Raw genomic sequence first — 67,931 nt, 5'->3', positions numbered from 1 at the left:
TTACAAGTCCAATGTTTGCTTCTTCTTTCTATCTTTTTGCAGACAAAACATATGTTTTAATTTTTCGAACTGTGACTTCGAAAAAATTATTTCGTGAGAATTGGCGGTCACGTAAATATTTATTTGGTGAATGTAAAATGTGAAAAGGGAAAACTATTTTTGGCGAAACCAAGGTCACGCCGGATTTTATTCTGACATTACCATTTAAAATTGATGAAAAATGTTTCACTGTCGAAGTAAACTGCCAAAATTAAAGGCAAAGCCACCGATGCGTGAAAGCCATCCGGCATTTATACGTTAAGAAATCTTGGTACAATAAAAGCATCAATGCAAATGGACCTTCTCGATGTGAACAAAGACAATTTTTTTAGAGCAGATATAGTGATTTTGAATAAATCCTCATCATTTAAAAAAGCGTGGTTTGTTTCTGCTCCAGCAGAAATGGAAAAATTCGCGAAGTGAGAAAAGCACCGATTGGCACAGCAAAATTCAAATTCCTCTCTCATCAGTACAGTGTAAGGCTATTCGGCCCACCCCAGAGTAAAAGACAGTTCAGTGGAAGACCATATCTTAAGACATATTGGGCTGGCATAAAAAAAAAAACCAAAAAGGGTCAATGCCAATTAGCACCAAACTAGCAAACTGTGTTTAAAAAAAATTTGATCCAGGAACTTGTGTCAAAAAAACGAATGTAAAGAAGAAAACGAAACCTGCGCCCAAAATTTACAAATAAACGGTAATCAGAAAGAAAAATAAAACGACGGTATAGAAACAAAATCATTCCTATTCTATACTCAAAAGCAGTTCCTTAAATTAAACTCTAATTTAAATTTAAATTAAACTCTAGCTCTGGGATACTACGCTATCCCGTACAATCGGATAAAAACCCAACTACTTACAACAACCTTACAGCTAAAATCGCAAAAAGGCAAATAATTCAAGACGATTTCAATTAAAAAAAACAAAGAGATGAATGAATAAATAAAAAAAGAACAGATCAATTCATCTCCCTAAACCTAAACTTAATACTACTAGCAACCATGGCTTTAACTATTGTTTCAAATTCTTGGCGTGATAGACACCAAAGGATTTTCGTTGTAGATCTTCTATTTCGTAAAGGGAATTACCAATCGGTTTAACGACGCGTCACCGCACAAACTTATTATTCAGCTTAGCATTGTACCCATTTTTAAAATCACTTTGTCTAAAGCTACGCTGGTACACTTCTTGACCTGGAATATAGTTGACCACTCTACACCGTAGATTATACATCTTCTAGCCACGCTGGAACGCCCAAATTCAGTTTCTCTGACTTCGGATCGTTTAGCAGCTCAAGTCTTCTCGCGATCTTATACATGCTCCCGTGGTTCATCATGTTCGTACCAAATAGTGCATAGTACGGGGTTACGCCTATGGACGAGTGCACAGAAAAGTGGAGCGAACACTCCACCACTGATAAGTGTCTGTCCCAGTCCAATTAGTCTTCCTGCATGTAGGAGCGAATGACCGCCAGAATGGACTAATTCACCCTTTCGACCGAATTTGCCTGTGGTGAAAGAGTCACTGTCCTCACGTTGATGTCAAAATTCCTCACAAGCTCCCCAAAATCCTTCCTGACAAACTGCTTGCCGTTATCTCTAACACAATAAAAATTAAAGAATTGACCGATTTTGACCTGGGGTAAGGTCCCAAAAAGTTGACATACATCCGTTGAAAGGGTTTCTCTGTCACACACTTTCCCCATGGGTGGGAGTATTCGATAGGTTCGCCTCCTTCACGTCTGGCACTCCTGGACAATCTGCCTAACCTGAGTATTTAAATTCAGTAGAAATGCCCTTAACTCTTCGCAGCGTCTTGTGGAAACCACCATGGAAATCTTGAGGGGGACAGCGAGCCTTTCGAATGATGTCCTGGGTAAGTTCCATTGGAACCCACAACTTCCAGTCGAAGTCCTCATTTAAGGGAATTCCGTCATAATGCTGAGTCCTCTTATAGACCAACCCCTCCACCACCCTCAGATCGGGCAGCTGAGAGGAAGTCTCCTCCACCTTGGACACAATATCCAGGTAATTCTCGGTCGATAATGCAGGGAATTTCAGATCCACGAAATTGCTAACGTCCATGGTGACTTCTTCCATGCTGTATTGTGACAGCGTATCCGGGCCAATGTTCTGGCTGCCTGGACGAAGGAGAACGACTGCAAGTTCAAACTCCGTGGTCCGTAATGACCGAAAAAGGCAGCAACAAAGCAGTATGGCCGGAATCTCTTAATGGCCATCACCACAGCAAGGCACTCCCTCTCAGTCACCGAGTAGTTTCTCTGAGCGGAGGTTAGTTTGTGGGAGAAATAGGCTACTGGGTGTGTTCCCCCTGAGTCGTCTCTCTGAAATAAAACAGCGCCTATGCCTAAGTCCGAGGCATCGCACTGAACATAGAATCGCCTTGAGAAATCTGGGTTGCGTCAGGACTGGGCTTGTAACCTGTGCCTCCTTCAATTTGTCGAACTTTCATTATGGTCGATATCTTTTCGGGGTCTGGTTTCCACGTTTCTCCACCAACGATATGCCCCGCATTACGTAGCTCTTTGAAGCAGAATTTCGATTTAGGTACGTTAATTGTGAGACCTGTATTTGATAAACAAATGGCCACTCGCTCTAGCAAGCACATGTGCGTGTCGAAGTCAGGAAATACCACCAACAGATCATCCAAGTAAACAAAAACTCTATTATGAAGCGCGACTGGGATCACCTTATCCGTTAGACGGCAAAGCCTTGGAGCTGGATTAGACAGCCCAAAAGGCATTACCTTAAAATGGTAAAGTGGTCTACCAGGCACCGTGAATGCAGTTTCCTCTCTACCTGAGTGATCTAAGGGGATTTGCCAAACGCATCTTCAAGTCGACACTTGAAATAAAATAGGTATCCTCCAACCGACTGAGCAACCCCTCAATATGCGGAAGCGGATAGGCGTCCTTCACGGTAAGACCATTGAGCTTGAGAGCGTCCAGATAAACCTGTTCGTTTCTCGATTTCTTCAATCACTCCCAGGCTTAGCATCCTATCCAATTCCGCTTGCAAGAGTTTTTACACTGCCGGGGAAACGGGATAAAACCTATCATTCACAAGGCAAGTATCGCGAGTGTTAATTGAATGGACCTCAATCGAGGTTTTACCAAGTCCCTTCTTAGTGTAGCAAGGGAATATCTCCATCACCACATTCAAGCGTTTCCGCTGCTGGTCTGTTAAGGAGTGTAGGTTAATTTCATCATCGGTCCTATTATCCGCGTCGCCGCAGAGGCCAATATCGTTGGTTGAAAGACTGTCGACTCCAGAGAAAAGATTAAACGACCTCATGAAGTCCATCCCAAGAAAAAGCTCCCGCCTAAGAGAAGGAACCATATAAGATGTTACTGTACACTCTTTTTTGTTAAAGTCGATAACGGCATTGACTCTGCCTTTAATGCGATGGAGCTTACCATCGGCTGTTTGAATGACGGAGATAAAAGGTGAAAACTCCAATCCCGCTTTGTCCACAAAATCCTCACAACCCCTGCCTAGACACGACACAGTGGCACCACTGTCCAGCAGACCTTCAATTGACTGCCCACTTATCAAAATCTTGGTGTAAAATCTGGTGTCGTCTCCCTCATATAAGGTTGCGGCTTTGTGTTGTCGGAGTCTCTTACGGGCTTTATATCTCTCTCGCCTTTCGTAGTTTATTGGAAACCGTTTCAAAAATCCTTTGGCCTCTTTATATTCCTTAACTCGAACATGTAGTGGTATCAGCTCGCGCTGCGGCTTCGCTACTACCTCGTGCCGATCCGTGTTTTGTAAAATGATGATATTTCTGCATTGGGTATCGACTGAATTGGAGACTGGGTCTAGACCGGTGTGGACCTCACCCCTCCAGTATGAGGTGAGCTCCTCCGTCGGTTTCCCTTGCATTCAGGGCAATTGGCTACTGTAACACCATAGTGTCCTCATCTATAGCAGAAATACTTGCCAATAATCGCCTTCGTCCTCGCAGTTCCAGCACTTCATTTTTGTTTTGTCTTGTTGACCTCTGGTGGCAATTCTTCTTCCCAGACCAATTAATGAACTCTTTGAGGTGGGCCTGTGGCTGAATATTAGGTTTTCCGCCCGCTTCAACTTTCGGTAAAATTCACCCAGATGCGAAATCCGTGTCGAAAATATCATTCGTGCCAATAAAGTCTTCAGATTTACCATCAGATTATGATGGGATCTCGAAGTAGAGCGTCTTCTGCTGAGTCCTTAGCTGCATCACAGCATTATAGAAGTCCTCAAAGGACTCATGAGGCAATTGGCAGCGGTTTAAGATTTGTGTTTGCACTTGAAATTCATTTTCAAAGTGTTGATTTAAAAGTGCAGCTTGGATTTCGCTCCAATCAAGAAACTGTACAAATTTTCGGTGATTCCTCGAAAATGAATTCGTGAACATTCATCGTTTTGTTAGTGTCATCGAATTTGACACCCCATTAACCGATCTACTCAGTATAGATGGTGCCACCTGGCCTTCCAAAATGCAAAGAAGGATCCGAAAAATGAGTCTGTTGTGCCGGCGGGCGGTATGTATCGTGGTGGCTCCCTAGTATTCGGTTGATGTTGCGGCCTTTCAGTAAATGATGTCCAGTAGTCGGGTCGGTCCCCAGGAATTCCTGTAAACCGTTGGCAAACTAAGTCCGCCTAGCAGCGGAACTGGTTGTGTTGGTATTGATGGTGTTGGAACAGCACTTGTGCTTGGCGCTGGAACGAAAGGCGGCGGATGCGAATACAACGCCTCTGCACGGTGATTTGACGCCAATGGTGGTTGTGTCTGGCAAACCCCTAGACGGATGCGCTTGCTCCGGCTCTAAAGACACACATTGTCCGTGGCCTAAAAGTGGCCGTCCAGGCCCGCTACTAGGAACGGAGTTACCCACTCCTAACGACCGTCTGGTAGCTTCGACAACAGTCGGTATAAAGCGATTCATCGTTCTAGCTTTGTCTCTCTCAAATTCGACACGGGCGGGACCAACGGCAGAACTGATGTTTCCTTACAATTTATAAGGACAAAAAGACTCGTTTGCCACAAAAAAGAGTCATTCAAAGCAGGTGAGTCCAAATAAATAACTAAATTGTGCTAAATAAACACAGCCCAAAAATTAAAATTACATTTTTTAAAAACAAAAATATTATAAAGTAAACAAAATTGTACAGATAAAGTAAGAAAAAATAAATCTTAGCAATTGTGCATTATAACATTTATGTTAAAGTGTGAAGAAATGCAATTTCAAAAACATCCCAACTGGTGTGAACGGTTAAAATGTCTTTCAAAATTTAATAAGCAAAACGAGTCGTTGTAGACATAGCATTATACGAATATTTCGATTTTACTCAGCTGTTCGCAGAATGCATTTTTAATAAAACTTAGAATGAACTTTAATCAAATATACTTTTTTTACACTTTTTTTCTAAAGCAAGCTAAAAGTAACAGCTAATAACTGACAGAAGAAAGAATGCAATTACAGAGTCACAAGCTGTGAAAAAATTTTTAAACTCCGACTATATGAAAAATCCGTTATTACTTTTTGGGCTTCCCAATATTTTGTGTTTGTTGTACACATGACACCACCTTTAATTGTTTCGCTATGGTATAATATTCCTCAATCAAATGATGCTAATACCATTGTGTACGATAGCTTTTACTAGCCTCCAGGATGGAAGTTGTTTGCTAAAATCATTGTCAAATTGCTAAAATATAATTTGTTGCCGTCGCCAGCTATGGTTTTTTGATATGAATATGTTTAATACTTTCCGTACTTTTTGATTTTTTTTTCACTTTGTGTCACCCTGTGAAGATAGACATTTTTTACCGAAAGTTAGCGACGTCTGATTTGTCTTATTTACCAATCTAGCGGATTCGCAGAAAGCACTTATAGGATGAGGTCATGCGAACAGCTGAATTCAAAGGATTGATAACATAGCTGTAATTTTTTCTATAATCTTGAGGGGATGTCCTATATGATCCGATATTCCACACATAAGCAACAAAAAAATGTTACAAGGATGAAAACACATATATAAAACACACTTGAAGAAGATAAGTTGTAGAGCAAAGTTTATTTTTTAAAACCACTTTGACATTTCAATTTACGGCATTTGCCACTCAATGTAGTTTAGTTGGGCGTTTATTTTTGTTGTTGTTATGCTAATGACACCGCCTCTTAATTGTACCATGTGGTTTCACTAGCTTAAGCCTAGTACTGACCAAGATATATTCATTTACAGGTAGAGGCAGTTGCCCAACAACAAAATATTGAGTACACTATCTATCAAAATCAGTGATTAGTGCAACTCTGATTTTGTATATGTTACTATTTCGCATGTTTTAATTAACAGCCGGCGATAAGATTAGCCGCTTAGCTAATCGGAGAGAGCATTTTTCTTCATACAATCTGCTTAATGGGTAAATAAAACATCCCTGTCGTTAACTTCAGGCAGGTGACATCTTAATACTTAATAGCTCAGCTGATGAAATTTTCCAATTCCAGAGTTGTATGCAAATGGCGCAATTGCGTAATATACACAACATCAGAGTTGCACTAATCACTGATTTTGACAGATAGTGCTCTCAATATTTTGTTGTTGAGCAACTGCCTCTACCTGTAAATGAATATATCTTGGATACTATTGGATAAATTGTACTCAGCAGTTTACGTAACACTATGTGGAAATTATGTCATGCGTGAGACAACCTTGGTTTTGGCCAGGATGCACTAATAAGATGAGGTCATGTGAACAGCTGAGTACATTTTTTTTATTTGCAATAAATCTAAATGTCAAATGCTTGTTAACACAGATGTGATTTTTTCTAATGTTCGTTTTTCACAGTTGAAAACACATGTTTTTTACAATAACTTTTTGGAAACACTACAAAAAATCTCAATGATAACATAATACTTTTATTAAAATTGTTTCAAAGGTTATGGGGGAGTGTCCTGCTGAATGAAATCAATAACTTTTTTGCTTCAAAGTCTATTATATAAAAGAAATAATCACGAAAAAATGTCGCGAAAAGCGAAAATAAAGGATAATTTTTTAGCTATTATCTTTTCGTCAACACTGGTTTAAACAGCTCACGCGCGTTTCGTGTTTTGTTTCACTGTCAAACATTTTCACTTGAATCGTCTTACAAACGAACAACGCTTGCAAATTGTTGAATTCATCGTGCGCCTCTTCCATATTACGACGGAGCTCATTTTTGACTCAATGGGTACGTAAATAAGCAGAAATGTCGATTATGGATGGGAGATCTGCCATAAGCATTGCAAGAGCTACCAATCGTCCAGAAAAAGTCTCAGTTTGGTATGGTTTATGAGCTGGTGACATCATTGGATTGTACTTCTTCAATGATGATGCGAATCGTAAGGTAACTGTGAATGGTGAGCACTATCGTGAGATGATATCCAACATTTTTGTGCCCAAAGGCCTAAACAGATTGAGCGCGTTGAGGAGCGTAGCGTTGAAAATGCAACTCTGCACTCAAATGTTAAAAAAGCAACTTGCAAAAGTTAAACAATTTTTAACTTTGGCGACCAAAAACACTACTTCACGTGTGGCAACACAGAATTTTCTAAATTTTATGTGTTTCTTTTTTTTAATTCTTTCCTATAGCTCTTAAAAAATCAACCTAGTACCTAGTAATCAACAAAACAGTGTGATAATGTTTAAGATATAACATTAGAACACATATGATAAAAAAAATTGTAAAACAACGTTTATTTCTAAAACCGCTTTGACATTTGGACTTACGGCATTTGCCAATCATGTTAGTTTCGTTGGGTGTAGATTTTTGTTGCTGTGCTTATGACGCCACCTCTTAACTGTACCCTGATCCTATTTTGATTGTACCATGCGATGTACATGTACCTTTACGTTTTATATTGTTCATAAAAGTTCCATCTTCGGTTTGACTTATATGCATTCAGTTAATTAATCAGATGAGGTTGTGCAACAAGTAATATAGCAATTCAAAGTTATGAATACGAGGGGTATCTTAACAAACTTTTTAAAAAAATCACGTAGATGCACTTTTTCTACGGTTTGTGAAAAATATAAAAAAACTTTAGAAATATTTTCAATTTTAGTTATTTTTTAGAAGGCGTGTGTACCGGCAGAGGTACGAATTGTCGAAGTTGGTCCACGGGACGGTTTGCAAAATGAACCAAAGCTTTTGGCGACAGAAGTAAAAATAGAACTCATTAATCAACTGTCTGAAACGGGGCTAAAAACTATCGAAGCCACTAGTTTTGTAAGTCCTAAATGGGTACCTCAAATGGGTGATAATACACAAGTTCTACAGGGCATTCGGAAATTTGATGGTGTTTCATATCCAGTTCTTACACCGAACATTAAGGGATTCGAGAGTGCATTGAAAGCAGGTGCTAAAGAAGTTGCAGTTTTTGGTGCCGCGTCAGATGCGTTTTCACAAAAAAATGTGAATTGTTCTGCAGCAGAAAGTATTGAGCGTTTCAGGCCCGTATTAGATGCTGCCAAAGCTAATAATATTAAAGTCCGTGGTTACGTATCGACTGTTGTTGGTTGCCCCTATCAGGGACCTATTAAACCAATGGAGGTTGTTAAAGTTGTTGAAGCCTTGTACGACATGGGTTGCTATGAAATTTCGTTAGGTGATACAATAGGTGTTGGAACCCCGGGTACCATCGCCAAAATGTTGGAAGAAGTTGTAAGAGTCGTGCCTCCCAAAAAATTGGCTGGTCATTTCCATGACACATATGGTCAAGCTTTAGCAAATATCCTGACGGCCTTAGATTATGACATCTCGGTAATTGATTCTTCTGTTTCTGGGCTTGGGGGATGTCCGTATGCTCGAGGTGCATCAGGAAATGCTGCCACAGAAGATGTTGTTTACATGCTGCATGGAATGGGTATCAAGACAGGTGTTGATATTGAAAAATTGATATCAGTTGGCCGCTACATTTGTCTAAAACTTGGAAGGCCATCCGAATCCAAGGTCAATAGGGCTTGGAAAGGCCAATAACTTCTACTCATCTAAATGACCAGAAAATAATGCATTTATTAACATTAAGAGAAAAGTGTACCAACTCCTTTTTATTTTATTGTAAATTAATTGACGTTTAACATATAATGTGTTAGAACTTTACAAAGCGAATAAAATATTAATAAATTAGCTTCAAATATAAACATTAAAATTTTGGGCATCCATAATGAGGTATACATTGAAACACCGCCAGACATCACGTACAGATCTGCTAAACTTGAAGTATTTCGAGGTTGTGATGTCAAATTTGGCTCTTTAGAAGACGGCACAGCCACTAGGAATTTTAATTTAAGATCCAGGAACTCTTCGACCAATATGGGGTGCGTCCACAGGGATCTGCGTCTGAGTCGAATGGGCCTGGCTGGGTAGTTAAACAGGTGACGTGTATCGTGTGGTCCGTGGTCACAATCGGGACATACATCTTGCACGTTGGCATCAATCCTTACTCTGTAGGAGTTAAGGCGGCTGCATCTGCCGGAACGTAATTGAGCCAAAGCTACTCTGGTTTGCCGGGGTAGCTACTCTGGTTTCCCGTCAACCGGGGTTCGAGAGTGACTTAACAGTAGTCCACAGCTTGCCTAAACCGGTGGCCTAAGTTACATTGCTCCAAGTGTTCCAACCACAAATTCTGCCTATGTTCGTTTACTACCCTGTTTATTTCCAGATTAAACCAATGGAGATTGAAGCCTTGTACGACATGGGTTACTATGAAATCCATCGTCCTTCGCTCGTGGTGCATCAGGAAATGCTGCCACAGAAGAAGTTGTTTACATGCTGCATGGAATGGTGTTGATATTGAAAAATTGATATCAGTTGGCCGCTACATTTGTCTAAAATTTGGAAGGCCATCCGAATTCAAGGTCAATTGGGTTTGGAAAGGCCAATAACTTTTCACCGAAATTACCAGAAAATAATGCATTTGTTAACATTTAAGAGAAAGGTGTACCAACTCCTTTTTATTTCATTGAAAATTAATTAAAGTTTAATATATAATGTGTTAGTACTTTACAAAGCGAATAAAATATTAATAAATTAGCTTCAAATATAAACATTAAAATTTTTGGGCATCCATAATGGTATACATCGAAACATCGCCAGACATCACGGACAGATCTGCTAAGCTTGCATTTTTTCGCTGAGAAGTATTTCGAGGTTGTGAAGTTAAATTTGGCTCTTTAGACGACGGTTCTGCCATAGTTGGGCAAATAGTACTTTTGCCACTAGGAATTTTAATTTTACCATCATGTCGAAGGACAGCAGGCATCATTGCATTTTCAAGATACTTTTGTATTTTCTTGCCACCAGGTATGGTGAAAGGAGTGCGTTCATCGACGATCTAAATAAGGAAAAAAATTAATAAACGTCTCACTTAAAATTGAATATGATCACTTAATATTGGATATGATTATCAGGCTACATGCTATTTATGCCTAGTGTGTTATAATTACAAATGCAAATTTTCCTATGAAAATACCATTCAGAACGGGCAAATTTCTGACATATTAATGAGTGCTGTCCGATTCAAGATTAATGTCAATGAGTTCCGACTCAGAAGGCCTTTTGTAGCCAATTGGGAACGACGTGCAGAAGTGCAATACCTCTTTGGGGAGTTTTTACATGGCATAGTATCTCACAAAGACCGCCAGCGAAAGGAGGGGATAACCACCACAGACCCTTTTTTCTGTGGCGAAATTTTTTCTTGTACTAATTAAAAAAAAATAATGAGACCTATTTTACATAAAAATTATCTTTGGAAAGGTAATTTCCCTATTCCACTATTCTGAATAACAGATACCTGACCGTCTGACCTGGTCGCCTATTCTAAAAAACTTGCGAGTTTTTCTATTTCTCATATACGACAAATTCTCTCAAAAATTCAAAATTTGTTATTCTGAACAAACTTAAACTGTTCCCAATGGAAAAAAGGAGGCTTGTATCCCTAATCACAAAAAAAAATACTATAACGATATTGCGGTAAAAAGTACCCAACTTAATACAGCACTCATGAGTGCTTCCATAACTCAAATCACCCTGAAATATTCTGCTGAATATTTAGGACGATTTATTCAAGTTTTATTATTTGAACGTTTAGGATTCTAAAAATATTGGGCTTTATCCCTATGTTCATGGGTAAATTTGCAATTATTTATTGGAAATAAAAGATGAACATTTTGCGCACATAATAAGTGTAACCACAATATTAGTCATATCAGGAGGGATTTGGACCTATATACGATGAGACAAGAACCTTATATGCTCTCAAGGATTCAAAATTTCCCGGCACGGGATAACCATGAGCACCGATCTGTGTGGTGTCCTTCGTTATCATGAGAAGCTTAACTGGGAGCTACCGGGCGCGTCAACAGGTTGCGGATAGTGAAATGCTCCTTACGGATTATGTAATTGCTTTCGCGGACAATCAGCGGTATCGAGTGCAGCCTCTGTGAGAGGCCAAGTAGCACCGGCTCTTGCTTAAATACTGAATAGCTTTGCTGCTTGATATGATAAGGCGAGTTATTGATGTCTTTAAAAAACCAATGGATATAACATTCCCACGGCGATTGGTCTTATGGACAGGAACGAGCTTCCTCACCTATAGCAGCTCGACAAGGATCGTCATTTCCACAAGCAAATATTGCTACAACAACAACAACAAAATTCGTAATTGGAATATACAGTGGTGGAAAATCTAATAGGGACCAAAGTTACTTAGAATAATATTGAACAAAAAGAGTAAGAAAATGTGGTTACTTCTGTCAAAGGCTGAAACTGATTATACGTAGACCTGTTGAGTTTTGAACGGTGAACATTAATTTTATATAAAATCTTATTTAATTCCCGTTAAGTTGATTTTTCCGTGAATACACCTGGAAAAATAATGGGACACTTCTCAAAACGTTGTAAATACTTATGACTCATCCTTAATTTGTAACTTAAAATATATAAGAGGAGAGAAAAGCAAATTGTTACACTCATTCACATGCTTTATTGCATTATTCGTTTCGTAAGTTAAATCATTAGCACCTTAAAATGGTTGGCGAAGTTCACCACTGAAGAAAAACATACAGCGGTCAAAAAAAGTATTCATCATTCAATGTTTTTTTTTTAATAAGTCTACAAAAGACAATTGGAATAAAAACATATTAAACTAATGATGCAGTAGTGCTTGTGTGATATATATGTACACAATTTCATTGTTTTTAAAGAAAAAAATAGTATTTATTGGAACAAAAAGGGCCATTTTACAGCTGAACACAAAAAATTAAACAAAAAAAGTATTCATCATTGCAAAAAAACAAAAAAATAAATAACATAATTTAAAAAAATTAATACTTTGTTATTCGACCACCGCGTCTTATAACTTCTTTTAAACGGTTTGACATCGATTGGACTAATTTAGCGGTTATATTTTGGTCTATATTAGTCCATTCCTCCATTATCACCTGTTGTATTTGACTCTTGCTCGAAAAATTGCGCGTTCTCAATTTGCGTTCGAGATGTTCCCAAAGATGTTCAATTGGGTTCAAGTCGGGACTTTGAGGAGGAGTTTTAATGACTTTGGGGCAGTTATACAGCATCCACATCTTGGTATTTAAAGCAGAATGTTTGGGGTCATTATCTTGATAATATTGAAAGTTATTACCAAGCCCAAGTTTTACAGCACTATCTTTTAAATTCCTCTTTAAAATGTCAATGTAATACTTATGATCCATTACTCCATTAATAATTTCAAGATTTCCCGCTCCTGAAGCCGCCATACACCCCCAAACCATTAAACCACCTCCACCATGTTTTACAGTAGCAACTGTGTTTCGTTCTTCAAGCTCTGTATTTGGTTTTCTGTACACTATGACCTTTCCATCGCACCCAAAAAGATTAAACTTGCTCTCGTCTGCAAAAATGACTGTTTTCCAAAATGATTCGGGCTGTTTTACATACATTTTTGCGAAGTTTAGCCTTTTCACTCGGTTTATTTTATTTATAAAGGGCTTCTTACGTGCAGTTCTTCCTCTGTAACTATGCCTTTTGAGTGTATTTCGAATTGTTTGTGTAGTAACTTCCTTCCCTAAATATTCCATAGTGTTTTTACGAAGAATGGTCGCATTTGTCTTCGGAGTTTTCTGAACTTGCCGCACTAGCCAACGCACATCTCCAACAGAAAGTGCTTTTGGTCGACCAGATCTTGGTTTATTGTCAACAGTTTTCGTTTCTGTCCACTTTCTGATGATGGATTGTATAGTAGATCGTGGTCTATTTAATATTTCACTGATAGTTTTTTGAGTTAAACCATTCCTGTGGTGTTTTATTATCAAAACTTTTACCTCATCAGAAACCTCGTTTTGCTTACGACCCATTTTGACAAAAACTATATTTTCAATGAAATTAAATATTTGCTGTCAAGGGCAAAGCCTCCTTTACTAAATAAAACAGAAAAGGGGGATTCCCAAATAATATTTCAATTTGACTTTGATGATAGCACATCAATGATGAATACTTTTTTTGTTCTGTTTTTGGTGTTATTATATAAAATTGCATTTTTTGCGCTAATTAAATTTATTTTTTGAATTTATTTTAAAACATATTACGAAAAATAAACTATTGCATAAAACTGCATTATTTGTTTACTTTAAATTTTCTTCAATTACCCAAAATAAGTGAATTTATTATCAATTTTGCTAATGATGAATACTTTTTTTGACCGCTGTACGTGACTAAAAAAAAACTTATAAACCCATTGACGAAATTTCAAGTCTTTATGTTTTTGAACCCCTGGAGGTTTTCACTAAGGAATCAGGTCCGATGATTGCGACAGGCTTTCCAAACTCCGTACAGAAAGCTCTTGGAATTAGAATTACGCCATCTTGAGGAGTGATTTTATTCGTTAACTTACAAGAACTGTCACTTACTTAAATGGCATTTTTTCTCGGTAAAAGGAAGCATTTTATTCCCCAAGAAATCGTCGTAATTCACTCCACAACACAAATTTTGTTCCTAGTCCAGAAAATTGGATACGAACCAGATGCAGAAAAACCACCACAGATCATCAATGAGACGCCAACATGTTTCTCGCCTTTCTAGTCATGCTTAGGACAATATTCCCTTGTCCTAGTATTCATTTTCTTCTTTTATCAGACGGGAAAACTTACGTCCGTCGACGACTTTCAATTAGCCCATTTCTCTGCACGTTGTAAAAAATTCGGAAGCAGTCATAAGAATTTATTTATGACACTTTCCGGCAGCACTTTATGTCCCGTTGACCTTCTACTGTGGTGGCCACATAATTAGCGACACCTTCGAAACTATTAATTCTTTTATTTTTGGATGATGAAGTTTTAACATGGCTGTCCTACCAAATGGGAAAGTACCTCACAAATGTCGCCAGCATTAGGAGGAGATAACCACCGCTAAAATTTTTTTCTGAAAATGTACAAGGAATTTGGCTAAATATATGTATATTACGTTTGCTAAAAAAGATAAGCCTATGTGAATGGCAGTACTTGCATCAAAAGGTTATCCAACTAATTATTAAAGTTAACTAACCCTTAGGAACCGTAAAAGCATCCCGAAACCCCAATTTAAATTACATAAATTATTCCTACCTTTTTTATTTAAAACATGAAAACCATAAGTGTCCTTACTTCAGTCTTCGATTGACAGCCTATACAATCGAATGCGTTTTTTGTCTCTTCGTTATTTTTCTATCAGCAATCAGCTGATTACAAGTTAACAATAATTATAAAAATTCATTTTTCGTTTGTTTCTCTTTCGAGACGAGCTCAATGTCGGAGATTGCAAATGGAAAAGGAAAGCCAAAGATAGCATCATACACCAACCACTATGTGACGCGTTTCGTCATTGGTTTAGAAGACTTTTCAACCATGATGGCTTCAAGGGCCGTGCATTGGTATGTTGTATTTGAAATGTATTAATTGCGAAAACACATCTATGATACAGTAACCACATTAACCACGCTCAACAACCCTGTCTATTCGCTGTACTTTTTCCCAATGTATGTGATGTCTAAGCGTAAAAAGTATTGGGGAAAGCCCCAAGATTTAAGCAAAAGAAAACTGCAGATGTTTGATAACAACAGCAACTACAACGAAGCTGAGGCTATAGCTACAATACCACCAATAGTTGTTGTTGTAGCAGTTTGTTGTGTTCTATCTTTCGCCTGCTTGATTCTGTTGAGTGTCAAGATCCAGGAACTCTGCGACTAAGATGGGGTGCGTCCAAAGGGATCTGGTCTGAGTCGAGTAGGTCTAGCTGGCTCTAGATCTACTAGATCTACCTTAAGGCTTCTGGGCGGTGGATATCTATCCACAAGATGATGAATTGGATGGTGTCTACGATAACAACAACATGTAGTGCTCTCTTCGCACTGAGGCAGCCCGTCGCAGATTGGAGGGCGGCATTCTGACAGATCTGAATATTATTCCACTCCGTGTCACAGACCTGACGAGACCGCACTGGCGCTGCATAACTTACCACAGACCGGCCAATTGCTTTGTACGTGCTGCCGGCAAGTGACTTTAGGACCTTTTTTGTAAGACTCTATCGCAAATTGCTGTGGCATGTGGGCCGATTGGGCTGACTTCAGAGAGTATACCAATCGCCGCTTCAGTGAACTGCCACCCCCTCTGATGTGCTGGTGGCAGAGAGGAAATTCCGAGACATCATTAACGCAGCAGCCGCTCGCTTTAGACCAGCCGGTCGAATACCCCAAATGCGGTCCAATTTCCTGGACGAGCGTGATGGGATTCGTGGTATGTATTAGATTGAAAAGTTTTATTGAAGTAAAGTTTGAAAAAATAATTTCTCGAACATACAAATACATAAAATCATTGCCTAGTAACATAATAACAAAGAACGATACAAGTAGATATTAATTTGTTAAACATATACTTCAACACTTTCCCTTGTTTAATTAAATTATATTTAAACGAGTACACAAGTACTGTAAACGTGACTTTGGTAAAGGCTTGGTCATCATATCTGCGAGTTGATTTTCAGTTGAAACTTGAGTCGTTGACAATAAACCTTCTGTTACCTTTTCACGTACGAAGAAGTGTTTTAGATCAATGTGCTTTGTTCGTTTATGAAATTCTGGATTCTTTGATAGACGAATCGCAGCTGTATTGTCTATATTTATAATTGGAATGTCCTTATAATTTATTATGTCCTTGAAAAGTCGTGTAAGCCATATTACTTCTTTTGCGGCTTCACTTGCAGCTATAATTTCTGCTTCAGTTGTTGAAGTTGACACTGTTGGTTGTCGTTGACTCATCCAAGATAAAGCTCCACCTGCATAAGTTGCAACAACACCTGTTGTAGAACGTCCTGTAGTGACACATCCACCATAGTCAGCATCGCTGTAACATTCTAATAGCTTGGGTCCTTCTTTATTATAAGCTATTCCAACATCTATGGAACCAGCTATATATCTGAATACTCGCTTGAGCTTTTGAATATCTTCACAAGTGTAGTTGTCAAGGTGTCTTGATAGATAACCGACACTATATGCCAAATCTGTTCTTGTTCCTAGCATCAAATACATCAGAGCACCTACAGCTTGTCTATAAGGAAACTCGATTCGTGCTTTCCCTGGTTTTGAAATGCATTTGACTGTATTTTCCATTGGTGTTGAAACTGGACGACACTCTGAGAAATTAAATCTTTCCAAAATTTTCTTGGCATAAGACTTTTGAGAGATTCTAATTTGATCATTGCTGTTTTCAATTTTTATACCAAGAAAGTATGAAGCTTCATTAGAAACGATCTTGAACTCTGATTTTAAACTGTTGAGAAAATGCTCAAGTTCTTCTTAGTCTGATGCAGCTACTAAACCATCATCGACATAGAGAGCAAGGATTAACTTTTTACCATCTTTCTCTCTTATAAACAAACAGCTATCTGCAGAGTTGGCCTTAAATCCATGTTTCTTTAAGAAATCTCCCATTCTTTTGTTCCAACATCGCTTGCTTCAAACCATAGAGACTTCGTTTAACCAGACAAACTCTATTTGATCCATCGTTAAAACCTTCTGGCTGTTCCATATACACGGTCTCGTTCAATTCACCGTATAAAAAGGCTGTAGACACATCAAATTGTGACAAATGTAGTCTTTCAGTTGCAGCAATACTTAGGACAGAGCGTATACTAGACATTCTTGCTACTGGACTGAAAGTTTCATCATAATCTTCACCTTCCTTTTGTTTAAATCCTTTTACAACCAGTCTTGCCTTGTACTTTTCAATGGTGCCATCTGATTTTGTCTTCACACGATATACCCATTTCGAGGGAAGTGCCTTTGCTCCATTAGGAAGATTCGTGAGTACCCAAGTTTTGTTCTCAATCAATGAATTCATCTCTGATTTCATGGCTTGTATCCAATTGATTCTCTCTTCACTTTCAACAGCTTCTAAATATCTTGATGGAGGTTCGGTTTGACAAACAAAATCATGTGCCATCATCACCATCTTATCGCTGACACAATTTGATATAATTACAGTACAATTTCTTAAGCGTTTCTCTTCGACGCTTTTTACGTTGGATTTCTTCAAAACCTTCAAAGTCTTCTAAATCACTTGTCGAATCTTGATTTTCGTTGCCGCCATCTTGGAGTTCGGCATCTTGCTCTTCGAAATCCTCTATATCATTTGTGGAATCTTGATTTTCGTTGTGGCTTTCTAGCGGTTCGGCATCTTGCACCGCTTTCTCTTTAACTAATTCTTGTTGGTAATCATCTTGTTCTTCACCTTCGTGATTATATGGACCGATGCGTATTGATATTTCTTTCCCATTTTTTTCTTGGATATTATTGGAATTCTTGTTGTTTTGCTCTTCCACAACTTCATCTTCTTTAACTTCTTCATTAGCACAACCATTTATTTCTTCGGAAAATATCACATTTCTTGATATTTCTACTATATTTTGTTCTTTAATATAGACACGGTATCTCTCATCGCCGTCATAACCAACAAGATAACCTACTGTTGCCTTCTTGTCCATTTTCTTCCTACGCTGACTGGGAACATGAACATAGCATTTTGATCCAATAATTCTTAGGTGCTTAATTCTAGGTTTCTTGTCGCACCATAGCTCAAATGGACTTTTATCCTTTTCTGACGATTTTCCCGTTCGATTTAAAATATATATGGCTGATTTCACAAATTCGGCCCATAACGACAAAGGAAATTCAACATTCTTGTTTGAGTTCATGAATGTTCTTGCCATCTCTACAATGGTTCTATTTTCTCTCTCAGCACCACCGTTCTGTTGAGGTGTATATGGAGCGGTAAACCGTTGACTTACTCCATGTTTTGCCAGAATTTTCTTCACTTCTGCATTGTTGAATTCACCACCATTATCACTAAGCAATGTTTTAACTGTGTGTCCTTGAGATCTGGCATGTGCAAGCATTTTTATTAATGTATCCTTCACATCTGATTTGTTCTTCACAACATATCCATAACGAAATTTTGTGTAATCATCCTTATAAACGACAAGATATTTATATTCTCTAAATGAAGAGGGAAATGGTCCGCAAACATCTGTCGATATTAATTCTCCTGGAGCTTTTGCAGTCTCACGTCTTCCAAATGGTAATCTTGACAACTTACCAAAAACGCAAGGCTCACAGATTTCACTGTTGTTCTTTACTCGAATTCCCATCTCCTTTTCTAATTTCTCCTTTACATGCCGTTTATCTTGATGTCCCCATCTTTCATGGTATAATTGCAGTTTTGAATTTTCTACAGAGAATGAAACACACTGATTTGCAGACACGGGTCGAAAATCTATTCTGTATAAAGTTCCATTTGGCTCACGGTGTCCACATAAAACTGTTTCTCCATTGAGATCTAGCTTGCACTTTTTTATTGTCGAATAAAACTTACTTGAGGGGTTTCTGTCATGTGAAGCCAATACAGGAAAAAGGTTTCTTTATATACCAGGAACATACCAAACATCATACAACTCCACTGTCTTCTCAGCATTGTTTACTTTTGATAAAACTTGAATTGTTCCTTTTCCCATTGCACTTAAAGTCTCTTTACCAGCAGCTTGTATTGAATGTGGTTCTTTGAATGCTTCGTAGTCAATAAAAAATTCCTTCGCATTTGTTACGTGCCTTGTTGCACCATTATCGACCCACCAATCGCTGACAGATGTGCTCAAATTAACTTCATTTGACACCGAATGAAGAGCAACATTGGAGTGCGATGTATCCAATTGTTTTGACTTACTTGGCTTTCCATCAGCCATCCACTTTCTGCAGTCTTTAATCCAATGTCCCTTTTTCTTGCAATAGTGACAAATGTCATCTTTCTTGCCATTTGCAAAATTCTTATTTTTCCGCTTCTCATTTAGAACCAATGCTTCTTGTTTCTCCGAAATCGTGTCTTCAGATTTCTTAAAATTTCTTTCAAATAAACAAAGTTGCATAAGAAGTTCATCTAACGACTTATCTTCATCTCGTGTGAGCATCATCCAACTGGATTTAAACATTTCAAATGATTTTGGCAATATGTGTAAAATCTTGCATATCAGGAGCAATTCTGGTAATTTTTTTTCTCCTTTTATTACCAAACCAGCATTGATTTCGTTCCATAAGCTCTTGAGCTTGGATATATGTGTAGAAAAATCGCTTTCTGCCATCCATTTGAAAGAAAATAGCTCCGTGCACATCTTGAATAATTGATCTTTAGATGTCGCTTCAAATTGCTGATGCAGCGCTTGCCAGACATCACATGCAGACTCTTTATCCATTACCTTCATGAAAATGTCATCCGAAATTGTGTTTGTGATCAGACTCTTGGCATAGTTGTTAGCTTTTCTGTAAAAATCACAACGTTTTTTGTGTTCTTTTTCTTGAGCTTCTGTTACACATCCAGAGCTCCCTCGTAGAAATCTAGAAGATCCTTCACCTTCCGCTTCCAAATTGGCCAGTCCGACTCGACACATAACGGCTTTATGTTTTTGCAAAATTCCATTGTAATTTTCTTTTCTTGATACCTCTTTTTCACAAAATTAATTTCTCCAATATTCTTTTTTTTTTTTTTTTTTTTCTTTTCACAGACTTCAAAAATTTTCACAATAATTATTTTATTTTCTTCGAGCTTGCTGGGCTCATAACCTATTAGATTGAAAAGTTTTATTGAAGTAAAGTTTGAAAAAATAATTTCTCGAACATACAAATACATAAAATCATAGCCTAGTAACATAATAACAAAGAACGATACAAGTAGATATTAATTTGTTAAACATATACTTCAACAGTATGGACCCCGCTAACTCCAGAATCAGCGAGCTGAATCTGGAAATAAACAGGGTAGTCAACGAACATAAGAGGAATTTGTGGCTGGAACACTTGAAGCAATATAACTTAGGCACCGGTGTTGGAAAACTGTGGTCTACTGTTAAGTCGCTCTCGAACCCCGGCAGATGGGATGACAGGACCTCAGTCACTTTTGGCGAAATAAGCGTGACTGATCCGAAGAGATGCGCCAGGTTGTTCAACCGTCAATCCCGAGAGAGACAGGTCAAGGAGGGTAGCCATTCGCCGTATTCGTGGTCTCCGAGCCGATGAGCAGCTATCACAATTTACCGCGGGCGAAGTTACGAGAATGACATCCGTGGCGCCGAATCATCTAAGGCGTTGGGACCCGACGGAATCTCTACATTGATGTTGAAGAATCTGGATTCACCTGGAGTTGAGTACCTTACTACTGTCCTCAACCTGTCTTTGAACACTCTTATAGTTCCCAAAGTCTGGAAAAAGGCAAGAGTGATCCCGCTACTGAAGCCTGGAAAAGACCCGAGTTTGGGGGAGTCGTACAGACCGATCTCCCTTCTCTCACTAGTGGCAAAGACGCTTGAGGTATTACTCTCCCCGAGCCTCGTAGGAGAATTCCCATTCACCGAGCATCAACATGGATTTCGAAGACTGCACAGTACAACATGCATGCCATCACCGCATACATTTGCCTTCATTTGTGGCTTCAATCAGCCCAGGCCATGTAATAGGACGGTCCTCGTTGCACTGGACCTATCGAAGGCATTCGACACGGTCAGCCATGCGAAATTATTCGAGGACATCGCCAACACGTCCCTCCAGCCACGTCACTTGCTGGCAGCACTTGGGGTGTAGACAAAGAAACCTTGTTGACCACGTACAAAGCAATTGGCCGGTACAAAGCAATTGGCCCGTCTGTGGTAAGTTATGAAGCGCCAGTGTGGTCTCGTCAACTTTGTGACACACAGTGGGATAATATTCAGATCTGTCAGAATGCCGCCCTCCGAACTGGGACAGTTCTCATGTGGACCACCTCCATCAGGAGACAAAGATCCTACCAGTGCGAAGACATAACTACATGCTGTCTAAGCAATACCTTTTGGGCTGTTATCGCAGAGACCATCCAAATCATCATCTACATGATCTAGAGCGTGAGGTTCAGCGCTACAAGAGAGAACCTCTAGATCGCTTGGCATATCAAGCAGGTCTAAACAACATTCATGCAGACACGGTAGCTGATGCGGTAAATGGCTACCAGGTGAATGTGGTCCTTGGAGAACGACCGCCGGCCATGACACCTGACGAAATTGACCTCCCCCGGCAAACCAGACTAGTTCTGGCTCAATTACGTTCCGGCAGAAGCAGCCGCCTCAACTCCTCAAAGCAAGGATTGATGCCGACGTGCAAGATGTATGTCCCGATTGTAACCAGGGACCGCACGACACACGTCACCTGTTTAACTGCCCAGCCAGAACTTATCGACTAAGACCCAGATCCCTGTGGACGCACCCCATCTTAGTCGCAGAGTTCCTGGGTCTTGACAATAGAATCAATAGAATCAAGCAGACGAAAAATAGAACACAATAAATAATGTGTACGGGCAATCTCTCTAATGCCATTATAAAACAAATGAAAAATGGATAGATTTCTTCACAAGTATACTTTGATAAATGGAAGATAAAAAAACGAAAGCAAAACTCAAGCAATAATGTTCCCATTTAGCAAATCGCCGAAGCGAATCCCTACCGAAACAAAAGATTTCTGTGGATCTGTTATTCCGATATCAGATTTGATCAAATACATTGATATAAACTCAGACAAGAAGCTAAATTTCGCAAATCGCATAAATATTACCAGAGACAAGGCGTTAAAATGTGGAAGAGCTCTTCACCCGTTGTTTAACAGGAAACCCGGCCTAACTGGGAAAAATAAGTTACTTATCTACAACAACCACATTAGTCCAACAATGACCTACATATGATAAAATTCGATTCCTCGGTGCGCTAAATCTAACCTAAAGAAATTGGAAATAATACAAAATAAAAACCTGAAAATTATTCACAATTTTTGCCCTAGATATTCAACTCGTCTTTTGCACGAAGAATGTAGCCACAACTTACTCACTACCTTGCTTCTAGACTTAACCCAAAGATTTGAGTAAATGTAGATCTTCAAGTTACGAAGAAATATTTACGATGAATCACATTTTTTAATTTCTTTATTGAAGATACTTTAGTTAATTAATTTAAAGTTCTTATAAAATCTAAAGGTGTTTCCCTACTTTTTTTAACTTGAAATATTGGAACTTAAGAACTGTTAGTTTGTTTATAATGACCGGGATTCGAACCTGGGCACACGGAGCAACAGCGAGAGCTGTTGTCGTTGTCTAACGTTCGAAGCCATCCATTTTGTGCATACCATGGAAGTAGTGCAATTTCTGCAGACCGAATTTGCCATTACACAGAAACTCATGCATTGGGAAAAGTACAACTAATGAACAGGGTTGTCGAGCCTGGTTAATTTGGTGTTTGTATCATAGAGGCACTTTCGCAATAAATTCGGTACAAGTACAACATACCAACGTACGGCCCTCGAAGCCATCACACCTAATATGGTTGAAAAGTCTTATAACCAAAGACGAAAACGTCCCATTGTGGTTGGTGTGTGTTGCTATCTCTGGCTTTCCTTTTCCATTTGCAAAGAAAATCTCCTATTGTTGAGCTCGACTCGAAAAACAAACAAACAAAAATTGTAAAATTAAAACAGGCGAAAAACTTAGGCAGAGCCCGACCGGGATTCGAACCTGTCCACACGGAGCAACAATGAGAGCTGTTGCCGTTGTCTAGCGTTCGAAGCCATCAATACAACTTCCAACAGATATACAGAATTTTGTGCATAACATGGAAGTAGTATAATTTGTGCAGACAGAAAATTTGCCATTACACAAAAACTCATGCATTGGGAAAAGTACAGCTAATCGACAGGGTTGACGAGCGTGGACGAGACGTTTTCTATACTAGTACAAAATACCAAAGTTATCTCTGGCTTTCCTTTTTCATTTGCAAAGAAAATCTCCTATCATTGAACTCGTCTCGAAAGAGAAATAAACAAAAATTGTAAAATTTAATGATCTTCGCCCTTAAGCCTAGTACTGACTTCAATTGTGCGACAAATGTTGCTAAACTTCATATAAATTTTGTGAAATCTCACAATGTTTGCAACAGTATTGCTAATTTGTTTAGTTGTAATTAAACTTTTTATTTGGCGTTTAAAGCATTTTTTTAACTACAAGGCGTCCAATTTGTTTTGAAGAAAATTTAAAAATAAAATAAAGAGATGGATTTTGAAACAAGCTGCTGTATGTTTGGCAGCACAACATAAAACAATACAAAGAGGCGTATCAAGCAGGGTTAGACAACATTCATGCCGACACGGTGGACAGTTACCGGGTGATTGTAGTCCTTGGAAAAAGACCACCATCCACTGCAACCCGACCACCATCCATATAACCCGATCTCCCGATTATATGGCTGAAATGTTGTGCGTAGGTGCCAAATATGGTCTGAATCGGTTCATTAGTTCACATAAAAACCAATCTCCCGATTTTATTTCTTGAGCCTCCATAGGACTCAATTTTTAACCGATTTTGGTGAAAATTTGAATAATGGCTTCTGGTATTGCCTTCAATATCAAAACCATTAATGGTCCGAATAAGTTCTTAACCCAGTTTAGTTCCAACCGCATAGCAATTCATATCAATTATCCTCTGATTGCTTTTAAAAAATACCAACTTGACACATGCGATCCATGGTCGAGCTTTTTAATACACCGACTACTACTGTCATAAGTTCCACGTATGAGTCACAAACGAAAAACTCAGGCGTGGTAGGCCAATACCATCACTGATCCCCTTCAGGGTACGGTGAGAAAACTGTCTAGATGGGCGAGGGCAAATGGGCTTGGCATAAAGTTCAAAAAGACAGAGCGGGTGTTGCTCACCAAAAGGAGGATGTATGACGAGTTCAGGGGACTGGTCCTTCATGGAGTGAATCTGCATGGGCGTTATTCTTGACCATAAATAGAACGGGAGAATGAATGTTGAGGAGAAAGTTAAACGGAGTCTGAGTGCGTACTTTGCTGTGGTTTACTGATCTTCACTTATGAGCGTTTGGTGTGGCACCGGGTCGTGGAGTGGGTGAGTCTACTCGAAATGGTGAATATGGTACAGGGTATTGCGGCAATGCTGATATCGGAGGCGAGGAGGAGTGCTCCGAGAGCAGCACTGCATGCGATAGTCTGAGACCTTTGCAATTGCGCGTGGAGGGCGTGTAGTTGAGGTCTGCCTTCTGACTGATGTAGTCAGGGACATGGCACTCTTCGGATTTCGTTTGTTCTGCGGAAGGCCGATGACGTGGGACGACGACGTGGCATTGGCGATGCGACGAATTGTGTACCGAGCGGATCTTCCTTCAATGGCGAATTAGAGTTTGTCTTCCCGGAGAGGTAGCTTTGGGCTGGAAGCGTCCCGAAGTTCTCTGGTCGCTCTTTTAACATTTCTTAAAAAATTTAAATTAACAATTTTTGTCAGTGCTAATTGTCATTGTTCGCTGGAATCAGTATACATGTACAAATCTATGAAATTTGACAATGTAATATTGGGTTGCCCAAAAAGTAATTGTCGGTAATATAGTAGTAATATAGTCGGCGTTGACAAATTTTTTCAACGGCTTGTGACTCTGAAATTGCATTCTTTCTTCTGTCAGTTATCAGCTGTTACTTTTAGCTTGCTTTAGAAAAAAAGTGCGCGAAATTTTGTTTACATTTGTTTGTTTGGCGTCAATTTTAATATGGGTACCACATGTATTGAAAGAAATTCATTTAACAAAGCGAATCAACGCTTGTGATATGCACCTTAAACGCAATGAATTGGATCCGTTTTTAAAACCAATCATAACTGGAGATGAAAAATGGATTGTTCACAACGTTAGTCGAAAACGATCATGGTCCAAGCATGGTGAACCAGCTCAAACCACTTCAAAGGCTGATATCCACCAAAAGAAGGTTATGCTGCCATATTGGTGGGATTGGAAGGGTGTGGTATATTTATTGAATACAGCCATCAAGGAGAAGCGACCAGAATTGGTCAATCGTAAAGCTGTCATATTCCACCAGGACAACGCCAGACCGCACACATCTTTGGTCACTCGCCAAAAACTGAGTGAGCTTGGCTGGGAACTTTTGATGCATCCACCATATAGCCCTGACCTTGCACCATCAGACTAGCATTTTTTCGTCATGGGAGAGGCACATCCCGGAGTGCCTTCTCCGTACGCTTCTGGTCCGTGCCGGGATTGAAAAGAACCCCGGACCCTGGTTCTGTTCCGTTTGCCAGAACCGCCTTCATCATCGGTCAGTGTCGGTGAGGTGTAACCGGTGCATGGAGTGGGTACATTTCCGTTCTTGCTCTGGCCTAACTTCGCTACGGGAGTATAGTCATACTGGCTATGTCGCTAGGTGCTGTGCGAACATAGCCAGCAGTCGTCGCCTTCGGCGTCCTCGTCGTCGGACTATGTGACCCCCCCGACCTCTCCCGTACGGCAATTTATGCAACGACAGCACCCTAGCCCTACTATTGCCAGGCCAGTGCCGGGAAGTGTATCGTTCTTGCAGTTAAACTGCAACGGACTGCGTGGCAAGATTGATGAGATTGTAGATTTTATGAGTCGGAAGAGCATATCGGTCGCAGCGATCCAGGAGACAAAGCTGACTAACACCTGCAGCTCAAGGAATGGAGGTGGGGGATTGGCCTTCGTTATACACCGTTCCGTGCAGTATTGACCTATCTCGCCTGCGCTTGACGCTAGTGACCCATACATGGAATGTATGGGGGTAGCAGTCAGGTCTGGTACTGCCGAGATAGAGATATACAACGTGTATATACCGCCGGTTGGTAGCTGTGTCCCGATTAATGGCCAGGCCTACAACCCCGACATAAGTGGGTTGCTATCTGGCCATGGTCGTCTGGTTCTGGGGGATTTTAATGCACATCACTCGTCATGGCATTCTCCCCTAGGTAACGACCATAGCTTTGGCAGAGCAGATAGATAGCTCCACGTTTTGCGCGGTGAATGAGGATGCCCCCACTAGGATTACGAGGAGGTGCAGCAGCTCGCCAGACATCTCAATAGCATCCCCTGATCTCCTGAGTGACGTATACTGGCAAGCCGTCTCTCTTTGGGGTCAGACCACCTCCCCATAATTCTCACCATCGACCGACCACCCGACTTCATAACCTCTGAGCGCCGGACGTTCATCAATTACAAGAAGGCCAATTGGACTGGCTTCAGAGAGTATACCAATCGCCGCTTCAATGAACTGCCACCCCCCTCTGATGTGCTTGTGGCCGAGAGGAAATTCCGAGACATCATCAACGCAGCAGCCGCTCGCTTTATACCAGCCGGTCGAATACCGCAAGTGCGACCCAATTTCCCGGCGCAAGCAGTGGTACTCGCAGACGAGCGTGATGGGATTCGTGCTATGGACCCCGCTAACCCGAGAATCAGCGAGCTGAATCTGGAAATAAACAGGGTAGTCAACGAACATAAGCGGAATTTGTGGCTGGAACACTTGGAGCAATGTAACTTAGGCACCGGTGCAGGCAAACTGTGGGCCACTGTTAAGTCTCTCTCGAACATCGGTTGTTGTTGTTGTAGTAGCAGTGTGTGGTACACTGAGGCGGCAGCCCTTGCCGATGAAGGAATTCATCGGGTCAATCCGGTACATACAACCGGCTGCCATGGGATTGCTAGAAGTGGTATGCCTCTTACTCTTTCTCGCATGTTCGTACAATTTTTCATGTTCGAGTAGAAACCCGCAACTTAATATGCCCAACAACTTTTTTCGACTTTCCGACTAAAAATTTGTAGCCATTTTACGGCTATTGAAAATGATTAGGATATACTGTTTTTATTTGAATTCGTTATATTTTTTACGTCATTGCGCTACTTGGGTGTTTTTCTTTCTTTTAATTTATAATATATTTTATTTAATTGTGGCTGGGGAGTCGAACCCCGGTAGACGGGACGACAGGACCTCAGTCACTTTTGGCGAGATAACCATGACTGATCCGAAGAGATGCGCCATGTTGTTCAACCGTCAATTTATTGTGCATCCCGAGAGAGACAGGGCAAGGAGGAGAGCCATTCGCCGTATTCGTGGTCTCCGAGCCGATGAACAGCCATCACAATTTACCGTGGGCGAAGTTACGAATGTCATCCGTGGCGCCAAATCTTCCAAGGCGTTGGGCCCCGACGAAATCTCTACATTGATGCTGAAAAATCTGGATTTACCTGGAGTTGAGTACCTTACCACTGTCCTTAACCTGTCATTGAACACTCTTATAGTTCCCGATGTCTGGAAAATGGGCAGAGTGATCCCGCTACTGAAGCCGGGTAAAGACCCGAGTTTGGGGGAGTCGTACAGACCGATCTCCCTTCTCTCACCAGTGGCTAAGACGCTTGAGGCATTACTCCTCCCGAGCCTCGTAGGAGAATTTCCATTCGGCGAGCATCAACACGGATTTCGGAGACTGCACAGCACAACAACAGCTTTGCATGCCATCACCACACACATTTGCCGTGGCTTCAATCAACCCAGGCCATGTGATAGGACGGTCCTCGTGGCACTGGACCTATCGAAGGCATTCGACACGGTCAGCCATGCCAAATTATTTGAGGACATCGCCAACACGTCCCTCCAGCCAGGCCTGAAACGTTGGGCGCGAATTATCTGTGTGGCCGCCAGTCATTTGTGGAATTTAGGGATAAGAAGTCAAAACACCGTCGAGTAAAACAGGGAGTTCCCCAAGGTGGGGTGATATCTCCGGCTCTGTTTAACCTCTACCTATCCTCCATCCCACCTCCTCCAGACGGCATAGAGATCGTATTATATGCGGACGATTGTACGATCATGGCATCAGGCCCCCCACCCATTGATGACATCTGCGATAGGTTGAACGTCTACCTCAACGAGCTTGCCTCATATTTCGCTGCAAGAAATCTGAAAATATCCGCCACCAAATCTTCAGCCACACTGTTCACTACAAATACGCGTGAGGTGAATACTGAGCTGACTGTGATGGTCGATGGAGAAATGATTCCGACCATCAAGTGTCCCAAAATACTTGGCGTCACATTTGACAGCTCTTACACTTTCTCCCCACATGCCACAGCAATCTGCGATAAAGTCAAAAGTAGAAACAAGGTCCTCAAGTCACTTGCTGGCAGCACTTGGGGTGCAGACAAAGAAACCTTGTTGACCACGTACAAAGCAATTGGCCGGTCTGTGGTAAGTTATGCAGCGCCAGTGTGGTCGCGTCAACTTTGTGACACGCAGTGGAATAATATTCAGATCTGTCAGAATGCCGCCCTCCGAACTGCGACGGGCTGTCTCCTCAGTTCTCATGTGGACCACCTCCATCAGGAGACAAAGATCCTACCAGTGCGAAGACATAACTACATGCTTTCTAAGCAATACCTCTTGGGCTGTTATCGCAGAAATCATCCAAATCATCATCTTGTGGATAGATACCCACCGTCCAGAAGCCTTAAGGTAGATCTATACGATCTAGAGCGTGAGGTCCAGCGCTACAAGAGAGAACCTCTAGATCAAGCGGCATATCAAACGGGTCTGAACAACATTCATGCAGACACGGTAGCAGACACGTTAATTGGCTACCGGGTGAATGTAGTCCTTGGAGAACGACCGCCACCCATTGCACCCGAAGAAATCGACCTCTCCCGGCAAACCAGAGTGGTTCTGGCTCAATTACGTTCCGGCAGATGCAGCCGCCTCAATTCCCACAGAGCTAGGATTGATGCCGACGTGCAAGATGTATGTCCCGATTGTAACCAGGGACCGCACGATACACGTCATCTGTTTAACTGACCGGCCAGACCCACTCGACTCAGACCCAGATCCCTGTGGACGCACCCCATCTTAGTCGCGGAGTTCCTGAGTCTTGACACTCAACAGAATCAAGCAGACGAAAGATAGTACACAATAAACTACTACAACAACAACAACCATTTATTTCGATCTTTGCAGAACTCCTTAAATGGTAAAACTTTCGGCAATGATGAGGCTATAAAATCGCACTTGGTTCAGTTTTTTGCAGATAAAGGCCAGAAGTTCTATGAGCGTGGAATACTAAATTTGCCAGGAAGATGGCAAAAGGTTATCGAACAAAATGGCAATTATATATTTGATTAAAGTTCATTCTAAGTTTTATTAAAAATGCATTTACTTTCTTTTAAAAAATCCGCAATTACTTTTTAGGCAACCCAATACTTTATGGGAAAACTCAAACTATGTATATCTAACATTTTTATAATTGTACGATGGTAGTGATTAATAATAAAAAAAGTGTCCTTAATTAGCATAACAGCATGATTTGCGTCTAAGAATACTTTGTGCTTAGAAATGATGATGTAAAGACACTTCCCATAAAAGTTGTCTTTCAGTCAAATGAAACGGAAAAAAGGAATCAATTTTTATTGAGCTAGCAATTAACCACAAAAAAACTGATTGTTATTAAGTCAATTACAAACTTGTCAGTGTATTATGATGATGTCATTATTGCGGGTTACTTCAACTCTAATAACCTAAATGAAAAACTATTTTTAAACTCTTGTCATTGGGATATAATGCGCAAATTGTGTAACACCAACCCACTACACCATCGCAACGAATAGTCTACTTGATTTGTTTTTGGCAGCAAATTCTAATTCTAATTCTAGCATGGCATTATATTTATGACGTATGGTGCCGAGACTCCACAGGAACTAAACCCAACACAATATTACAACTTCCAAAAAATTTACTTTTTTAATCTTGAACGTGAACTACAAGGAATTGGTTGGGACTCAATCTTCGTCATGCATAGAGTAAAGAATTCGATTTTTCGGGTTTTTGAGCTGAGGCCATATTCTCGCACCCACAATCGACTTATTACGATCGAGTTTCGCATTTTTTTGGATTATGGCATCCGTTATCGATTAATTCTATTCCATTAATCGTAAATAATCGATTAACCTATCGTAAATAACCAATTTTCGTCTATTTTCAAGAAATTAGGCAAAAAATAGGAAATCGAAAAACAATTTTTATAGTATATTGAAATTTTTGGCCCCTGATTTGGGAGAGAAATTAAAGCAAATTTGTATCGCCTCTAGGATACATCACGGTTGGGTATCCTAGAGGCGACGTAAGCCACATAAAACGACAATTTATTGTGTGAAACCAGAAACCAGGCATACTATTTATAACGCGTTTTTACTTCTTTTTTACTAATAATAACTTAAAAAACACCATTTACTTTGTTTACCTTTGATATGGCAAAATATACTCGGCGGATCAATTTTTTTTCTCCGAAATCGAAAACTTTTTGACAAAATACGATCGTAAGCCATGATCCAATTTGTATTTGGAACGGAATTGATCTTCGAACATATGCATATTCGGTTTCTTGAAAATTCCCATTTTTGGGGTTTTTGATACACTGTTTTTGTTTTTGCCAAAATAACCGGTCTCTTACTTATGGTTCATTTCTAACATTTATTGGAGACTATTGTCGCTTCTGTTTCATTGAATTTTTATTTATTTATTAATTTCAATATAATACAAAAAGCCATTAGGCCAAATAACTGTGTTATAAGGAAAGCTACCTGAGTAAAAGTATCTAAACGATATGAAAACAGTAAAAAATAAAATGTAAATAAAAAATTTATAAGTAGCAAAATTAGCTCCCCAGCCGTAATACACAAAAAATATATTTATGAACATACCTGAAGTATAATTGCCAATCGAAGTTAAATAGGTCAGTTGTTGTTGTTGTTGTTGTAGCAGTGTGTTGTACACTGAGGCGGCAGCCCTTGCCGATGGATAACTCCATCGGGTCAATCCGGTACGTACAACCGGCTGCCATGGGATTGAAATAGGTCAGTGATGATAGTCAGTGATAAAATTGTACATGAAGATGCAATGAAAAGTCGGTCTAAATAATTTAAATGTATATACAAATGTCAATTGTAACGGTTAAAATATTTTAACAATTTTAGGCGGAAAACGTTACACTGCGAAAAATAATTCCAGCAATGAGCAACTCTAACTACCAAGGACTTCATATAAATAGAATTCCTAATAAATGGAATCACTATTTGCGGATTTCCGGTAGACCTACTAAACACAAAGCTTTCATACAGAGTAAGCGGTCGCCCATATTTGATATTTTAAGGAAATCATCAAATGGACAACCTAGGAACTGCTGTACGTAATTCGAAATGTGGTCACGGCTATCAACATTATGTCGTTAAAGGAAATAAAAAAAATTTTCGAATTTTCTTAGATTGGCTAGATTTCAAAAAACAAATTAAAAAAATATCATCAAAATTTTCTTGAAAATAAAAAAAAAACTTATAATTAAATTTCATAGAAATTTCGTCTTAAGATAAAATTTCTTCGAAATACATCAATGTTGTCCCAAAAAAATTTCATTTTTCGAATAGTTCGAAACCCAGTTTTGGGAAAAGGCCGGTTTATTGATCACCCTAGTCATGCAGTGTACTGATCATCAACTTGATTTCATAAATGAAAAATTTTTACAGCTTTTAAACTGTTCTGTGCCGCTTTGTGTCAGAAAGCCTCAAAACGCGAAGAATTGCTGGTTCAGCAAGGCATTTACAGAAATTATAAACCAAAGAGACTTGGCATATCGTAAATGGAAGAGGTTTAAAACCGAACAACTTCAGAATGCATTTCGGGCATTGCGAAAGGAAGTCAACAAAAATATACAAAGAGCAAAAGCTTATGATTTTGCTGATAAGTTTCCGAAAGCAACTGATTTAAGAAGCAAATGGAAGACAATACGTAAAATTGGTGTAATTGGAGTAATTGGAGTAACACCCTGGATTAATATAAACGCATTCCTTGATGAGGTGAATGCAATTTTTCTTACTCAGCGCTTAAAAATGATCATCAAATGGGCTACATGGTCACATCTGCAGCTCCAAACTTCCCTGAGTTTAACGATTTTAAATTTTCTTGTGTTCTACTAGATGACGATATAAAAGCTGCATGACAATTAAATCAAATGCATTTGGATTGGATAAACTATAGCCGAAATTTATTAAATGTTTACTACCTTACATTCTACAATATCTTACCCACCTTTTCAACACTATTTTAACAACTAGCCAATATTCGTCTTCGTGGAAGCACTCAAAAGTGATAACAATACCTAAATCGAATAATGGAAATGATTACCGACCCATAGCGATTCTACATAGTACCATCATGATTGACACAGCCTTTGGATTGAAGTTTTTTAAATTTTCCGCCTCTACAGTGACACTGATTTCCAACTACCTCCGTAAACGTTCACAGTCGGTTGTAATAGAAGATGTAATGTCGCACCCGCTTCAGCTTAAAAGTGGTGTACCACAAGTTTCGATCTTGGGCCCTCTGTTATTTTCATTTGTACATTAATGATCTGCCGTGTTGTCTAAAATATTCTAATATTCATATAAATTCTGATGACGTACAACTTTACGATAGCTACTTTAAATCTAAAATACCACAAGCTTCCGAGACATCATAAATGCAGCAGCCGCTTGCTTTATACCAGCCGGTTGAATACCCCAAGTGCAGCCCAATTTCGCGGCACAGGCAGTGGTACTCGCTGACGAGCGTGATGGGATTCGTTGCACGGACCCCACTCACCCAGATTTAGCGAGCTTAATCTGGGAATGAACAGTGTAGTCAACGAACATAATAAACAGGTTAGTCAACGAACAAAAGCGGAATTTGTGATTGGACCAGTTGGAGCAATGTAACTTAGGTACCGGTTCAGGCAAACTGGTATACTGTTAGGTCACTCTCGAATCCCAGAAGAAGGGATGACAGGACCTCAGTCACTTTTTGGCGACGTAACTGTGACTGATCCGAAGAGGTGGGCTAGGTTGTTGAACCTTCAATTTTTTGAGCAGGCCTAGAAGAAGAGCCATTTGTCGTATCCGAGCCGATGAACAGCCATCACAATTGAGTGGGCAAAGTAACGAATGTCGTCTGTGGCGCCAAATCATCTAACGCCTTGGATGGAATCTTCAAGACGTCCCTCCAGCCAGCCCTGAAATGCTGGGTCGCAAATTTGTGCAATCGTTAGCCATTTGTGCAATTTAGGGATAAGAAGTCGAAACACCGTAGAGTGCAACGAAGTTCAGCAAGGCGGGATAATATCTCCGACACTGTTCAACATATATCTATCTTCCATTCCACCCTCTCCAGACGGCATAGAGATTGTATCATATGCGGGCGACGGCATTGAGGACATCTGCGGTAGGTTGAACTTCCACTTCAACGAACTTGGCTCTTTTTTCGATTTGAAGATATCTGCCACCATTTCTTCAGCCACATTGTTCACTACAATTAAGCGAAAGGTGAATACTGAGCTGAATATGATGGTCGATGGATAAATAATTTCGACCATCAAGAGTCCCAAAATACTTGGTGTCACATTTGACAGCTCTTACACATTCTCCCCACATGTCACATCAATTTGCAATAAAGTCAAAAGTTACTTGCCGGCAGCAATTGGGGTGCTGACAAACAAACCTTGTTGCAGCGTTAATGTGGTCTCGTCAGCTCTGTAACACGCAGTGGAATAATATTCAATTCTGTCAGAATGCCGCTCTTCGAACTGCGACGGGCTGTCTCCTCAGTTATCTTTTAGACCACCTCCATCAGAAGACAAAGATCATACCCTTCCGAAGAAATTGACTTCCCGCGGCGAACCAGAGTAGTTCTGGCTCAATTACGATCCGGTAGATGCAGCCGCCTCAACTCCTACAGGGTAAGGATTGATGCCGTCGTGCAGGATGTATGTCACGATTGTGACCAGGGACCACATGTCACCTGTTTAACTGCTCAACCACACCCACTCGACTCCCGCCAGGGATAGTTGTGAGCACCACACAGGCTGGTGCATTGAGCTCCAATCTGTATGGTGCTCATTGCTGTCGCGAGAAGCTCAGCTGCGAGCTATCGAACGCGTCCACAGGTGGCGGATAGTGGAGTGTACCATACGGAGTAGCTGCAACGGCAGTCGTGGACAATGCTCAGTTTGCGGTCGGGCGGCACCGGTTCTTGCACAAATACTGATTACCTATGATGCTCGATACGACAAGGCGAGTTATTGGCGCCTTTAAATAACCAATGGCCACCCTGTTCCCGCGGCGATCGGTTTTTTGACTTAACTACTCCCCTGATTTTATTATAGGCCGCGAGTTAGAAATATACCAATTTGCACTCCGTGATCGTTCGGATCTTATTCTGCTTGTTTCTTTATCGCCTATAACCTCTAGGATATGTGAATTAACCTTACTTTCAGGACCTCAAACAAATGTATGTTTATGTGTGGGATGAGAGAGAAAAAAGGATAAACCACACACTCAAGCTTCAGTTTATTTTTACACGGCTACGCAAAACTATTATTGGAAACACATTTAACTCATTTATTTCATTCATTTCTCATATTCATTAAACTAAACATCAATTCCTACAATACAAATGAGCTAATTATCTTTTTATATAAACGTGTCGTGTTTTATTGAGTTGGACGAAAAGAATTGCTAAGAAAAACCCTAGACAAATCATAAGGCGAGGCTCTAACTGGATTCTCCCCCACAAACATGTTATCCCAACTGAGGTTTTAATATAGTTTTAGGTTTTATACTTACATGTTTTAACTCAGATGAGATGTAGGCTTTCTTGGGCAAAGTTTTTTGAATGCCCAAACATCCAGGCAGTGATGGGAGCCCATTACATTGTTTGTTGTGTGCAATTGAAACCATTTTTGGTTGACACAAGCGAGATTCATATTCAAGTTCACGGAAAGCCGTAGAATTTAGCAGGTTAGAATTCTTATTCTTTACCTTGCTGGTCGACATAAGTGGAGTTGAAGCGGTTTTTTTCATGTAGGTGCCTATTGGGCTAACAATGTGAGCAAATGTTTGTTTACTACTCAATTCTTTTTGACGCGGATTGGTAACGGCTGGTTGTTGCGGTTTGCCAAATATGTCTAGTTTTGGAAATGGTCTCATATCGAAGGCAAATCGATTAGGAGTTTGTTGCTGGATATTTTCCTGAGGTATTTTTACAAATGCTGCAGATGAGGAAAGTTTTGCTACAAAAATGCGATATAAAAACATAAATACTGAAAAATATTACCTGCAGCCTCGGAATTATCTAAAGAATCATTTTGTCTAAAGTTTGCAGTTTGTGAACCTTGTCGAACCTTTAAACTTTCAACCAAAGTTAGTTGAGGATATTTGCTTTGCACATTTCGCCCTTCCGCATCGTCGCTTGCTGTCATATATTCGATTCCCTTTTTAAGAAGATATTCTACTTCTTCCATTGTGTCATTAAATTTCATAGATTGTTCCGATAGAGAATCTAGCGAAAAATTCTCTTTATTTTCATAGTTTAGTTCATTGCAGTTCAGCACTGATATGTAATCTTTGTCCCCATTTTCCAGCATGGCACTATTCGATTTGATTGGTGTTTCTTGTTCATCTTCGGAAAGTATATCAATAACGGATATATCTTCTGAACTGTCGTTGATAGTAGTTACATCATTTTCTCTTTTATCGTCATTTTTTACTACGACATCAGGGATGGCAACCTTCACTAAGCTCTCTTGGCGTCGTAGCGTATTTTCCAAATCAACAAAACGATTTTCATCTAATTCAAAATGGTTTGTTTGTATTTGCGGCAGTAGCGATGCATTTTTCGACTTCTCAATTGCTTGCATCAATATATCGTCTACATTGATTTCGACTCCCTTAGGCAGTTGATTCGACAATTCATTGGTAACAGTAGATTCGCGAGCGGTATCATAAGTACTTGATATGTCACTAGCGGGAGCTTTAGTCGATGCCGTTTGAAAACTGTTCTGGGATGAAACATCTGAGGTTCCAGATTCGTCAACCGGCTCTTCCAATATGGTAGAAGGCCGCATAAGTCCTATCATTTTGACAGGTGATGTTTGGAAACCGGCGTCAGCAGTAATACTATTTTCCCACAAACGGGATGGTGCTTCGACATCATCAAGCATAGTGCAATCCGCAAACTTTGTCCGTATTTCATTTACGGCTACAACACATTCTTCGTTCAAATAAATAATTTCGTTTTAATCTCAAATATAAATAGTGTAAGCTCGATGATTTCAAAATCGTATTATAGGAACAAATAATAATAAGCCCAAAATTTAAACATGGATATTGCTGCTAACGTACGGAAGTTACAAAAGTGGTTAAGGCTGTTGGTAAGGTGTTTTGTGCCTTCATCTTTTAATCGTTAGCTAAGTTTCTGTTAATGTTTCCGATAATGGGTTGAGGCTAGTCGATAGACATCGCCGCGGCAGAGAACATGGTAGTTAGCAGCAACAGGTTAACATGGTTGTCACCCGATCAAAACACAAGAAAAAAAATTATCATGTTGTGATAGATGGATGGAAGGCATTCAACCAGCGTGTTAGATGTACAGTCGAACTGAGGGGCGAACATCATTACCTTGTTGCAGCAAAGGTTCGCACACATCTTAGTGTGGCGAAAAAAGTACGATCTGGCACTGCTTCAAACACAACTGGTGACGGATGCCCCAATTGCATGAAGAAAAAACTCCCTGTCCCGGTTACGGGAGAAAATGAGAGGGGAAACTTCTCATCCGCAAGAAGAAAATGGAAAGACGTGCGTGTGAGCGACTGGAGATGTTCAGGAGCCAGAATGTAATCTGAAAATTCCACCAAAGAATTAAACATCAAACCGATGGCTTTGGTACAAGCATATCCTTCTGCAGAGACAAAGAAGGAAAGCTAGTAACTTATACAGATAGTGTGATCAGGATATGGAAAGAACACTTTTCCCAGTTGATGATGGTAAATAACCCGGCTGAATAACAATAAGGCAGCATTGGCCCATGGGTTGCCGGTTGAACTGTTTAAGACGGGAGGCGACACGCTGATAAGGCGTATGCCTATACTATGTTCCGTGCTCAAGAAAGGGGACAAGATGGTATGTCCCAACTACAGAGGAATAGGTCTCCTCCCCATCGCATAGATACTATCGAGCGTACTTTGTGAAAGATTAAAGTCTAAAGTCAACGAAATAATTGGGCCCAACAATGTGACTTCAGACTTGGTAAATGCACCACAAATATTTACACTGCGCCAAATGGAGAAAGTTGGGAACTACAACTTTGAGATAGTCAGCAACTTCATCTTCCTCAGCACAGCTGTAACCGAAACAAACAACACCAGTTTTAAAATAAAACGAAGGATATATTGGTTAACAGATGCTATTTTTGATTGAGGAAGCAGATGAGAAGCAAAACCACCGATTGACAGACAAAAGTTACACTATACAAGACACTGATACTACCGGTGCTTTTATATAGCTCCGAAGTATTTGCGGTATTTGCGAAAGCAGATGAGGTAGTACTTGGACTATTAGAAAGAGAGAAATACTTCGTCAAATATATGGCACAGTCTGAGTTAATGGAGAATATAGGCGTCGTATGAATCACGAGCTGTATGACGACGACAGCATAGTTAAACGATTCAAATGTTTGCGTTGGCTAGGTCATGTTGTCAGAATGGATGAATAAGCTCCAGCAAAAAGTCTTTCGAAGGCGAAGAGCGACTTCTCGAAACTGGGTGTCAGAAATTGGAAAAGAGCAGAAATCGAGGCGTTTGGGCACCTATTCCACGTTCGGCCAAAGGAATAAATTTTCTGAAATGGTCAATTAAAGTAAGATTCTACTAAAAGAGTCATCTAGGAACTCAGAACATGGATGCAATGGGATAAAAGGTGATGGTTGATAGAAAACATTTTCAGCTTGCACAGTTGTCAGGGTTACCAGGCGCTTTGTAGTTTAGGTTGAAAGAGGTTGCAGATATTAAGCCGCCCCATGCCACTATAGACATACGATAAACTCTAAAAATAAAATCTAAATCAGTCCAAAGGATCGATCGCCGAGGGAACGTTATGGTCATTTGTTATTTAAAGGCGACAATCGCCTTGTCATATCGAGCATCATAGGCACTCAGTATTTAAGCAAGAGCCGTTGCCGCCCGGTCTCTCGCTGAGACTCTCCACTCGATACCGCTGATTGTCCGCGACTGCAGTTGCAGCTACCTATGGACGCACCCGGTAGCTCCCAGCTGAGCTCGTAATGACGTTCAAAACCACACAAATCGGAGCACAATGTCCCAACCTGTGTGGTGCTCATAGTCGTCCCGATGACTATGAGATGTTCTACATAAGCCAGCACTGGTAATTTATCCAGAACTTCGTCGTCCTGGATAGATGTAATTTTCATACAAATATCATTGCACTGCACAATATAGTACTAATATAAAACACAGCTATGATTATAGCTGAGATGTTATTCAGACTATGTAACATCCGTAACACAATCACAATCGACGTCCTCCCCTTAGCACCATACCACCTCATGCATTCCGTGATCGTCAGGATATCCGCCTGCAGGATCGTTTTATGGTCAGACAGTCGGAAACAGATCTCAATCCCTGGTTTCTCAATGTAGACCCCAGGCCCAATCTGTTCTCTAGCTTTGATCCTTCCGTGGTTTCTCTTGTCCTTAAATTTTTTATGATTTCTTGAAAAAAACGCCAAATCGATCGCACAATCCGCCAAAGTCGGTCGCATTTGTCGGTTTTAAACGATCGTCTAATTGGTGTCAGAATACAAATTCAGATTTCAAGGTCATTAGGTAATTTAGTACACTCGGCATAGACTTCTTCGCATCAGAAATAACTTACAGATCGTTACGACGGATGGTGTATTCAATATCGTTTCCTTGCGGCGAAATTGTTTTAGTTTGAATAAATATACCAAAATCTCATTTTGTATTAAAACAAACATATTATTGAAGTAAAATCGGATTAAGTATTGCTTGGCAGAATCTTATATAACTCCCCCCAAGAATGGCAAAAGCTAGATCATTGGAAGTTTTCAGCAAGTCAAATCTATACATCCGGTTTTATGGGTTTGAAGTCAGAAGCCTTAGGCAATCGGATAAGATGTGCGCCCTTTAGGGGCTAGGTTAGGTTGGTTTTTGTGTGGCAGTCTGCCATCAAACTCACTTAGACGTTTCCATCCATTGTGATACTATAGTAACATAAGAAGGAAGATGCTTTCTAGTTCCTACCTTTTTACCATCCAGCCCAATAACTTGCGAATGTTCACATCCGCTAAATCAGACAGGTTCTCAAAGAAATGAGAACCTAAAGTTGAACTCCTTCTAACTGCTAGTGCGGAACACACACACATAAGGTGTTCTATAGTCTCTTCTTCCTCGATGTACCTACAGCTTCTGCAAAAGTCGATGATGCCAACCTTCAGTCTGTCAGCATGTTTTCCGATTAGACAGTGACCTGCCATGACGGACACAATGACTGAGAGCCAATGACAGCAAAGAAGTAGACCTTTTCAAGTCTACATTAGGCCACAGTTTTGGAGTGGTCACAGCCCCCTCTTTGTGACCATCTATCATTTGTTGTCCTTCGGGCCTGGTCCTGAAAACTTAGCTTACATGTCGCTAGAGGCATACCCACAGATTCCAGTGTCCCTGGAGTGTGTAAGGTAGTTCCTAGTCTCTCAAGCTCGTCTGCTTTCCAATTCCCTGGGATATCTCTGTGGCTCGGCACCCAGAACTGGTGAATTTTGAACTTGTCAGTCATCTCGTTGAGAGATCTGCCACAGTCGAGGCGGTTTTTGTGTTCAGAAATACGTTCTCCAGGGATTTAATGGCCGTCTGAGAAGATATTTATGCCAATCGTTGTAATGACATTAAATCTTATCATTCCACCACTTCCTAGATCTTAAGAGTACACCCCAAAGCCCACCTGGTTGTTTAGTTTGGAAGTCTATGTAACTTCTGTTACTAGAGATATCGTAGTTCCAATCGGTTAAATCAGGAATAGTGGTACAGTAATATTTATCAAAAAGCGGCTAAGGTAGGGTGTAATCCACACTGCCTGGAACATCGGATATTGTATCAAGGACAACACAGTGTCCAATGAGAAACCTCCCTTAACCTCACGCAGTGGTCGCTGCAATTTTGGTAGCCACAATGTCCAGAGGCATAAGATATAGAATTAAATTTAGTGTATCAGATGGTGTCGTCCTAAATGCGGCTGTGATGCACAAACAAGCCATCCTTTTCATCCGGTTAGGTATTGAGCAGTAGGTGGACTTTTGAAGCACCGTCCACCAGACACAACACCATATAGAATATGGCATCAATCCGATGGCAGCCGGTTGTACGCACCGGATTGACCTGATGGAATTCTTATCGGCGAAGGCTGCCACCGAAGTCCACGTATTCGTCTTTTTTCGTCATGGGAGAGGCGTATCCCGGAGTGCCTTCTCCGCACGCTTCTGGTCCGAGCCGGGATTGAAAAGAACCTCGGACCCTGGTTCTGTTCGGTTTGCCAGCACCGCCTCCATCATCGATCGGTGAGGTGTAACCGGTGCATGGAGTGGGTACATTTCCGATCTTGCTCTGGCCTCACTTCACTACGGGAGTATAGTCATACTGGTTTTGTCGCAAGGTGCTGTACGAATATAGCCAGCAGTGGGTCATAAGCGCCGTAGTCGTCGCCTTCTGCGTCCTCGTCGTCGGACTATGTGACCCTCGACATAAGTGGGTTACAATCTGGCCATAATCGTCTGGTTCTAGGGGACTTAAATGCGCATCATACTTCATGGCATTCTCCCCTAGGTAACGACCAGCGTGGCATAGCTTTGGCAGAGCAGATCGAAAGCTTCACATTTTGCACGGTGAATGAGGATGCCCCCACTAGGATTACGAGGAGGTGCAGCAGCTCGCCAGACATCTCTAATGCATCCCCTGATCTCCTGAGTGACGTATCCTGGCAAGTCGTCATCACTTTGGGGTCAGACCACCTCCCCATAATTCTCACCATCGACCGACCACCCGACTTCATAACCTCTGAGCGCCGGAAGTTTATCAATCATAAGAAGGCCGATTGGGACAGGCCATGTGATAGGACGGTCCATGTGACGGGATTGGGGTCCAGAATTTGTGCCGAAATTTATCCCAATCCGCCTTTCTTCTGTTTAGCCGAGGGACCACTACTTCAGTATTTTCTCCAAGGGCGAAGCAAATATAACGATGATCAGCGAAGCTGTGGTCATCCAACACTTCCCAGTCGCATATTCTTCTAAGATGGGGTGCAACCACAGGGGTCTGAGTCGAGTGGGCCTGGCCGGGCAGTTAAACAGGTGACGTGTATCGTGCGGTCCCTGGTTACAATAGAGACATACATCTTGCACGTCGGCTTCAATCCTTGCTCTGTAGGAGTTGAGGCGGCTGCATCTGCTGGAACATAATTGAGCCAGAACTACTCTGGTTTGCCGGGGGAGGTCAATTTCTTCAGGTGCAATAGGAGGCGATCGTTCTCCAAGGACTACATTCACCCGGTAGCCATTTACCGCATCCGCTACCGTGTCTGCATGAATGTTGTCTAGACCTGCTTGATCTAGAGGTTCTCTCTTGTAGCGCTGAACCTCACGCTCTAGATCTTGTGCGCTCTTGTGGCTTTTGCTCTGTTGAAGAGTTTTCTGCAATCCTTCCTTAGACTAACCTGCTCTGGGTCCACCATGGTGGTCGCTGTTTCCCCCTCGGCTTGGCACTAGGTCTTGCTGACACAAGCGAGTCATTCAGGGCCTTCGTGATCCGCTTGACCACATTGTCTATATCCTCCGAAATTTCCACTTCCTTTTCCAGTCTAGAAGGGATAGTGGTGCAGAATTTGTGCCGAAATTTATACCAATCCGCCTTTCTTCTGTTAAGCCGAAAGACCACTACTTCAGTATTTTCTCCAAGGCTGAAGCTAATATAACGATGATCAGCGAAGCTGTTGTCATCCAACACTTTCCAGTCGCATATTCTTCCACTTATATCTTCCGATACAACGGTAATATCTAGTACCTCCTGCCTGTTCCTGGTAAAAGAGGTCGGTTTATCCCCTTTATCACAAATCGACAGATTGCAACTTATAAAAAATTCAATAAGCAGCTTACCCCTTTCGTTGACATCCGAACTTCCTCATATCTGGTGATGTGCATTAGCATGACTTCCTACTGAGGCGTTTATCCCCTACAGAAGCGGCTTCATCCAGCGACTAATGGTTTGAAGGCGGCATCTCTAAATCGTTTGCCATATATAGGGAAGTAATGAGACTTGTTTATTTCAAGGCTGGTTACTACTATATCTTCAGTGCCTAGCGATGGAAGAAGAAAAACATTTCGACTACTCTTTGTAAGAATACAGGCTCTGTGTCTCCCATTCCCCGTACCCTTGAGAAGTTTAAATCCCGAAATTCTTAGTCCACGCATCATTCCTCCACACACCCATGGTTCCTGGATAAGAACCACGTCAAATCCCCCAGCCATCTGGAAGATCGTTAGTGCCGCCGAAGCGGCCTTACAATGGTGGAGATTTATCAGTCAGGATTCAGAACTTCCATCACTGTTGTGTTAGCCTCGTCCTCTAATTCCACCAGAAGTTCATCTTCACAAGATTCGTTAGAACTTGTCATGATGAGCTTCCGTACGCGTCCAGGGACAGGTGAGAAAGCTGTGAAACCACTCTTTCTCAGGACACTCCACACTTGCGGTGTGGACGATTTCTCTTTACATGCTTCACTAACTGCTACTTTCGAAGTATTTTTTGAGTTCCATGCTTCCCCGTTGGTGCACACCCTGAGCCCAGTCCAACTTTGTGACCCATCCACACAGGGCTTGCCGGGTCCCGTTTCAATGCCATCCCCACCTGTCTCGATTATGGCAGGGGATTTTCAGTCTCCTGCAATCCGCCAGACTTTGGCGATGTGATCGATAGTTCCTCAGGCAAGTGTTCAACAACAACTGCTGAGTCGTCTCCTGATTCTCCAACCCCACCAGTTTCAACTTGTTGAATCCGTAGGATACAACCCCTTCAGACTTGTTTAGGTCTGCGGGACAGCCGGAGTTTAGTACGAATACTGCATGTCTCCGGTCACCATCAGCCTCAATTAATCTACCAATCTTCCAGTCGGTGGTTAAACAATTGGGATTACATTCCCTTAGTCTTCCAAGTATCGATTCAGGATTGGAGGGAGTCTTCCTTCTTGACTAAATCTAGTGTTGCACCTGGTCAAATCTCATCAATATTTTTTAGCGCACAACATACATTTCAATTAAGCGTTGATCCTCGAGGGCAATTAGTCTGTATCGGTCCCGATACCAGCCTTCATTGTCACAAACTGGAAGAGACCCAGGAAATTCCGCAAGGGCATCGGAGTATACTGATGACAGTTCATTGCTATCCCACTCCAATTATTCCTAGGTATGCAGCCCTGTTCTTCTCCCTTGTCGACAAATGCCATCATCAAACTGTCCCTAGCAACACTAGCAAAGGTTCTTGGACCAATCTTACTAGGGGTGGACCCTAGTTCTTTTAGCCATGGGATGCCTTCCAGGTGACCGCAGCCTTTTGGCTGACAGCAGTGTAGTTTCCGAATCTAGACGTGTAGTCTTTGGGTTAGCCTGTGCAAAGAATTCCTGATCCCAATTTAGGGAGTCTCTTTCCCTATTAGTGAGGGTTTTAGGATCATTCGCACCAAGCCTCTCAATAAACCTGAGAGCGATGCGTCTTCTATTATTTCAACTTGCTAAAGAGCGTGTTGGTTTGCCGAGGAAGGCCGATGGCCTAGGCAAATTATAGGTATGAGAAGAAAGAATAGGTTCGGCCTTGTCCATAAGACTCGAACCAGATATCTTCGTCGAAAGCTCCTGCTGACTAGTCGTCTGTCTGCTGGTGAAGCCGGACGCAACCGCTCCACCAATCGAGGTTTCAGTAGCAGACAACATGCGACTGCCTGATACCACCACCGCAGCTGTTTGGTCTTTGGAGTCCATTCTAACCTTGCTCCCGGGCTCTAGATCTGCCTCTCCACTGGTAACAGACGCAGATCATCAACCGCCTAATGGATACATCTATCAGCAGCTATCCATGAGTGACTTAAAATTTGCTTCCAAAAAAAATGACCTATTACGAGTTACAGAAAAAATAGTTTACAAATTTTCTGAGGTTGGCACGAAGGAAACATAGGCTATAAAATGTAGTATAATTTTTTGATATTGGAAGGGGGCGGACCCTCCCCCTTCCCCAAAAGTACTATCCAAAAATAAAAGTGTACCGACCGGAAAAATATGGAACTCATTCAGGAGTAGAGTACGAATTTCATATTAAAAATTGGGTTAACGTAACTGGGGGCTGCCCCAAACCCCCTTAAACAGTTTTATTGGACGACCATGACAATATGCAACTTTAATGAAAGGTATTTGGGAGTAGATTACGAATACGGCCAGGGTGAAGGAATATGCTTTATAAATTGTTGATATCGGAAGGAGGGCGGACCCATCCCCATTACCCCAAAATCAAAAGTGGACCGATAAGAACAATATGGGTGTCAAACGTCAAATGTCAAAACAAATTGAACTTCATATCAATATAGGGCCCAAATGAAAGGTATTTGAGAATAGAAAAGGAATACGGTTTTGTCGCCAAGTGTTTGTGAGTAAGTCCTAAAACACCCCCTACACTAAACTTATTTTCCGAACATATCAATATGGGTCTAAAAAGAAAGGTTTTTGGAAATAAACAACGAATTCGATATCTATTTTAAGGGCAAAGTGGTGGTGTGCCAGCGCCAGCCCTAAACGGTACATATTTATCAACCATAGCAATTTTGGGTTTTAACGATAGGTATTTGGGTGTAGAGCTCGAATTTGATAAATGCAAAATGTCTGCGGGACCTTCCCACCCCCAAAAACACTCCCCATCTAATGGATATATAGACCACTCACGACAATATAGTATTCAAATGCTACAGGACTTATTTACCGACTATTGTCATATGGGGCTCAATAAAAACTATTTGAGAGTATAGCACGCAGCTTATATTTACTTAAAGGGCCAAGTGTATGGGTGACCACCAGAACAAAAATTTGCCAATCAAAATTTCATTGAAGACAAACTTTTCACACCAATGAATGCTGTCCGATTCAAGCCTAAGCTCAATGATAAAGGCCCTCCTTTTTTAGGGGAGTACCAACGGCGTCCGCAGTATGACACCTCTTTGGGTTTTAAGTGACTTCTATGCATGGCATAGTACCTCAAAAATATCGCCAACATAAGGAGGGGATTTTGAAAAAAATCTATAAACAACAGGAACTGGGTGAATAACTTATGGTTGTTCCATAAAAAGACGGCTTGGTTTCAACGCGAGAAAGACTGAGCTGGTTGTTGTTGTTGTAGCAGTGTGTTGTACACTGAGGAGGCAGCCCTTGCCTATAAAGGACTTCATCGGGTCAATCCGGTATCTACAACCGGTTGCGAGGGGATTGTTGTTGTTGTAGCATGTGTTGTTTTATATCTATCGTCTGCTTGATTCTGTTGAGTATCCAGATCTAGGAACTCTGCGACTAAGATGGGGGCGTCCAGAGGGTTCTGGGTCTGAGACGAGTGGGTCCGGCTGGGCAGTAACACATGGGCCGTGTGTCGAGCGGTCCCTGGTCACAATAGGGACAAACATCCTGCACGTTGGCATCAATACTTGCTCTATAGTTGGTGGCTGCTTCTGTCGGATCGTAATTGAGCAAGAACTACTCTGGTTTGCCGGGGGAGGTCGATTTCTTCAGCTGTAATGGGAGGCGGGCGTTCTCAAAGGACTACATTACCCGGTAGCTATTCACCGCATCTGCTACCGTGTCTGCATGAATGTTGTCTAGACCTGCTTGATATGCCGCTTGATCTAGAGGTTCTCTCTTGTAAAGCTGAACCTCAAGTTCTAGATCATGTAGATCAACCTTAAGGCTTCTGGGCGGTGGACATCTATCTTTTCACAAGATGGTAATTCGGATGGTCTCTGCGATAACAGCCCAAAAGATATTGCTTAGACAGCATGTAGTTATGTCTTCGCACTGGTAGGATCTTTGTCTCCTTATGGAGGTGGTCCACATGAGAACTGAGGAGACAGCCCGTCGAAGTTCGAAGAGCGGCATTCTGACAGATCTGAATAATATAATTCCACTGCGTGTCAAAGCTGACGAGACCATACTGGCGTGGCGCTGCATAACTTACCACAGACCGGCCAACTGCTTTGTACGTGGTCAACAATGTTTCTTTGTCAGCAACCCAAGTGCTGCGGCAAGTGACATGAGGACCTTGAGGCTGTCATTTCTTTGGGATCAGACTACCTCCCCATAATATTCACCATTATTGGATCGAATTGGATCGACTTCAGAGAGTACACCAATCGCCTCTTCAGTGAGCTGACACCCCCAAATATGCTATTAGTTGAGAGGAAATTCTGAGACATTATGAGCGCAGCAGCCGGCCGGTTGGTCTCATACCCGAATTGAGGCCCGATTCCCCGGCGCAGACAGTGGTACTCGCAGTCCAGCGTTCGTTTCACGGACACCCCCGAATCAGCGACAAGTACAAGGCAGGTAATTGGCGCCTTTAAATAACCAATGGCCACCTCCACATGAACAACAAAAACTAATCCCAAATTTCAGTTTAAACAATATAAATAGCATCCTCTAATTTCAATAGATGTTAGCTGTTTGTTTTTCGGACTGCGTGATTGTATTATTCCCGTGTTGAGAAAAAAATGAAGCTCGAGGCAAAATAAAGTGAATTAATAATTATAACCAATATTTTGTTCTTTCGTTGAAGGACATCATCCGGAATGCTTCATTAAAATATGAAAAAAAACAGGTTGCTACAAGATGACGTTGATTGCATCCAAATCGGTCTAAAAATAAAAAATTTATTACCCTTTACAATTTGAACTTTGAAGACCTATATAAGAGATAAATTCTGCGATTTATTTTGCTTTCTTAGCGCTGTTATAAGTTTAAGAAATTTGTAATATTCTATTCGACTAAGCAACCTATTTTTCCATATTTAATTTAATTTAATTTGCTCATTTATTAGTCAAGTCGTTAGACCATATATGACTAAAACACTGCCAAATTAACAATTCATTAATGTAGTATTCCGGATGGAGTCCTTCAACAAAAAGACCAAATACTGGATACACATAAATACAAAATGATTTTGTGAAAAAATTAACTTTACTTGGCCTCGAGCTTGATTTTTGATCAACTGTTAGTTGCAAATTATGGACAAAATTATAAAATTAACTTCATTTATTTAATGTATTATATAGAATTCTGCCAAATATTGCTAATGGCTTTAAAGACCTGCCCTGAAAGGCCAAAACATCTCTCGCCCAATTGTGCAATTGCAGATACTCTGTAAACGAAGCATTCCACTATCCGCAACTTGTCGATGCGCCTGGTAGCATTCAGCTAAGCTACTCATAATGACGATGAACATCACACAAATCGAAGCTCAGAGTTCCAACCAACCAATATAGTTGAAATTAAAGAAGTGGTGGAGTTTTAAAAATATGTCTAAACGATTGGAATAAATATTTTAGTATCACGGACAGCCAAGAACCTATTAAATCTCTGGAAAACGTTTTCCTGATTTCGAAAATCGCCTTCGAATAACGCAGACATTGATTAACAGTTCAAAAATGAGCTATTCTGGTTACCAGAACAGGAATATGTCGGGGAATTGACAGTTTATTTGATTTGAAAACTTGCTGAATCATCGAGCTCACACTGTATATAGATATTTTTTTTGTACATATATATATATATATATATATTACCATTATTGTTATAACTTTTTTCGCCTATATCTGCACTTCGTTTTTTAGCTATAGCAAGAACTTCATCCTTATGGTCACTATTTAAATACTTAAAAAGTGTACTATCGGGGTCTGATGCTGTTTTATCGCACATCTTTTCCAAGGCTTCAAATGTGTCATTTATTTTTCGCACTGGAGAATTTTTGCGAGCGTCCTTGCTTGAGTTTTTCTGCAAATAATTAAATAGAGTGCTGTTGGGGTCGGATGCCGTCTTCTCGCACATCTTCTCCAAAGTTTCAAAACTTTCATCTGATATATTATCCAAGCTTTCTTCAGCATTTGCAGATGATGTTCTATCGCTGGTATGTATTGATTTACTCATGCTGAACTTAACTTCTTTTGAAAATAAACTATTCTGTGATATAGCACAATTTTTATTTTCCATATAAGTTTGTTTTCGATTTTTATGCAAGTTTACTATATCTTGTAATTCCTTTCCAACATCTAAACTATAACGACTGGTAGAAACATCCGCTTTATTATCCGTTTTTTTGAGGGCAGGTTTCCTGTTCAAACAAAATTTATATTTTCATTACAATTTTATATATATTAAAGCTGACTGGGACTACATGAGTTAACAAATAACATCTAATATACAAATCTAAATTTGTAAAAATACTTCTCCTCTTCATGTGCTGCAGAATATTGGCACAAAACCTCCTTTATTACCCCATTCCGCTGAATTTTTGTACAATGAATTGTGTTAGACCCCCACACATCTTGAATATGGCATAAATCGGATATAGCTATTTGCTTTTAAAAATCTAAAAATTAAGTTCAGTTCATATGTGGTTTTTGGATATGGTCCGATTTGAACAATACTTAGATTATTGAAAGACAAAACACAAAAAAATAAAAATTTAGCCCTCCAGCTATTTAAGAAGATCAATCGAAAGACTTGTTTGTATGGAATCTGTAACATACAACATTGGGTTAATTTCAAATGACTCCTAAGCTGGGGCTTCTTCATTAATTCGGACAATAGGTATGAGCTACATGTAGAAATTGCCGAACGCTATTCCACTTTCGGCTAGTCGAACAAATGTTTTGTCATAGCCAATTAAAGTAAGTAAGTGATAAATTCACATTCGTACGTTTAAAAACCATGCGATTTAGGTGCATCCAAAAATTAATTTATCATTCTCGGAAAATATTTGTTAAACCGCGAGCAGCGTTGCCGTTGGAAAACTTCGAAAAGGGGCATAAAAAGTGACTTTCATTGAAAAAGGTGGCACAAAAATTTGTGCGCTATTTATAGGCGTATAGTTATAAGAAATTGGTCGCCAAGGGCTTAGGATTTGAATCGGAAGCTGGATTTAAATCAATAGGTATTTGAAAAAGCATTTGAAGCGGTTTAAATAGCTTTCGACTGACGTTCATTGCATGTCAAAACAATACACACAAATGGACCCTATCCAACATTCAATGGACAACTCTATGTTGAGAAGTTCACATGATAAATGTTGGCAGAATTAAGCCTAGTACTGACTTCGACCTTTCACCCGAACAATTGTCAAAACCCATTATAAAGAAAAATGGTGACAAACAAAATGCGAACACATTGCGCAGAAGTGGGCAAATACTAGCGAAGAATATATTCAGTCGGATTTCGTAATAATTTAATAGGCATTTTCACTGCAAATGAAGTCGGTACAAGGCTTTAGTGGGAGGATGGCACCGCCGAAATTTTTTAATACTATCCCCGGGGGGTCTAAAAAATTATCTAACTTATCTTGTCATCAAATAGATCTATTTATCCAAAATCTCGGGTGTTCTCTATCGTCATGGACGAAAGACGTCGCTTAACCTACTCTGAAGATCGAAGAAATATTTAAGTGAAAACAGGCAGTAGAAATGTTACCCAAAGCCAAAAAAGTATGACATTAAGTTGCACAATAAACAAATGGCAGACTAGTATCAACGCCGAAAGTGTCAAATTTGATACTAAAATGTTACAACGGTAACCGGTGAGTCGTGATTTTCTATTGAAGGCCGCTACTACATTCACTTTTCGCAACAATTTTTCAACGCCTATTCTTAAGACAAGTCCACTTTTAGGCAGAGTTCTTTCTTGGACAAATTTTTCACGATTTCACGAGCGGAACAAAATGGGGAGGGAGGACGTCCCCTAGTTTGTTTTTCTTTCCTGTCAGTTGCCATCATGCTCTGGTTTAGGGAACAGCGGGCCTTCGCCGTCAAGCTTCTTTTCTAACGATTGCTCACTTGTTGCTACGCCTTCCACATTAGCTTTGAAATTACTCCTCACAACTCGCTCCTGGTCTTAATTCGATTATGTCGTGGGCTAAAGAGTGTGGCAGTCAGTTGTGCGTTCTTCCCGGCGTTCGCCTAGCAAACACGCAGCTGCTATGTGAATTTCTGAACAGTGGTGTCCACTGTTCGCAGAATTGTTTAAATTGGCCACTGAATGCCTTCAAATTGCATTATCTGAATAAATGAGAAAATGAAATGAATTCTCCTTTAAGACCTTAAATTTCATTCCTATAAATAGGCTATTGTGGAAGAAAAGGCTGTTGTGCAAGATTTGCCCGTAAAAAGGCATGTGAAATACTAATTGACAACTTGCCTTGTTCTTTTCCAGTGTTGAGGCACACTTTCACATTTCCAGCTGGGTTAACAACAAAATATGCGTTATTGGAGTGGTGTAAATCCTCAATAACACCTCAAAGAAAAACTACACTTTATAGGTCAAGATTTTTTCTATATATAGAAAAGGAAGAACATCGATTGGATATACGATTTTTTTAAGGGAATTATAAAACTTGCAACAAATTTTATAAAACGGTGTCGCAGGGTAAACATTCCCAATTTTGTCATGTTTTTTAGAAAGTCATATTCGACACTTTACAAAATTCCATCTCGAAATTCCTGGTTCCGAAACTCAACAGCTCTAACCTTTTATATTAGTTTTACACAATTTTGGTACCGAATTTCCCACCGTGTTAAAATATTTTGCCATTGGTATCCTCATTTAAAGATTTAAAGGATATAAGCATATTAAAATTGATTTTGATATCGACTAAAAACCATATTAACTTCATACAAAACAAAAACAATTACAACATAAAAAACTTGCAAGGAAGAGGACACCATTTACCGTTCAATAAAAAGAAATTTTTTTAAATTCGTGCGCCATTCTTCACTTGCTTCGTATTTTTCCAGAGACATAATTGGTTATTTGAATACTTTCTTTAGTGCAAAAAAAAAAAGATTAATCACACAAAACACAACACAGAACACACTGCACTTTCCAATATAATTGATGCTTACACATTCAAAAAACCAAACAAATTCTAAAAATTGGTTGAGGCAGCAGCTGCAAAATTCGTTTATTTTGAAAATGGCGTTTGAGCCAAAACTTAGTAGTTTGTACTCAGTAGTAAGTAGTCAATAGTCACTCTTAAGGCCTAAACATAATGAGCGCGTTCGGGAGCGCCGCGTTGAAAATGCGACTCTACAAACAATTGTTAACAATGCAACTCGCAAAAGTTAAACAATTTTTAAATCTGACAACCAAAAACAATAGAATTGCATTTTTGCAACGCAACGCCCAAAACTCAACTTGCTCGTTCTGTTTTCGCCTTTACTCTCTCACGTTTACGTGACCCAATGCATCGGGTTTAACCAAGATATATTCCTTTCCAGGTAGTGGCAGTTGCCCAACAACAAAATATTGAGTGTACCATCTGTCAAAATCAGTGATTAGTGCAACTCTGATTTGAGTATGTTCGCGCCACTTTTCGTTGTTTGTGTGTGCTATGGTTCTTAACTATAATACACAAACACAAACAAAACTCGTTGACAGATAGTGCACTTCGCGAGAAAAATTGTACTCAGCTGCTTACGGTACAATACCTGTTAATTATTTTTGACAGATAGTGCATTCAATATTTTGTTGTTGGGCAACTGCTCCTACCTGTAGATTCACGTTTAACCTGTGTGAAGTTAGCGACGTCTATAAACTTGAATAACACAAAAATTTCTAAACGAACAGGGTGACACAAAGTAATAAAAAATTTCAAGAAGTACGGAAATTATCAACAGTTTATAGCTTCGGTCGCCAGAAAATTAATAACTTGTTTGTGGATGTCCAAGGCGGATTTCAAAAGGTGGTCTCACGCGAACAGCTGTTAACAGCCGACCAGGTCTGACGATATTAAGATGTATATATATTTTTTTGAATTTTCTTTGTTGTTATCTTCTTTCTCGCTTATGTATGCACACGTATAAACACACGCGCAAAATTTCTTTCTGTGTGTTGCCAAAAAGTCGATCAGATTAATGACAAAATGGGGGATTAGACCATATGATTTGTGGTTGTTGTACAAATGAGACCATCATTAATTGTTTCGCCATAGTGGATGTCGAACAATAATCCAGACCTGTTAACAGCCGGCAGAATTTGACCGAATTAGGATGTCAGATTTTTGTTGGCATTCTCTTTGTTGTTATCTTCTCTCCGCTATATTCTCTGCTCATGTACACACGCACACAAATTTGTATGGCAAAACACCGATCAGCTTGATGTCAAGATGAAGGATTGCACCATACGATTTGTGGTTATTGTATAAATGAGACCACCTCTATTTGTTTCGCCATGAATCCAGACGAACAAACACAATCGCTCGAAATCGAATCCTTTTCGGTTTGTGTATGTCGAATTAAATTTTTTGCCTGCACTTACATAAGACAATGTTTTCATTTTCACATGCTTACTCTTTTGGGATTGCCATAGGGGTGATTTTTCAATTTCTCCTAATCTACTACTAATTTGAATGTACGATTGTGTAACTATGTTTTAATTTCCTTTATTTCAATCACATACACAAGTTCAAAACATTATTAATTTACCCAGCTAATCAAATTATCAAATTTTAGAGTTGTATTACAATACCACTAGAACGTCAAATGCTTTGTTTTGATTTTAAAGTTATTTTACATTAGTTATGTGCACCTAAAGGCGTTGACGTTGGCCTTCTTACCTTGCTCAGACCATCTTAGGAAGGTTCCAACCCTTGCCAAACATCACTTAGGAACCAACAAGAAATTTTGAAGAGCAAAACACATAAAAAACCCTACAATGAAAAAAAAACAATATTATCTTTCGACGAGGAGCTTAATGGATGTATCTTCATCTGCCCTCCCTCCATGGTTCTTCTGATCCTAGGAGCATTTCTTTCGAGGACCCCACTCACCACCGTTTTGGTCACAACCAACCGATGAAACCTTATGTCCCATATTAAAAAAAAAAAACGCACACAAACATTTTCTTTATTAACACTTAACATTAAAAAAAACATTTATTTTCATAATTTTTATACTATTATACACGAATACTAAAACTATTTTTCTATTTTCCATTTTATTGTATTATTATATTTATTTTTTTTTAATTAGCATAAACCATACAATGTAGACCTGATCAGACCAAATCACTAATACTAGTATTGTTTTAAATAAATTCGAGCCAATTTTCGAATTCACACGCTGAGAACCCTAAGATCTGATATATAGCCTCATTTTCGGCTTAAAAATTAGACACTCCACACCTAACTAAGAGAGCTCTGTTAGTATGGCTTTACCCCGTAAGTACCTGTGGCACTGAATTATTTAAACTGCTGACCCTAATAGTCTGTGTAAATCTTAAGTTCACTTTCTTGCTGATATTAATAATTTTCACATCACAAAAAACCACATATATAACAACAAAAACGATTTTTTTCTAAAATTTAACTAATCCTAATTTGCTCTTTTGGTTTTCTTTGCCTTTTTTGTTCTAGCTGTTTTTTTAGTTTTTCTCTCTCTAGTTTATAATAATGGATATTTTTCTTTTCTCAAGGAGAACGGACACAAAGTACACAAGACAAGTATAACCTTATAAACAGATACTTGACATAAATTACCGGGATATTTTTTTGGTATCCCGGTTTTTTACGGTGATTTTACTGACGGTATTCCTTTCTTTTATTCCAGATTTTGGCATGCGCTATGGATTTCAGGGGGCCTCTTGCCACTCCCCGGCAGCTCTGGATAGCCACTGGACGCTTGGATGTCATCTTCATGGACATGAAACAAAAACGAAAAACCACAACCACATTATCTCTATTTAAGGGCACACAATCACACTTACTTTTTATAATAACACAACAGTCACCAATAAAAAAAAGAATTATTAACATTTATTACTCTCCTTGTCGGTTTGTTTTTTTTTTTTTCTTTTCAAAAAAACTTCACCGCTTTTGGACAATTATTTCTTCACAGAAACAAAAGGTTTTATAACGAGCACTTTCTTTTTATAGTTAGTTCGAAAATTACTTTATGATGGAAATACCATACATTGCAACTACACTGGGGAAATATGAGCATCTCCTCTCTATCAAGCCTTTATATGGCCTTCAACCCAAGCCATCCTGATGAGGGATTTTTAATTGTATTTCCCTCCATTCGGCTTGTTGGAAAGATTTTGCATTTTTTGAACGAAGTTTATTTATGGCATCCAGGCTAAATTTTGTGGTATATTTTATAATTCGCTAAGCGCACTTTTTAGAACGAAGTCCATTTACGTCCTCCAGAATGGAATTAGTTTGTTCATTGCCATGGCGAAACAATTAAAGGTGGTTTCATTTACACAACAACCACAAATCATATGGTACAATCCGCCATCTTGCTGATCGTCGTGTTACCAACACACACAAACAAATTTGTGTGCGTGTGTGTATACGCGTGCGTGCATGAGTAGAGAATATGCGAGAAAGAAAATAATGACGTCAAACCCGGCCTGCTGTTAACCTCTGTTCACGTGAGAAATCCTTTTTAAATCCGCCTTGGTTCATAGCTTAATATTCTGGCGACAGTAGCTATAAACGATTGATAATTTCCGTACATGCTGAGTTCTTTGTGTTAGGTTAGGTTGAAAAGACGGCACAGATATTAATCCGCCCATGACATTATGGACATACATATAAGCCAGTAATGTTGCATATTGTAACGATCTACCATATAATGGCCCTATTCCCCTTGGAACTGGCTACCTACTAGCCCCAGCCGTGCTCAGTCTTGGGGGCGTTCTTTCTCCAACAGAAATAGGCATGGATGCGATTACATAAAGAAAATTTTAGGTAGCTCTTGAAAACAAATAGACAGATGGAAAGGAAAAGCATAGATAGTTAAAGAAGAAGAATGACGTAATTATGAAGGCGTGACAACAGATGTCAATTGGTCACATTGTATCTTACACCCACCATGCCGTACAGAAAAGTATCTAAATACCTAACTGTCCTCCAGAGTGTCCTTTAGCGTGAGTACCGAACCTTTCGTGAATAAAAACTTTCGTTTACAAAAACATTGTGATATATATTCAAGAAATTATTAAAAAAAACATAAGATTGATTGAGTGGGAGAGATTAATTAGAATGCAGTAATTCAATGACAATAAATGGAAAATAAAATGTGTTTTAGGGTGTAATGAAAAATTAAAAGCAGTATAAATTATTAATGTAAATGTCTGAAAATATTTCTAATTCCTAATTTAAATGTTATGAATTTAATTTAGTAAATCTTATTGAAACGCTATAAAAATAAAATGATTGTTTTGTTTTAAAAATTCGAGCATTCCAAACCGTTAACAAATGAAAGTGATAATAAATAATAACTTACCACAATTGTCCCACGTTGTCAAAAGAGGGCTTAAAGTTTTGAGATGCTCGAGTACAATTGGTTAAAGATGAATATGTGTAGTAAAGTAAGGTGAAAACTTAATCTATTTCAATGAGGTAAATTCCTGTTTAAGCTCCATTAAAACTTGATATGACATTATATTGAAATTTAATTTTTTCTTAGATTTTCTTGTCAAAATGTTCCAAAAACGTTCCATCCATTGATGGAATAGTAAAATCAGGGTAGTGTTCTGGTATCCTTAAGGATACCAGATCTATATGACTGTCCAAGTTAATTGTAGGGAGATACACAATTATTGCCACAATAAATTTTTGCAATCTCCAACAATCCAAATTAAATATATTTGAAAACTTCCTTGAAGCGGAAAAAGAACCTTTGAAAATGCTGGACTCAAAATGTGCACCCAAATATGCTTTTAATGGGGCTGTCCGCCCTTATGAGATGGATTGCGATACTAAAACTCTCCAAAACAGATATCCAAATGAGCCAATTCCTTTGTCTTTCTGCTAAACTTCCTTAGCAATCGATATATTAATTCCTATTAGGAGAATTAATTCTGGAATGTTTCCTCCTTCAAATTTTATATTTGAGAAAATCTTTCTTATTATCACGACTGAACAGTTTGAAATTTGAATTCAAAATGAAAAATTATATACACCAAAAATGAAATTCAATTCAGTCTGACATTTCTTTCAAAGAAAAAGTTTTAAAATAAAATATTCGGCCTACTACAATTTTCTGTCATTTGGACATAGAAAGTTCCATAACAATAAACCATATGTACACTACAATATGCCGCGATGTTATGAGCTGCTCCCATCCTCAAACCATTCTCCCTTCGCCTTAAGTCACATAGCCGTATACTTAATTTGTATGTCAATGGGTCTGATATCTAGAATAGTCTCCAGTGCCCTAGTGGGCGTGGTCTTCGTCACTCCGCCTGAGGCAGGCGTAAGTAAGTATTGGTCTAATCACGCTCCTGTAGAGCCAGTGAACTATCCTCGGATTCAGGCCCCATTTCGAGACTACGGCCCGTCTACATAGTTCCCAACACCTGTGAGCCTTCTCATTACGTTCCTGAATGTGAAAACCCAATTCAGTTTCCTGTCCAAGATCACACCTAAGTATTTGACCTTGTTGGATATTGAAAACGTCTCATTGAGGAAACGTGATGCGTTAAATTGGCCCAACTTAGTCTTCCTCGTGAACAGGCATATTTTTTTGTGTTAGTGTCACCCTGTTTTACTCCCATCTCGCACATGTAATTTTTTTCGTTTAGAGTGTGCTCTATTCATTCTGACAAAAACATAAAGAAATCAGCTGTTTTATTGTTAGTCGAATAAAAGCAACCCCGTAATTAAATGGTTTTTACAAATTTATAATTTAACCAGCTTTCTCACAACTTTAAAAATTTTTACACATAAAAAAATCAGCTTTTGCTAAAATTTTTTGGTTATGTCACACGTAAAAAAGGAACAGGTATGATAGCAAAAATGATGAATCGTATGTAAATTGACAATTTTGACAAACATTTTCAATGACATGTGCATATAAAAAGTGACATGTCATAAGGCATCTACATGCTGTGTAATAGCTCCTTTAGGCTGTGTGTCGAATGGTAGAAAAATTGTTGGGATAGTTAATATATAAATATAGGGATAGTTAAAATAAGTGTGGTGAATAATTTTTGAGTAGTCCAGGCACTTGTAAGATTTTTGACAGCACCGCAAATCGGCATAACTTAGCCGCCAACATTGTGAGATGTCACTAAATTTACACGTCTTGTTTGTCATAATTTAAGTAAAATTGTTGTTTATTATCATTGTCAACGGTATTCTAAAAGGTTGTTATTTAACAATAATGGACAGAAGTTCAGTTTAGTGTTTGTAGTTTATTGAAATTATAGCGCCTTTTTCCTGTATTATTATGTGGCGCGCACATTTTGTTTACTCTATATTTTTGACAAATATCGAAATTTGTCAGTATTGGATAAAATGATTGATTGGCGCAGCAAAATGATTTTTTTCTCTCCAGTGTAAAAAACAATCCCCAACGTAATTTTTACATCTCACTATAGGAGATTGCTATCATTCGACACACGCTCAAGGGACGTAGAAATACTGGCAAAACTGATTAAGATAACAGTTTATTTTTTAAATTCATAGTAATACCACCTCATTTTCTTGCTTTTTTACTTTATGCGTTTTTATTCTCTCATATTACTTGGGCCCGTATAGAAACAAAAGGGTAAGTTTCTTTGGTTATGTTGAGAACAATGCCATTTTAGTAAGTTAGATTGATGACAGATGTCGGATTCCACCATATGATTTGTGGTTGTTGTACAAATTAGATCACCTTTTAAATCCGCCTTGAATTGTTATTGGGCAAGTAACCCTACCTCTTGAGTGCACCCTGGGCTTTTTGGTTCATTTTCCGTTTTGTCAGATGTAAACAACGGCGTTTTCATTTAGGTTAAGCCTAAGCTGTATCATGGAACATGGCTACCAATAACTTAGATCGAAAAGATTTCTTCAACTGGGGGTGTTGTTTTCTTTATCGCAAGTATAGCATTTCTTTTCAAATAATTATTTTTAAATTAGGAGTACTACGGTACTGCTTTTAATAAATTTACGTATATTGTAAAAGGATATGAATAGGTAAGTTTTAAAACTTTGGCGTCTTAGCTTATATATATATTAAGACACTAACCTTAAATTCTGATTGAAAATTGATGCATAGGTTTGTATAAAATCCTACAAAGAATCGCAAGGAAGGACCATTTAGAGGAGATAATTGTCGCCAATTTCTATACTACATAGAAAAGAGAGACCCCTTCAATAATGACGCAGTATCTTCCACCAAACCTGCTAGCGCTTTTTGCCGCTCGGGATCCAATACCGTTCATGCCGCCTGTGGATAAGCTGCCACATGAGAAAAAATCGAGAGGGTACTTGGGAATAGGTAATTTTTTAAATGACTTTGAAGATCCAAAAGACACGCCGCCTCCAAAAAAGATGGAAACGCGTCAAGAAAGACTCGAGAGACGCCGACGTGAAAAAGCCGAACAGGTAGCGTATAAGTTGGAGAGGGAAATTGCTTTATGGGACCCACAAGAAATAAAAAATGCGACTGAAGACCCCTTCAAAACTCTATTCGTTGCCAGAATCAATTATGACACCTCCGAGTCGAAATTGAGAAGAGAATTTGAAATCTATGGACCTATTAAGAAAATTGTTATGATTCATGATCCAGAGACTGGTAAGCCCAAGGGTTATGCATTCATCGAGTACGAACATGAACGTGATATGCATGCTGCTTATAAACATGCTGATGGTAAAAAAATTGATAGTAAGCGTGTGCTGGTTGATGTAGAAAGAGCTCGTACAGTTAAAGGATGGTTGCCTCGTCGTCTAGGTGGTGGTTTAGGTGGTACACGTCGAGGTGGTAATGATGTAAACATCAAACACTCTGGTCGCGAAGACAATGAACGCGAACGTGAGCGTTATCGTCTTGAACGTGAACGTGAAGACCGTGAAAATGCTCGCACTGCTGACAGAGGCCGATTTGCGGATGGCATGCGAAGGAGATCAAGGTCACGAGATCGCGTCAGAGAGAGGGAGCGTGAACGCACGCGTCGTTCTCGCAGTCGGTCAAGGGAACGAAAGAAGCGTCGCGGCAGCCGTGACCGTGACTATGACGACTACGAAAGACGCGACAGACGTGAAAAAGACCGGGAACGTGATCGCAAGAAAAAACGCTCCAAATCAAGGGAACGTGAACCGTCGCGCGAGCGACGCGAAAGAAAGCGAGAACGCCGGGATAAAGATCGTGATCGTCGCGATTCCAAGGAACGAAAACCTGATTTCCGCGAAATGGACGTAATTAAAATTAAAGAAGAACCAATTGATGATGGATATCCTACATATCCTATGTATCCCTCCGCGCCTATCAAACGTGAATCAGATGAAGATGAAGAAAAATTTCGACCTCAACACGATATGTTTAGCGTACCACCACCACCCATACCTATACCAGGACGTGGAAGTGGTGCTGAAAATGGTCAAAATCCTGGAGATCCCCAGCAACATTGGTGGAGGTGAATTAATTGATAACTTATCACCATATTATTTGCAAGTAAATGAACGTTAGATCAATTAATATACTTTTTGAAAAACAGCCAACAAAAAAGAAAGTTTATTGAAAACATGGTTCATCACAGATTTCCATCTGTTCACATTTCGTTCATAATTTTATATCTAAATTAAAATGTAGCTTTAGTTCTTTTCAACAGAGGTAAATCTAGTAAATAAAACATTTTCTATTTAAAACTTCCTACTGATATGCTTATGCATTATGATTAAGACAATTGAAATGTTTTACATGCTAGCTTTCTTAAATAACATTTGAAAGTCTCCGTTACATTCAACTCTATTTTAAATAATTTCCGTCAACAATTTGTTAATAGTTTGAATATTTTAAGAGCTTATATGCAATTAAACCAAAATTTTCCTGTTGAAACTGGTAGACATTATGTATACATATTGTATGATCTAACTAACAGCAAACAAACAATACTATATATTAAGTAATATCCCACAAAGATATTGTGTGAACAGAATGAAACTAAACAGTAAGTAAAAATATAAAAAGCAACGGCGTAAGTCCTATAGAATCTTGTGTACTTTTAATTTCCCTCTCTGGTAAGGGGAGGGATGCGACTACTTTTTGTTTCCTTACAAGTGAGAAGCGAAAGCTCATGGTTGTTTATGCTAGAGTTATGGAGTACATCGTCTTTTTTGGCGCTCCATCGGGTTATGTGTGATTCTAATCCATATTTAGTTCTTGTCTGAGCAAAAATTAAATTGTTCTTATTTTCTTTCTCTTTTTACAGTTTTGAAATGATTTTCAATTTGTCGAAAAATTTGAGTGATATCTCATGAATTATGTAGCGATGGGCACAAAAGTTTTCAGTGGTAATATTTGTATACTATTGCATGTACATAACTGGTCATTGCAACAAGAATGAAAAGCAATTTGTGGCGACTTAGGCAAGATTTAAATAAACAATTTATTATATTCAGAAATATATATTATCAAATAATATATAAAATATTTCTGTGCGATACATAAACATACGCCAATTCTTGTTGGAATACAGTCTGTTGTCGCAAATTCAAAAAAAAAAAAAAAACAAAAAACTATTTTTTGAGTAATTTCAAGCTGTAAAATGCAGTGACCCGAAGGCTAATGTGGAAGGTAAATAATCTGGTCAAAAATTTTATTTAACTGAATTTCCCATTCTAGAGAATCATTTTATCCCTTGCCAACACATAATGCCCAGAGCGTTAAGGCCCTACTGATTTGTTTACATGAACTTATTGATGTAAGTGCAATACAAAAACTTGTTTCCACAACATTATACATCCTTTGCTATTAAATAGCTTTTACTATTACAATGTTTAAATGTGCTCAAAATAGAGAAGGGTAAGATTTAAGGTCTTCGCTATCGAAGGAACTTGGTTCGTTTGGACGATTAATACTTATCATATGAAGTGCCAAGCGGGACATTTTTAAAGCATTGGAAATAATTGTAAAGAGTATGAGCAATGAAATCGTAACATCAACTTCTTGATTATCCGACGAGAAATGGTAAGATTTCTCCTCTCATTATAGGCTCTAAATGTTACAGGGGTTTTTTTTCGGTAAGGTCCCCACATAATCCAAACATGATTCTAAAAAAAGAACACGTTAATAAACAATTTATATGAACTCCTAAAATAAACGCACCGTATTCTTATTTATTGCTAAGGATGTTGCAATAATTTGGTTTCTCATTTGCTGGTAAAGTATGAGAGTTGTGGGTGGATTCTGTTGACTTTTTCACATTTAAATTAAAAACAAGTAAAAAGGCATTAAGTTCGGCCGGGCCGAACTTTGGATACCCACCACCTCGAGTATATATGTAAACCCCCTTCTGCCAGAATCCGGTGAAAATTGGATAACTTAAGCACCCAAATTCGGAACGGACATTGAGTGATCTAATATATATGGCACTACTCAATTTTGTACAACAAAATATTGGTCTTTTTGGCAGATATATCCAATTATAAACCAATCTGAACAATATTAAGGTCGCATATCGGGAGGCTCTCAAAAAACTCACTGTTTCAAATTTCGGCGAAATCGGGTAATAAATAAAGCTTTTATGCGCTTCAGTCCCCTTATCGGCAGATCGGTCTATATGGCAGCTATATCTAAACATAATCCGATCAAAACCATATTTAGGTCGGATGTTGGGAGGCCTACTCTGTTCCAAATTTCAACGAAATCGGATAAAATATAAAAATTGTATGGCCTTCAGACCCTTTATGGGGAGATCGGTCTATATGGCAGCTATATCTAAATAAAGTCCAATTTGAACCATATTTAGGTCAGATGTCGTGAGGCTTAAAATAAAACACTATTTTAAATTTCAGCCAAATTGGCTAATAAATAAAGCTTTTATGGCCTCCAGACCCTTTATCGGAGATAGGTCTATTTGGCAGCTATATCTAAATATAGTCCAATTTGAACACTATTTAGGTCAGATGTAAGGTGGCGTAAAATAACCCACTATTGCATATTTCAGCTAAATCGGGTAATAAATAAAGCTTTTATGGAATTCAGACCCTTTATCGGGAGATCGGTCTATATGGCAGCTATATCTCAATATGGACCGATATAATCCATATTTAGGTCAGATGTCGGGAGGCTTATAACCTACTGTTGCAAATTCCAGCGAAATATGGTAGAAAATAAAGCTTTTATGGGCTCCAGACCCTTTATCAGCAGATCGGTCTATATGGTAGCTATATCTAAATATACCCCGATTTGAACCATATTTGGGTCACATGTCGGGAAGCCTTAAACTGCTCACTGTGTCAAATTTCAGCGAAATAGGATAAAAAATAAAGCTTTTATAGGCATTAGACCCTTTATCGGAAAATCGGTCTATATAGCAGCTATATCCAAATATGGCCCGAATTGGCCCGTTCAAGAACTTAACCAGCGGGTATCAATAAGGCGTATCTGTGCGAAATTTCAGCTCAATATATCAATTTTTGAAGGCTGTAGAGTAATTACAACAGACGGACGGACAGACACACGGACATCGTTAAATCGTCTTAGAATTTTACGACGATCCGAAATATATATACTTTGTAGATTCGGAAATTGATATTCCGATGTGTTGCAAACGGAATGACTAAATTAATATATATCCCCTATCCTACTGTGGTGGGTATACAAATACAATTCTAATCGTGACCTCTGTTTGCGGAAAAGTTGTTGTAACTACTATTATTAAATGTTTGAAAGCAGTAACAAGTGTATATGGAGGCTACCGTAGCGCAGAGGTTACCATGTCCGCCTACGATGTAGAGCTGGGAAAATATCGATGGCACTATCCATATTTAATTTTTTGACTGAATATCGATTGAAATTTTTCCGATGGATACTATCGCAAAAAACACAACTTTTTAAGTAATTTCAAGCTGTTAAATGCAGTGACCCGAAGGCTAATGTGGAAGGTAAATAATCTGGTCAAAAATTTTATTTAAATTAATTTCCCATTCTAGAGAATCATTTTATCCTTTGCCAACACATAATGCCCAGAGCGTTAAGGCCCTACTGATTTGTTTACATGAACTTATTGATGTAAGTGCAATACAAAAACTAGTTTCCACAACATTATAGATCCTTAGCTATTAAATAGCTTTTACTATTACAATGTATAAATGTGCTCGAAATAGAGAAGGGTAAGATTTAAGGTCTTCGCTATCGAAGGAACCTGGTTCGTTTGAACGATTAATACTTATCATATGAAGTGCCAAGCGGGACATTTTTAAAGCATTGGAAAGAATTGTAAAGAGTATGAGCAATGAAATCGTAACATCAAAATTTTTTCTGTTTTGTTAAGTGTAATTTAATTAGGCATTTCTTATTTGTATTAACATATGTTTTTTGATCGTAAATTAAATCAATTCTGTTTGTATTCGCTGCCATAAAATGTGTGAAAATTTTTCACATTTTTCAGGGTAGAAAAAGACAACGGAACAACCCAAAGTTTTGGAACACACCCGGTTATCATCGGTGATTTCAATTACGATCCTTCTGTTCGCAGAAATTATTCAAATTTTAAAGATAATCTTACTCGGTGAAATTTATCACTTGTGCACTACAATTTGCCGACACGCTTCGATATCTCTAGAAACACTTCCTCCTTGATAGACTTCTGCTTGGTTAGTGACACAGATGATGTTGTACACAGTGAACAATTTAATTTTTCACCACTAAATTCGAATCACTCTTTTATGCTTATTCAATATAACTTCTCTTCTATTCGAAACTTCTTTAGCAAGAAGTATCGTGACTATGAATCCATTCATATGAACCATCTATTGGAAGATATTAATGTAACTGATTTTTCTCCAATTTACGATACTAATATTTCGGATGTTCAAGTTGACTTTAGTAATGGTCCTATGGTCTCGTAGTATTTCCACTGAAGAGACAAACTCTGATATAAATGTTGATGTTTTAAACAATTATTTTACTTCTTCTAATCCGTATTCGTCAAATTTCCATGATAATACAAGTTATAAAAATTTTGCCTCTGTTTTTCGTTTGGACGAGTTTAGTTTTGGAAATGTTGATGACTTGAAGGTTTGTGATGCTTTATGTTTTTTCTGTCATCAGGAAATTGTGACGTTACGTCGTTAACACTATTATTACAACTTGTAACTTTCCTTCGTCTTCGTTCACATGAGTCAATTTTTTATTTAGGTGATTTGTAACTTCGATCAACTAATTGGTGATGCAACACCAATTTGCGTTACATAGCCAAGTTTGTAGCCATATCAATAATAATATTTTTCTACTATACAGAGTCCATGTAAAGTATTCCCCCGAATAGCACAATCAACAAATCTATAGAGACAGTTCCATGTATCGCAACAAAAGACAACCAGCCCACAAAACTCATGGGGACAATTTGGTTTTGGGACCCCGACGACGAAGACGTGATCTTGCCCCACATGTGGGTAAAGCTAATGTCGATGAAAATGCTGCAGCTGCTGGTTTAGATGGTCTAGATGAAGATGATTCCTATGAAGTTCCTATAATGCCCTCAAAGCCACAAGGTCCCACAAAGAATGACGAAGATAATGCCATTTTAGAGGATAGATTAGATGAGCATAAACTATTACCTCCAGTTGCTCAAAACAAACCTGGGGAGGAGAGTAAATCTCAGCCTAAAGTGGAGGAGACAATTCCACAAGAAAAACAACAAATAAATTCTGTGCCAACTCCCTAACCTAAATATGTGGCTCAAGACATGTCAGCATTTTCCAATGAAAATTCTTTACATTCTCATGAGTTTTGCTCGGATTTGTCATTGCCTTTGACAAAGACAGTGATAAATGGAGTAAATAATTACAATATGTCGGTAAGTAGGGATACTGTTGAAGAATCGGATATCTAGTTATTTAGATGAGAGAAATCTTATACATTAATGTCAACCTGTATTTCGGAGGCATTACAGCACTACGTTACTTGTTTTACATCTGACTGAAAATGTCAGAGAATGCTTTGATAGATATATACCTGTGCCCTCGTAATACTCGATCTGAGTAAAGCATTTGATTCTATTGATCACACAATTCTGCTTTTAAAACTATATTCTCAATGCTGAGTATATATGCCGATGATATTCAGCTATTTGCATTTAGCAACTCCGAACCCATTGAGATATGCCTAAATCAATTGAATGAGGACATTGGTCGAGTCTGTGAGTGGGCAACTTTAAATGGAATCCGCATGAATAGCGATAAAACTGAATGTTGGTATTTTCTAATGATCGCAATATTCCTTTATATAACCTGACAGTACAGAATTCTACTATTGATACAAAGGAGTCGGCTTCACTTCTTGGTTTTGATTTGGACTCATTGTTGAAATTTACATCACATATTTCACATGTTATTGCTTAAATAAATTTTATTCTTAGAAAATTGTATAATTTATATTTAATTCTTCCAGTGCACATTAGACGTTTCTTGGCGTATTCTCTTATAATTCCACATATTTTATATGGCTTAGAAATGTATTCAGGCGCAAATTCCTGTAATCACCGTAAGCTCTTATCCTATTTTCATAGAATTTTACGTATGTACGTCTATGATAGACGCTGCCGCAGCGATTACCAACGTTTTACTATTGAATTTCTCGGATGCTCATTCGAGCATTGCATAATCGTTAGGTGTCTATACTCTTCTGCATTACTATTATATGGACAGTCCTGTTATTTGTTTAACATTATCAACTCTCTAATTAGTAGCAGAAACTCCAATTGGGTTGCCTAAAAAGTTATTGCGGATTTTTTAAAAGAAAGTAAATGCATTTTTAATAAAACTTAGAATGAACTTTAATCAAATATATAATTGCCATTTTGTTCGATAACCTTTTGCCATCTTCCTGGCAAATTTAGTATTCCACGCTCATAGAACTTCTGGCCTTTATCTGCATAAAACTGAACCAAGTGCGATTCTATAGCCTCATCATTGCCGAAAGTTTTACCATTTAAGGAGTTCTGCAAAGATCGAAATAAATGGTAGTCTGATGGTGCAAGGTCAGGGCTATATGGTGGATGCATCAAAAGTTCCCAGCCAAGCTCACTCAGTTTTTGGCGAGTGACCAAAGATGTGTGCGGTCTATCGTTGTACTGGTGGAATATGACACCTTTACGATTGACCAATTCTGGTCGCTTCTCCTTGATGGCTGTATTCAATTTGTCCAATTGTTGACAGTAAACATCCGAATTAATCGTTTGGTTCCTTGGAAGCAGCTCAAAATATACCACACCCTTCCAATCCCACCAAACAGACAGCATAACCTTCTTTTGGTGGATATCAGCCTTTGAAGTGGTTTGAGCTGGTTCACCATGCTTGGACCATGATCGTTTTCGACCAACGTTGTTGTAAACAATCCATTTTTCATCTCCAGTTATGATTCGTTTTAAAAACGGGTCGAATTCATTGCGTTTAAGGTGCATATCACAAGCGTTGATTCGGTTTGTTAAATGAATTTCTTTCAATACATGTGGTACCCAAATATCAAGCTTTTTCACCAGTCCAAGACTTAATGTGATAATGAACAGTTGATTTTGGTATATTTAACTTCTCTCCTATCTCACGCTCAGTTACATGACGATCAATTCGATTAATGCTTTGATTTGGTCATCATCAACTTCATTTGGCCGACCTGAACGTGGCTCATCTTTAAGTGAAAAATCTCCAGAACGGAATTTGCGAAACCAATTTTGACACTGTCTTCCTTCTAAGGCTTTATCACCATACACATCTCGTAACTTTTTAGTAACCTGCTCCGCGTTTTTTCCTTTACGGAAATAATAAAGTAAAATATGACGAAAATGCTCCTTTGTGGGCTCCATATTAAAATTGACGCCAAACAAACAAATGTAAACAAAATTTCGCGTACTTTTTTTCTAAAGCAAGCTAAAAGTAACAGCTGATAACTGACAGAAGAAAGAATGCAATTACAGAGTCACAAGCTGTTGAAAAATTTTGTCAACGCCGACTATATGAAAAATCCGCAATTACTTTTAAGGCAACCCAATACATACTTATTGAACGTTACAATGGTACAATTCTTGAAAAACCACAAAATTTAAAAAAAAATTACTATAAGCCCTTCAGCATTCAAAAGAAATTAAATGTTTTATTTCCGTTCTTCCGTTCCAGTCTCCCTGACAATATGCTTTTTATTATATTTTTTTACGTAGGGAAAACTTCGTTAGGTTTTTTTTACTTTTTCTATGTTAAGTTTTTTATTTTTTATGTTAATGTTTAAAAAATTCACCAATTCGATTCT

General features: G+C 39.3%; 4 protein-coding genes and 2 long non-coding RNA genes across 11 annotated transcripts; 5 read left to right on the top strand and 1 right to left on the bottom strand.

Moving 5' to 3' along the window:
- Positions 1-7,973: 7,973 nt before the first annotated feature.
- Positions 7,974-9,224, top strand: LOC106093911 (hydroxymethylglutaryl-CoA lyase, mitochondrial). Of its 2 annotated transcripts, none has more exons than XM_013261078.2 (2): positions 7,974-8,100; positions 8,161-9,224. In XM_013261078.2, the coding sequence occupies exons 1-2, from the start codon at positions 8,038-8,040 to the stop codon at positions 9,058-9,060; spliced, it is 963 nt and encodes a 320-aa protein (XP_013116532.2). In that variant the 5' UTR covers positions 7,974-8,037; the 3' UTR covers positions 9,061-9,224. The 2 variants fall into 2 exon arrangements, with proteins under 2 accessions (XP_013116532.2, XP_013116531.2); XM_013261077.2 differs by having other exon boundaries at positions 8,158-9,224.
- A 785-nt stretch (positions 9,225-10,009) lies between these two features.
- On the bottom strand, positions 10,010-51,671 carry LOC106093910 (uncharacterized). Of its 4 annotated transcripts, XM_059364173.1 has the most exons (6): positions 51,597-51,656; positions 51,424-51,515; positions 48,270-48,814; positions 35,660-36,595; positions 35,170-35,594; positions 10,010-10,417 (listed from the first exon to the last, which is right to left on the bottom strand). In XM_059364173.1, exons 2-6 carry the CDS (start codon positions 51,492-51,494, stop codon positions 10,133-10,135), a joined length of 2,262 nt encoding a protein of 753 aa, XP_059220156.1. In that variant the 5' UTR covers positions 51,495-51,515; positions 51,597-51,656; the 3' UTR covers positions 10,010-10,132. The 4 variants fall into 4 exon arrangements, with proteins under 4 accessions (XP_059220156.1, XP_059220159.1, XP_059220157.1 ...); XM_059364176.1 differs by lacking the exon at positions 51,424-51,515 and having other exon boundaries at positions 51,597-51,671; XM_059364174.1 differs by lacking the exon at positions 51,597-51,656 and having other exon boundaries at positions 35,660-36,583; positions 51,424-51,589.
- LOC106093913 (uncharacterized) lies at positions 15,102-54,508 on the top strand. 2 transcript variants are annotated; one of them, XR_009397471.1, is made up of 5 exons: positions 15,102-15,848; positions 20,362-22,033; positions 53,724-53,911; positions 54,107-54,193; positions 54,300-54,508. It is a non-coding gene; the product is annotated as an uncharacterized LOC106093913 (long non-coding RNA). The 2 variants fall into 2 exon arrangements; XR_009397470.1 differs by lacking the exon at positions 20,362-22,033 and having other exon boundaries at positions 15,114-15,848.
- On the top strand, positions 30,553-31,860 carry LOC106093914 (uncharacterized). Its single transcript, XR_001222427.2, has 2 exons — positions 30,553-31,424; positions 31,495-31,860. It is a non-coding gene; the product is annotated as an uncharacterized LOC106093914 (long non-coding RNA).
- Positions 54,509-58,502: 3,994 nt separating the features above from the next.
- LOC106093915 (U1 small nuclear ribonucleoprotein 70 kDa) lies at positions 58,503-60,675 on the top strand. Its single transcript, XM_013261079.2, has 2 exons — positions 58,503-58,660; positions 58,743-60,675. Exon 2 carries the CDS (start codon positions 58,844-58,846, stop codon positions 60,101-60,103), a length of 1,260 nt encoding a protein of 419 aa, XP_013116533.1. The 5' UTR covers positions 58,503-58,660; positions 58,743-58,843; the 3' UTR covers positions 60,104-60,675.
- Positions 60,676-64,858: 4,183 nt separating this feature from the next.
- On the top strand, positions 64,859-65,355 carry LOC131996095 (uncharacterized). Its single transcript, XM_059365544.1, has 2 exons — positions 64,859-64,887; positions 64,957-65,355. The coding sequence occupies exon 2, from the start codon at positions 64,987-64,989 to the stop codon at positions 65,353-65,355; it is 369 nt and encodes a 122-aa protein (XP_059221527.1). The 5' UTR covers positions 64,859-64,887; positions 64,957-64,986.
- The last annotated feature ends 2,576 nt before the right edge of the window (positions 65,356-67,931 follow it).

Source organism: Stomoxys calcitrans, chromosome 3, assembly GCF_963082655.1.
Source record: "Stomoxys calcitrans chromosome 3, idStoCalc2.1, whole genome shotgun sequence".
Taxonomy (NCBI): Eukaryota; Metazoa; Arthropoda; class Insecta; order Diptera; family Muscidae; genus Stomoxys; species Stomoxys calcitrans.
The sequence above is the reverse complement of the archived record's forward strand: the minus strand, read 5'-3'. Positions and strand labels throughout refer to the sequence as shown.

What these genes read in the sequence shown, in the direction of transcription:
- LOC131996095 (XM_059365544.1), top strand. Translation starts at nt 64,987, where the DNA reads ATGTATCGCAACAAAAGACAACCAGCCCACAAAACTCATGGGGACAAT.
- LOC106093915 (XM_013261079.2), top strand. Translation starts at nt 58,844, where the DNA reads ATGACGCAGTATCTTCCACCAAACCTGCTAGCGCTTTTTGCCGCTCGG.
- LOC106093911 (XM_013261077.2), top strand. Translation starts at nt 8,038, where the DNA reads ATGAATACGAGGGGTATCTTAACAAACTTTTTAAAAAAATCACGTAGA. An exon ending in GTAGATGCACTTTTTCTACG is followed by an intron (nt 8,101 to 8,157) that starts GTTTGTGAAAAA and finishes GTTATTTTTTAG; the next exon opens with AAGGCGTGTGTACCGGCAGA.
- LOC106093910 (XM_059364173.1), bottom strand. Translation starts at nt 51,494, where the DNA reads ATGTCTCTGGAAAAATACGAAGCAAGTGAAGAATGGCGCACGAATTTA. An exon ending in AGATAATTCCGAGGCTGCAG is followed by an intron (nt 35,595 to 35,659) that starts GTAATATTTTTC and finishes CCTCATCTGCAG; the next exon opens with CATTTGTAAAAATACCTCAG. An exon ending in TCTCATCTGAGTTAAAACAT is followed by an intron (nt 10,418 to 35,169) that starts GTAAGTATAAAA and finishes TTCCTTATTTAG; the next exon opens with ATCGTCGATGAACGCACTCC.